Here is a 72,089-nt window from a genome sequence, read left to right on the forward strand (position 1 = left end):
AGATTCTGGCAAGGTGACCACAAGCAGCACGTACTTGGATAATCAGTTAGGCCTAGCCAGTAAATGAGAAATCCTGCTAACACACGGCAGGACATCATGCTGACTTCACTTATTTTTACCGCTCCTTTCTGCAGGAGCAATAACCCCACTGCTGTGGTTCCAGTTTACATTGGCTAGATAGCAACCTGGGCAAACATACCCAGTGTAGCCCCTTAAACATCACCCTCTGTGGACATTTGTGAACATTACATCTGAGGAACTGATTAATCCTAATGCTCCCTGTTAGGGTATCTTCTGCATACCCACCCCAAGCACATCTTTGGCCTTTGGATACTTGTTATTCTGAAGTTTGAACGTGAGAAGTATCTGCCAGGTCTGCAGTTTTATCAAGGTAATATCCTCTATGCTGGACTCCCTGTAACTCTGATGTTAGAGCCCTTAACATGAAGTAGACTGCAGGTGTTGTGATATTTGGGTTTCAGACTGTTTCCTGCTTTTTAATGATTTATAAAGAAGGTTGGGAAGTTACAAGGAGATAGCAAGAATATCCAGCCTGTTTTCCCTGATTTTGTTAGAGGTATTCTTGGAAGATGTTGAAAGCAGCCTCAACCTTAAATGAAGAGAGCTGGATGGTGAGTCTTTAGTAGTGACATATTTTCATTTTAGGTAATAGGGTATCTCAAGTTAGTAAAAACAATGTAAGAAATGAATAAAAATCACTCAGTTAATTTTTATTTGTACACCTTCTCCCACGCCCCCAAGATGTGGCTTAAACCTCTTTCCTGGTGCTTTGTACCTGACTCATAGAACTGGAAGGAACCTCAAGAAATCATCAAGTCCAGTCCCCTGCACTCATTGCAGGACTAAGCTCCATTTAGACTATTCCTGACAGATGTTTGTTAACCTGCTTTTAAAAATCTCCAGTGCAGAGATTCCAGAATCTCCTTAGGCAATTTATTTCAATGCTTAACCAACCTGACAGGAAGTTTTTTCTAAAGTCCAACCTAAACCTTCCTTGCTGCAATTTAAGCCCATTACTTTTTTGTCCTACCATCGGAGGCTAAGGAAAATAATTCTTCTCCCTCCTCCTTTTTAGGTACTTGAAAGCTGTTATGTTTCCTGTCAATCATTTATCTTCCTGACTAAACAACTCCAATTCTTTGTCTTCCCTCATAGCTCATGTTTTCTAAACTTTCAATCATTTCTGTTGCTTTTCTCTGGACCTTCTCCAATTAGTCCACATCGTTTCTGAAATGTGGCACCCAGAACTGGATATAGTACAGGTTGGACCTCCCTGGTCAGGCATTGTTGGGACCTGACTGGTCCTGAATGAAAGAATTTGCCAGACCAGGGGAGGTCTCCTGCCACCGGCCCCCAAACCCATCACCTGCTGCTAAGCAGGCTGCCCCAGCATGCAACCCTACCTCCCCCTTCCCCAACCTGGCTGGGCTGCTTGCCCAGCTACTGCTGGCTTCCTGGGCAGCACAGGCTCCAACTCCTGCTGCGGGGCTCTAGTCCGGCGCAGCTGGGAGTAGCCACCAGGCTGGGGCTGTGACCCCGGCCCTGCACAGCCAAGAGACGCTGTGGAGTTCCAGCCCTGACCCCGTGCAGCTGGAAGCAGCTGCAGGGCTCCAGCATCTCACACTGGAGGTTGCTGCAGGGACTCTGCCTCCATGCCACAGGACTCCGGTCTCAGCCCTGCACTCCCGGGGCCTGCTGGGGACAGTTACAGGGCTCCAGCCCCATTCCCACACTGCCCCCTGCCGGGCTACCAAACCTCATGCCCCACCTGGCTGGCCCTCTGGTCCAGGAGTATCCGTGGTCTTGCCAGGCCACAGATGTTACCAGACCAGAGGTTGCTGGATTTTTGAGGTACAATCTGTACTCCAGTTGAGGCCTGATCAATGAACATAAGAATGGCCATGCTGGGTCAGACCAAAGGTCCATCTAGCCCAGTATCCTGTCTGCTGACAGTGGCCAATACCAGATACCCCAAAAGGAGGGAACACAACAGGTAATCATCATGTGATTCCTCCTGTCACCCATTTGCAGACAAACAGAGGCTAGGGACACCATTCCTACCCATCTTGGCTAACAGCCATCGATGGACCTAACCTCCATGAATCTATATAGCCCCACCACAACCCATTCCTGCTGATCCCACATAGGTCTCTTAAAGAGATATCTCCCTATTAGGCATGTGGGTTACAGGTTACATGTGCCCAACAGTGGCATTAAAACCTGGCTGTGTCTATTCAGTTAGCATATTTTTGCAAAGCTTGATGTACTGCATGAGACATTACTATTCCCTCATGATAAGCATATGTTGCCTCCTGCTTCCACGTGCCCTTAAAGTGCATACCTTGGACTATACCTTTAGATCTTACATTTATTTACAAAAAGCAGATGAGAAAGCTGAACAAGGTGGAAATGAAAGACAGTAAAAAATACATGTTTGCTTTATAAAGTAAATGTATCTAGCCAAACTGCAGGAAGCTTTATCTTAAGCGCACTCTGTTGAAAGTAAAACAAATCCTAGCACTGAACACTTGATTTGTCTGAAGTGGGAAGATGCTTTACAAATAACTCCATTAAGAGACACACGATTATCTCATTGTTTTAATACCATTGTGCCAATCAATTGCAGCTAGGAAAATGTGTTAGATTTCCCCCTATTTTCTAATTCCTGGAATTGCTTTGAGACAAGTAGCCCCCTTTTTGCTAATGGGAAATAAGAAAGTATTCATGTATATGGAAAGTAAGGTGTACCCTTTGAACTTACTCTATTTATGACCTTTTACCAACTTCTTATGGGAATACAAATATTCTGTCACGTTGGTTTTGGCTTGATTGGAATTGAAATTCCATTGGTGTGGAGGGGGAAGGAAAAATGCAATAAAGTCTCATGAATTGATGTTAAACCACTGACATTTTAAAAAGAACCATACTGGCAGTTGCCCCGTCTATTGTTATGAGTTACAGTGAAGCAGAAACTCCACAGTAAGGTCACAGTGCTGGAAGCACAGATGTGAACATTTTAGAATCACTTTTTGTTGCTGCTGTTTGTAGCCAATACTTATTTTTTTCTCTGCTCCTATTTTCTAAACATAGAGCCTACAGAAGCTTGTTAAAATACACCATCAGAGTATTCATATTCCTGAGAACAAACATCAAGCACTAAAGTTTTGTATGAAACCTGTGTCTAAGCTACAAAGTGGTGCTAGACTGAACAGTTTGCAAGTGTTTTTCTCCCATCTGTGCATGTTGGGGAGGGGGGATAAATGAGCAAAGCTGCTACTAACACTGTTTGGAATCACCAGGAAAACTAACCCCTCTAGCAATACCAAAATAGGTCCTTGTGATTTGAGGGAAGGGGGAAATAACTAGGAATAACTTACAGTTTTATCCTTTATAAAGGGTGACCTACAATTTTTTTATTCTTTAATGAGTTCGCTCCAAACAGCAGAATGATGTGTTAACCTGAGCCAGCCATATGAAAGTATTTACAAGAGTCAGGTAATGGAGTTGCTGGTTTATTAAAAATTTGGGCAGGGAAGAGAAATGGCTTTAAATGTCACCAGCTACAGATTACTGGTATCATTTATGGGATTTCAAAGGTTTCTATAAAACATAATTCAGCAACAGCAAAGGCAAGTTCATATTAATAATCTTCATAATTATGACTGGCAATTTTTTTTAAAGGGCTGGATACTCATCTTGTGTTAATCAACATAGCCCTGTTGAAATCAGCAGAGCTCCCTCGCTAAACTTCAGCTGAAGATTTGGCACTTTTGTCTTACAGTGATAACAGAGTATGAAGAATAGGGCTAAGTAGAACAGAAAACTATAAATCCTTCTTTCTAAAAGAAATTCTGTAGCTGTGATGGGGATAGTCTCATATTTCATTTCTTCCCGTACAAGAAGTTGTATCTGAACTTAGAACTCAAACAGGACTAGTGAATTTTATTCTGTTCCTCTCCCTTATAGAATATGGGTGAAAGCAGTAAGGTCCAAATAAAATCTAGTATGGTCCTATAGAAAATACTCTAAAACCAGATTTCTAGATGTTGAACTACTTGTGGAATTATACAGCAGAAATGCAGTTCTCTGGGATTTGTTCAACTGGATCCCATTGAAAGATTTGTGACTAAATGTGCAATATATGTTTGTGGCTTCTTGTGATTCCAAGGAATGGCATTCTTTGCTTTCACCTTCGCTTTATAGACGTAAGCAGGTAAGTGATGGATTCCCTGTTCTAGCAAATCTTTTTCGGTGTTGGGCCCAATCAATAGCTAACTCTAAAACATGTTGACACTGTAGAAGCACAGTGATGTGTGACAAAATGTTTATTCCTCACATTAGAATATAAAATAGTGATAGAAATGTAGCCGTGTTAGTCTGGTGTAGCTGAAACAAAATACAGGACTATGTAGCAATTTAAAGACTAACAAGATGGTTTATTAGATGATGAGCTTTCGTGGGCCAGACCCACTTCCTCAGATCAAATAGTGGAAGAAAATAGTCACAGCCATATATACCAAAGGTATCCTTTGGTATATATGGTTGTGACTATTTTCTTCCACTATTTGAAGAACAGTGGGTCTGGCCCATGAAAGCTCATCATCTAATAAACCATCTTGTTAGTCTTTAAAGTGCTACATAGTCCTGTATTTTATTAGAATATAACAGTATTATCATTTAGTATTAGATGAAAGCATAGAGATTTATCCTTATCTTATGTTAATAATTGTGAAAAATGATACTTGATATTGCATATTTCCTGTTCTAATTATATGGAATGGCAACATAACTAAAGCACTCAGTTGTTACATCTAAAATCATATTGCCTGGATGTGATACAAGTACAGCATCCCTAGAGAATGACTGTTTAGTACAATGGGCCTTGCCAATAGACAAAGACATTGAAAATTGTGTCTGTAACTAAGGGTATGTCTACACTACCACCCTAGTTCGAACTAGGGTGGTTAATGTAGGCACCCAAAGTTGCAAATGAAGCCCGGGATTTGAATTTCCCGGGCTTCATTTGCATATTGCCGGGCACCGCCATTTTTAAAGCCCCGCTAGTTCGGACTTCGTGCCCACGGCTACACGCGGCACAGAGTAGGTAGTTCAGATTAGGCTTCCTATTCCGAACTACTGGTACACCTTGTTCCATGAGGAGTAACGGTAGTTTGGAATAGGAAGCCTAATCTGAACTACCTACTCTGTGCCACGTGTAGCCGTGGGCACGAAGTCCGAACTAGCGGGGCTTTAAAAATGGCGGCGCCCGGCAAGATGCAAATGAAGCCCGGGAAATTCAAATCCCGGGCTTCATTTGCAACTTCGGTTGCCTACATTAACCACCCTAGTTCGAACTAGGGTGGTAGTGTAGACATACCCTAATATCCTTAGATTTATTGCAAATCCAAAATTCTTATAAAATTTACATTGACGTTTTGCTTTTTATATTCTTACTTTTGTCTGAATGAAACTAAATGAGTATAACCTATTTAGAGTTAATGTAATGCTGCAGTGCTTGAACTGTAAATATTTTAAGGACTACTTTATATATTTTACTCAAAATTAAGGTTTTTATTAAAACTATTTTATAAATGTGAAATGTTTGTCATTTTTATTAATGCATTTAGAAGATATCTATAGGCCACCAGAGTTGTGATGAGAATGATCTTGTGATCACAAGAATGATCCAGGCAAGCTGGGGGCTGCATCCAGCCTCCAGGACTGAAGTTCCCCATTCCTGCTTGATAGGGTCTGTCAACAACAATACAAGTTTTCTCAGTCCTAGATTTTCCTTGAAGGATCTATCTGTCCTAAACCATGTTTATCTCCCCCCCTCCCCCCTTAGAGAAACAATATGGTTTAGTGGATATTGGGACCAGATAAGGACTCCTAAGACTTTGGAGTCTATTCCCAGCAGTGCCATTGGCTTGCTGGGTGACTGAATAAGTCATTTCACTTTCCTGATCCATCTTTAAAATGAGGACAGGTGCTCATCTGCTTCACAAAGAGACTGATGGAAGCAAAATGTTGTGCAAGATTATTGCATTATTATTATCAGATCAACTCCTATATCATGGTTGGAGCTGAGTGACTTAACCTGCTAGTATAATTCAGCTGTACCCACAGGAATGGTTGGAGCCCTGATGACTAGAGCAGTGTTTTCCAAATGATGTTCCACAAAACCCCAGGATTCCATGAAGTGAAACTAAGGGTTCCGCGAGAAAATTCTTCTCACTCCCTTGCCCCCTGCAGAGCCCAAGGCAACTCCCATTGGAGCTTTGCCAGTAGAGATGGGCTTCTGTCGGCACTTAGCTCTGGCCACTCCACCACCCACTGCAGCTGCCCCACCACCACGCACGGCGCGGCCCCCCTCCTCAACCTGCAGGATGGCCCCTGTCCCACAGGGCCTCCGGTGCTGTGCAGCCTCCTCTTCCTCATGTGCAGGTGGCAGCTTGTTATAGTGGTTGCTGCTGCTGGGAGGGGGAGGAGTGGCCAGGTCCAAGGCACCAAGTAGCTGCCCCCGGGTGTGCTCAGGCTCACTACCCTCCTCCCCCGGGGTGCGCTCGGGCTCACTGCCCTGTGTGCTGCCGCTCTCTCTTCCCCACGCCCCTCCCCACCTTGCTGGGGAAGCGGCAGAGTCTGGTCTGGCGGGGAAAGTCGGAGTTTCTACAACCCCCTCCTGCTCTGCCCTTTCAGTGGGAACCCTGACCTGGTGCTGCACCTGTGCTGGGATCCCTGCTGCATGGGAGGGGATTGAGCTCCCTCTCCCACCCCCCACATGGGGGAATGACAGCGTGCTGCCTGGACACTTTCCCTGCTGCAGCAGGGTGCCAATGCAGGTAACTGTCACCCTCATGCCCAGACCCCGCACCCAAATCCCCCTCACTCACTCCCTTCCCCTCACCAAGACCCCACATTCCCAGCTTGCTCTGGCACCCTGCCCCAAGTTCCCTCTTGTACCCTCCCTCCTGGCCAGGGCATTGCAGATCATCTTCACGATTTATACACAAACATCATGAAGTATTTTCTAACCAGAAATGACAACAATAACTGGATTCGAAATCCATTAGTATAACAGAAAAGCCAGTCGGTTTTGCTACGCACGATTATGAAAACCTCATCGAAATCGTTTCAGACGGCCGATTAATGCAAAAATTTAAAGAAGTTTATCTTATTACATTTTGGGGTGGCTTATGTCAAGAATATTCAACTTTATCAGGATGTGCAATTCATCGGTTGTTACCCTTCGCCAGCACATACTTGAGCGAAACTGGGTTCTCGAATTACGCAGCAACAAAAATTAAATACAGAAATCAACTGAATGCTGCATCAGATAAGCAAATCCAACTTTCCAGTATTAAACTACATATAAAAAGAATTGTCCAAGGAAAGAAGAAAAACCACTGTTTGCACTGAAAACTGCCAATATAATGCATATTAGTTTTGGAGTTTTATTTTTTTTACACGTTAAATGTGGCTTTTATTTTTAAATATGTGCAATTGAACTAAATGTTGATCTCATGACCTTGTTTAGCATTTGTTTATTACCCTTACTTATTTGTGGTCTTCTTTTTCAGCTCCATATATAAGACTGTTATTAGGGGTTCCGCGATGCCCCTGTACCCCATCTTTGCACAGCAGGGGCCAGGGACAGAGGGACACACAATGGAGCTGCTCCAGACTGAAGTATGGTGAGTGACTGAGATGAGTGCTTGCTGTAAGAGGCAGAGCACTGTTTCTAAGATTTCTCCAGCAGCCAGTTGCACTCTCACTCTCATCTCCCTTCCCTCCTCCCCCCACCCTGGTTCCCTGCTCCTTCCCATATATCCCATCTCTATGGAGTAGTGGTGGGGGAGACAACAAAACAAGACTGCTTTCCCGACATCTCTGAGAAACTTACCCAGCAGCAGTCAGCACCAGGTGCGGCCCGAGGTGGGCTGCCGGCCGCTGGCGCCCCAGGCGGAACATGCGATCAGCGCCCCCGCCTACACGGCCCTCAGTGGTGTGACGTCATCATTGGGCGCCCCGCTGAAAGTGGCGCCCTAGGCGACAGCGGAGTTGGCCTGTATGCACGGGCCACCCCTCGTCAGCACACATACTTTCTGTCACACACCCATAGTCTGTGCCACACACTTAATCTGTGCCATGCACACTCTCCCAGTTGCTGTCTTTCTCTCTCACACACACACAAAATCGGTGTCACAAAGCCTCTGTCTCTCACACGAACACACACAGTCTGTCTGTCCCTGACACACACACACATACACACACACACACACACACACACTCTTCCTCTTGAGCCCCCATCCCTTCTGCCTAAAGCCCCACCCCTTGTTGGGGCCTGGAGCCAGCCCCTGACAACTTACTAAAATTCATGGAGTGGCACCCCCTATGAAAACTATTGCCCACCTCTGTTATAACTCATAGTGTAAGCCTGGCCCTGTAGCCTTTACTCATGGAAACTTTTTGTTTTCATTTGGAATTTTTCCAGAGAAGGTTTCAGTCTTGTGAACCTTTTTCTCTCTATGATGCAAATGAACGGTATTTTAAATGAAAATGCACTGACTACAAATGATTTTATTAAAGAAGGGACAAATCTGTTGACTATGGAAAATCCGTTGATAGCTGAGAAATCAACTCTGCTCATGGAGCAAGCACTCCAGGAAAAATCCTGGATGTTGAACAGTGTGCGCGCAGTGCAAAATTAATTTACTGCTGTTCCACTTAAGTAATGTTAAAGTTACTTTTAGTCAGTGAATAAAATCTTTAAAAAGTTATGGTAATAGTTAGAGTGCCAAAGAAACTACATTGCATGAAAAATGCTGACATTACCTGTATAAATGATATTATCCAGACAAACAAACAAAAAGAATTCAATTAATACAATTTGCAGGGCTGTAAATGTATGAAGCTATAGACTTAGACTTCTAATTCATTGGGAAGGATCAGTTACATTAATGATTTGGTGTCTCTCTCACTCCCATATGCATATTTGAAGCATCATAAAATAAAATCTATATTCTCTGATATAGAAGGATCTCAGGATGTATTAACTTACGACCACCACAACACTTAATGCCTGATAAGCTTCTGTGTATCCACTCTGAGATTGCCAAAGCCTATCAAAAGGTCACATTCCTTCTCACTGATATGTAGTCACTCTGGAGGTGGAACACAGCAGCTGTACAAAACAGGAAGTGAAACTGAGTAACAGGGAAGCCTGAAGGTACCTTCCTATACACTATGGCTGTGTCTAGACTGGCAAGTTTTTCCGCAAAAGCAACTGCTTTTGCAGAAAAACTTGCCAGCTGTTTACACTGGCCACTTGAATTTCCGCAAGAACACTAACAATCTCATGTAAGAAATCAGTGCTTCTTGTGGAAATACTATGCTGCTCCCGTTCGGGCAAAAGTCCTTTTGTGCAAAAGCTTTTGCGCAAAAGGGCCAGTGTAGACAGCTCAGATTTGTTTTGCGCAAAAAAGCCCCGATCGCGAAAATGGTGATCAGGGCTTTTTTGCGCAAAAGTGCGTCTAGATTGGCACGGACGCTTTTCCGCAAAAAGTGCATCTGTGCCAATCTAGACGCTCTTTTCCGCAAATGCTTTTAACGGAAATCTTTTCCGTTAAAAGCATTTGCAGAAAATCATGCCAGTCTAGACGTAGACCGTTTTTGTACTTAACTTTTTCAGAGTTGCTATGACTAATTCAGTGATATCAACAATGTGTTGATAAGCTAGTGTATACAAAGCACTGACAGCTGCTGGTATCGGCTACTTTTTTCAAGATGTGCTCTGAGCAGGCTTAGAGGATGGGATAATTGAAACCCTGACAGCCACTGGAGTCCTATCGCACCTCTCCCACTCTTGCTACCAAGGTTGAAGATAAACTAGTTGTATTACCTGCAGGATTTGGGGAAGGGGGAATTGTATACATCATCTTTTTCAGATAGGCTGTTTTAGGACATACGTTTATGTGCTGAACAAACTTGTTCCTCTTCTGTTAAAACTGATGACTTTTTTTTTTTTTCAGGTTCCTTTATGGCCACGTCACACAGCTTTTAAGCTTGTCTTTCCATTTGGAAATGCATGGCAAATCTGAGTACACAGTACGCAATTACCTGAGTTAGAGTTTCACCTCCCATGTGAAAGAGAACACCTTCAACAGCACTGTGCACTAAACCACTACTGGGTATTGATTAATCACTAACCCAGAAGGGTGTCCTCTACTGAATTCCCAAAGCTGCTTTCTGCGGCACCTGAGAGACTCCTATTCTGATCAATCCCACCATGAGAGTTTAGAGAGTGGACCATACTAACCTGTATTCAAACCACCATGGTCTCTGCTAGTGGCAGATACAAAGATGCTTCATGGTTACTAACTGGTAACTAATAAGTTGGGGGAGGGGGGCTGGTGTTAGTGTGTTCTCTGTATCATTCCTTGCACTGATTGACTACTGTCCTCACAACTCACTGTTTACACACACACACAGCAACCATATCCACCTCACCTTTTCTTCTCATCCAGGTAGCAGAGGGAAAATTTCTGGCTGACAAATATGTAAGCAGAAACATTAGAATAATATTAAGCTGGGGATACTTCTGTTAACTGTGGTAGTGGGAGCAACTGGTTCTTCAAGTAATAAAGTCCAGGCCCAAGGTGTAAAATAAGTACCTGCAGTTCCTCTGGAGTGGACAGACCATGTGATGGACATAGGCATGCAGAGGGCCCCAGCCAAAGATGTGATTAGTTACCCAGAGCGCACTCAAGCTATTTGCTGTAAAGGTTTCAGGAAAACAGAAGTTTATTGATTAGTACCAGCACTGAAAATCTTCCAAAGCTGCAAATGCAAAAAAAAAAAAAAAATAAGCTACTTTTATTAACTGGATAGTCATCTTTTCAGTTAATAAACGTAATACTTCATCTAGCGTTGAAAGTGTTTAATGTCTCTAAGAAATAATCTTTCTGAAGATTGCTTTGCCAACACCTTCTCTGACACTTTTCAGTTTGTAGTAAATGTTCGGTGCCAATTGAAAAGCTACCGGGAATTGAGCTTTCTGACGAAGACTGTGATAGCACTTGTACGAATAACCATGTAACTTTGACTAGCACTGGCAAATGCTGCAGCCTGGGGTGAGTGGTGTGTTGCAGTGTTTGGGAAAATACAGTATACAACCCCGAGCACTAGGGGGAAGAGGGCGAGGGGACCAATGTAGTCTGTGCCCGGCAAGAGAGAAGGGGTGGATGTCCTGGGTCGTCTATCGCTCACCCCTCTTCCAAACCGCCCAGCTCCTCAGGGACTCGTTCGAAGCGGAACATGACTCGTTCCAGACACACTCGTGCTCGGCACTTGATTGTGAGTACGCGGCGCGGTGGAGCGCGAGAGCCCGTGGCCCTGTCCGTCTCCCCCGAGGCAGGTCGGACTTGCAGGCGCTCTGGCCGTGCTGGCCGGTGTCCCCGCGCGGTGGGAAAAGCGGCGAGTTCCTGTTTCCACGCGAGCCAGCCCTGGAGTCACTGGCAGCGCCCGCCCAGCTCCGGGTCAGTCCCTTGCCCCGCCATCGCCGTGTCGCTCTCCAGGAGGTAAATCTGCCCCTGACCCCGGCTGCGTTGGCGGCTGCCCCGGGCTCGCTCTGCAGAGTGTCAGCGGCGCCCCCGCAGCAGGCGGGAGACTTGGCGCGGGGATGGGCTTTCTCCCGGGCCGAGGGCAGGAAACGCCCCCTCCCGGCCCGGGGCCCAACCGGAAACCTGCCTTGATCCGAATCAACTAGTTTGTGTCTCCCCAGCCCCCGGCTCCGGGAGCGGCACCTGCTCGCTGCGGACCCCCCTGCGCGCCCTGGGCCGTCGCTCGCTCTGTGCGCTCGGCAGGGCACCGGGCACTTCGGCGCCCTCTCCCCGCGCCTCCCCCCCCCCCCCCCCCGGCTCGGCGGCCGCCCCTGGCCCGCGGCGGGAGAGATGGCTTGAGCCCGAGGTAAGGCGCTGAGCTCGTGGCTGTGGGGTTTGGAGGCTACCGCGGCCAGCCCGGGGGTGCGCAGAGGAGTTCCCAGCCGGGTGCTCTCCAGCCTTGGCGGGCAGAAAGCCGGGCCAGCCTCGCCAGCATCTCTCCAGCTGCTGCCAACTTTCCTTGTAGCTGTTCCGGGCGTCCCTCCTCCTTCCACTCCCCCCCCCCCCGCTCTCCTGTGGGTCGGGTGGCTCCCTCCACTCCGGATGCCGATGGTGTAAGCGCTGCGGTGGGAGTAGAGGGGAGCAGTGAACAGACTCGCGTAGCAAATCCCCCCCTCCCCCAGAGCCCGGTGCCCGCGCTAGCAAACGTGTAACAAGACCCCAGGCGAGCGGACGCGGTGGGCAGTAGGAGGGGTTCGGGGCCAGGCAGGGATTTTGTCTGGTTTTGTCCTGCCTTGTTTGAGAGATTATAAACACAAACTGGGGGCGCTTTCTACTCAGCCGCGTGGCTGCGGGGAATGGGGAAAGAGTCCGAGTGGTCCAATTCCCTTTGCATGGTAGGGACCGGTGTTACCGCTGCGCTACGCTGGAACGTCAGCTCGTGAAATTTCCTCTTACAGGTCGAAGAGCGTGTTGGTTTGAGAGTTGGGGGGAGGGGGGACCCTTTGGTTTAGTTCCCGGTCTGGACTGCACATCGCACGCCAAGCAAACGGCGGATTTGGACTGCCAAAGCGCCTCCTGACTGTAGCCATCCCCACCGCAGGCAGAGAAACCCCGGGCCACAAACAGGAACGTATCGATTGCTCCCCAGCTTTAGAGGGAAGAGAATAATCCTTGCCGCCTCATTAGACCTTCCTTTCAAATCTGAGCCACACTTGCCATTGTGATGGGTCTTGGAGGGGAGCCCAGGATCCTTTCCCTGCTTCTGGACAGCAAGAAATCCTATTCAACACAAGGAAGTTGAATCCCGTTTACTGTTGGGTAGAATCGAGTGGGGGAAAATACCCGAGACCAGATTCCGAATTTCATCCTCAGGAACTACGCTTCCACCCGACAGCGCGTTTGATCGGCTGGCTGTGGATTTTATACTTGCTTCTAAACGTTATTTTTTTTAAGTTAGCGTGGAGACTGTTTGCTTTTCTTTTTTTGGAAACAGTCGTAGTGTCAGAGATACGTCTTCTCTTTGCAATGGGACTGAAGATTTCTTAGCTGCGTTTTGGTCAGGCTAAATTCTCGGCTTGCCCTCCACCCTGAAGTCTACATATATGAAATGGGAAATCGAGGGCTGTTCAGCGCCCTTTGTTACCTGATGTTAAATGCACCCCTGCTGTTCATAGTAAACGGTAAGTAGCAAACTTTCTGTATCTCCCTAGCAGACAGCCACCCCAAAGACAGCTTACTGGAAAGGTAGCCAAAGGAACCGTGCGGGGCGAATTCTAAGATGGGTGGGAAGGACTAGTAGCTAGGGGATCAGTATTTTTGACTCAGTAAAACGTTATTCTTCTAAAAAAAATCTGTTATATAGTCTCAAATCCTTGCTCCTGTCAAAAATCGGTGTTGAGCTCTATAGACGTGCCTGGCTTGCTCCTTTGTGGTGTGAGAACTTTACTGTTTATGCAGCATTTGTTGTTGGGGGGGGGGGGGCTTTATACAGACAAGGAAAGCGAGTTGACGCTTTGGCAATTGCAGATGGTCATAGTGGCGGGGCGGGGGGAGGTGTTCTCTGAAGCCAAAAGGTACAGAGCACACCATGGGTTGCGGGATTGCTGTCTGCCTGCACTCTTCTGCAAGCGCTAACGGGCTGCTCAGAGAATGGCGATTTGTATTATGCAGGTGTTGGCAGTCATTTGTGAGAGCGATTTTTGCCCTGGAATCTGAACAGCAGTCCCCTCGTATTCGGAGAGGGGCTTTTCTGTGAGGCACTCGACACAGAGCTGTCTCCTTTGTCACTGGCGCTTCTGATGCACCAGTAGGTGGGTGCCCAGGCTGCGGAGTGGAGAACCAAGCTCGCCTGTGTTCCCTTCGGGCTGCTGGGCTGGTTCCTTAACTGCTGAAACGCGAGACACTCATTTGCCTGACAGCGTTTAGACCTCGAGTTATCGCGGATCAGATTACGATGAACCAGACTGATCTTGTCTCTTAATCTCTCCTGTTAACCAGCCCTTGTAATTCTATCTTCTCCTCCCAGCTACATTTACTGAAGTTCCCAAAGATGTGACTGTTAGGGAGGGAGATGATATTGAGATGCCTTGTGCTTTTCGGGCCAGCGGATCCACCTCTTACTCCTTGGAAATCCAGTGGTGGTACCTTAAAGAACCAGCCAGAGAACTTGCCCATGAATTAGCCATCAGTGCCCCTGGCAGCAGAAGCAAGGTAACAAATTGCCACGGAAACGTACATATTCATTAAGTGCAACATGCTCAGAATGTGATTAAAATAAAGCTAACAAACACTGCAAGTGAAAGGAGCTTCTCCTGTGACCTACCGTGAAGCAGGCAGGAATCCCAAGTAGAATAGGGGACAGGAGGACAGAATAGTATTTAGTCATTCTCCCCAGAAAATCTGACAGCACGTTGGGGATTGTAAATATGTTCTTAAAGAACCATCAACATCTCACTGCAAGCTCCATCGTTAAGACGCAGCCAGAGAGCCGCTCTAAACGGGTTTATTGTATTACATTACAAAGCGGGGATAAACAGGAGGCAACTGAGAAAACTGCGTTATGCTGAACCAAGCTGGAAATCACTGCGAGTAAACGTGGGAAAGGTTGATTAAACAAGATGAGATCCTCTGTGTAGATGATTAATAAGAACAGATGGAGGAGAGGGTGAAATGCTTCTAGCTGGAGATTCTGAAGGACAGTTCTGCAGTTGGATGATTTATTTACATACTCAGATGAAGTAATTAACATGTATTAAGGAGACCAGGTTAAATCTTGTGTATTCTTTCTTAACCCACCAAAGGCCTCTTGGCTCAAATAGAAACTCCAGTCTTAATTTCTAGGCTGCATTTTCCTGACACTCCAGTTTATTCTGCAGCCTAGATCTTGGTGCAACATCCTTTATTGGCAACATAATGCTGCCCAGTATATAAACAAAGTTAAATATTAGAGAAGTCTTGAGCAAGGGTTCCAAAATGTGTATTTCTAAAGTATACAGCATACGACCTTTTCTGACCACAGAGCCATTAAGCTTGATGATACTCCCCGAGGAGCCTGTAATCCTTACACCAGGTCCCCTCTATATAGAAGATTTGTTTTCTTGCAAAGATCAAATATAGATGCAAAGCATATACACTCCAAAGTAATGCGATGAAGTCTAGTTGGGAGAAATGTAAGTCAGTTGTCATGAGAGGGAAATAAATCACTTGGATCTAAATGTCGTCTTTTAACCTTATATATAACTGTAAGGTGCTTTTACAATAAATGGTGACAAGGAATGCCTGGGAATGATAGAAAGCGCATCAGAGAGATCAGAGGCATCATTTCGTTTTTCAATAAAGTTGATTGTAACAAGGAAATAATCGGATCCAAAAGTTGATGAGCTGCATCTGATCTTGTGCTGTTTAGGGACGTCATTCCTGCACTAAAGCAATTCAGGGTCTGGCCTTCCCAAGTCACATCCATGCACAACTCTGCACTGCCATAAAAAAAAACCACTACTGCTTACAATGACTATTTCCAATTTAAATGATGTTTTTATAATGACTACTGCCTTGTTTATACAAGGAGCAAACATTCTTCTGCATACATATATTTCTTAGCAATGGCAAAACTTTTGCTACAGGCATCTAATAGGTACAGTTAAATTTTACCAAAGCAATCCTGTTCTTCAAGCACCAAATGATTAAATCAAATCCAATTCTCCCACCAGTTTGAAACAAGTTATAAAAGTTGCTCTAAAGATCTGTCTGACCATCTGTTTAAGTGGGCATGTGAGTGCTTATAATAATGTTAATATGCTTTAGGAGTCTAGTCTAATATATTTCCCTCTCTGCTTTTTAGGTAACAAATAAGGATGCAACTAAAATCAGCGTAAGTGCGGATCAAACTGAGTGGTGCACAATTTTTATATGTATATGTTGGCTTTATGACCTCCTACCTCCCCCCATGATTTCAGCCAGTTTGAACCCTGGAGCAATAAATTTACTTTTGGAGCTGAGAGAGGGGGTGTGTGCGCCATGAGTGGGTGTCCTACTGAGTACATTGTGTGTGTCATATCTCCATCAAAATGTTACCATCCATTGCTATTTTAATTGTCCAGTTTTATTTGTTTTCCCCCCCTTTCTTTGATCTCCCTTGAAAAGTACTGGAGGTCAGGTCAAGATAACTATGCTTTTCATTCAGCTGCCTCTGTCCCTGAAAACCCACTTCCCCAGCAATATGAAATTTCTTTATAGCACATTACATCTTATTTCTGTTGATTTGGGGCCTGATCCAGGCACTGGTTTCAATGGGCGCAAGAGCAGGCCCTTTTATTTGTTTGGCTTTAATTCCATCACTGTCCTGCTTCTATTTCTACCTGGACAGACTAGCCAGAGAAGAAAAGGGTGTTACGGAAAGTAGGGAGACTCTTGCAACAATTACACACTGGGAGTAAGATTGTAGGATGAGATCTTTAATTCATAGGCTAATAGTGCCACCGAAATTAAAGGCAATCAGTAAAGCCAGCAGGATTTGATCCTTCATCCCATGTTTGTAACAGGGAAATCTGAAGATAGAAGACACTAGATAATGGCTAGTGTGTCAGAATTGGGGATGGTGGCTGTAGTCTGACGATTCCACATGAAGGTATATGGGTATTTTGTGGTGGATTTGGACATAAGGAGAGATACATCAGTTAAGCTGTGTGGATTTAAAAGGACAGGGGAAGTGGTTGGGTGGTATATGTTCTGCTTTGGAGAGGTAACAGAGGAAATTCATTCTTTTTAGCAGGCGAGGTGTTTGAGTTGGAAGGATTAGATGGAAAGGTGGTGTTTCATTTTGGAGGGAAGATTACCATTCAGATTCTTTTTTAGAAAGACAGTTGGAGGATTAGTGGCAGGATGCTGAAATTTAGATGGGAGATGTCTTTCATTTTAAAAAAGGATGAGGGCAGGATGATTAGCATTTTAAAAATAAATTTAGAAAGATGGCTCTATGTATGAACTTTGGGAAGAGAGGGACAGGATTAGTGACTCATTATTAGAGTTCTGTGGAGAGATGCCTTTAGTTTGGAAGGGAAGAACTTGAATTGGTGGCCGGGTTCTTTACATAAGGGGTGCCATGCTTACAGTATTTATTTATGGAAGGTAATGGGGTGAGACTGAGCACAATGGTTTGTGTGGTTTTGTGTTTGACTCCTGGGAGAGAAGGAAAGAGTTTCATTTACATTTGAAGCTGAGGGTGGGGTGGAGAGTGTCCTCCCTTTTGAGTGCATTCTTTGGAATTGGTGGATTCAGTAGCTTGATGCTTGAGGGGAATATGCATTGCTTAATAAAGTTGATTTTGTAAGGCCTGGGATAGATTCAGTGATTTGGTAACTGTGGAAGGGAGACTAATTTATTTCAAGGAGGGACTGGAAGGTTGGTTTACAGAAGGAGAATGATTTGATTTTGGAGAGGAGCTGGGGTGATCTCAGATGCTAAGTGGGAAGATACACTAATTTCTTAGAGGTGATGAGTACAGCAAGCTGGAGGGGAGGTGCATTACTTTCCAGGAGGGGCAGACTTGAGGGCTGAGGCAGGGGAAAGGTACAAGTAGAGAGATGCTTTGGGGCAGATACAGGGACAGATACATGGGGCACACTAGGGCAGAGACGCAAGGGTGGAGTGGGCTGGCGCGGGGAAGAGATGCAGGGGTTGAAGTGGGGCAGGTGCAGGGAAGAGATGAGGGGTGCAGTGGGGCAGGTGTGAGGAGAAGATGCGGGACGAGTGCAGTGGGGCAGGAGTCAGGAGGAGGTGCAGGGGGTGCAGTGGGGGCAGGCGCAATGGGGAAGGCACAGGGAAGAGATGAGGGGGGCACAATGGGGTAGGCTGGGGAGGAGATAGGGGGAGGGAGGCAGGTGCAGGGAAGAGATGGAGGAGTGCAGTGGGTCAGCAGAGTGGCAGGAGCAGGGAGGAGATGAGGGAGGCACAATGGGGCAAGCGTGGGGAGGAGATGAGGGGGACGGATGCAGAGGGACAGGCGCAGAAGGAGCCGCGGAGGGGCTCAGTGGGGCAGGCGCGGGGAGGAGATGCGGGGCGGCGCAGTGGGGCAGGCGCGGGGGGGAGATGCGGGGGACGGGTGCAGAGGGGCAGGCGCAGAGGGAGCCGCGGAGGGGCGCAATGGGGCAGGCGCGGGGGGGGAGATGCGGGGGACGGGTGCAGAGAGGGAGGCGCAGAAGGAGCCGCGGAGGGGCGCAGTGGGGCGGGCGCGGGGGGAGATGTGCAGAGGGGCAGGTGCAGAGGGAGCCGCGGAGGGGCGCACTGGGGCAGGCGCGGGGGGGAGACGCGGGGGCGCGGCGCTGGCCGCCGGCGGGCAGCGCAGGGCAGTGACCGGCCCGCGGGCTGTGGTCTCTTGCAGACGGTGCGGGTCCAGGGCAATGACATCTCGCACCGGCTGCGGCTGTCCGGCGTGCGGCGGCAGGACGAGGGCGTGTACGAGTGCCGGGTGTCGGACTACAGCGACGACGAGACCCAGGAGCACAAAGCCCAGGCGCTGCTGCGGGTCCTGTCGCGCTTCTCCCCGCCCGACATGCAGGCGGCCGAGGCGGTGTCGCACATCCAGAGCAGCGGCCCGCGCAGGTACAGCCCGGCCAGCAGGGCCACCGCCGAGCCCGGCCTGGAGAAGCGCCTGCTGCCGCCCCAGGGGGCTGGGGCCGCGGCTGCCTCCGCCTCCGCAGCCGCTTCCACCACCGCGGCGGCCTCCTCGGCCTCGCCCCCGCCTGGCAGGGCCGCCATCCTCCGCCAGCAGCACGGGTCAGGTAGGTGCGAGCGCGCGGCAGCGCAGCGACACCCAGCTGGGCGCGAGGGGCAGCGCCGGGAGCCGAGCGCGGGCCGCTGTGGCCGCCTCATTTGGCAGGAAGAAATAAAAGGCCATAGAAGTGGCCCTGCCATAACGTGTGACCCGGGGTGTTCGTATTTGGGGGACTCGTGGGGCTCTGCCCCTCTCCTTTCCCTTCTGATCATTCCACGTGCACCAGCCAAAACTCCTCTACCGGCAGGTCTGCACTGTAAGCTTCTTTTGGAAAAAGCTATTGGGGACATCTTCCGGAATAGCTACTTTTGGAACAGTGTGACCAAGCTTCAAATTAGTCCAAGGCAGGCTCCACTAATGTAGGCGCACTACCCTGATTCAGAGCCCCACGAGGCACTGAGGCGGAATAGCTTAGAATGGCCCTGGTAAGGAGCTATTTGACATATCAGCATTGGAACGTCCACACCCACACCCTCTTCCAACAGAGCCTTTTGGTCAGAAAAAGCCCTCCATTATTTTGATTTTCTTTCGAAATAACACAATTGCTGTGTGGATGCTAATATATATTTTTGGGAATAACAGCCGCTATTCTAGAATAAAGGTGCAGTCTAGACGCATCCTAAGCTAAGAAAACAGGCTGCTAGTGTGGGCCCTAGATGAATGAATGGGTGGCGAATGGGAGGTTTTGAGGATTGGATTGTTTGCTTGTGGCTACATCAGTTTCCTTTCTTACTGACAACAGCAAATGATATCCTCTCCTAAAGGGGAAAACTCCACTACTTGCCACCAGTATTGCAGTCACTTTTGGCCTAGTCTTCGTATCTACAAGAGGGAGTTTTTTGGACTCTTCTACGGGTGTTTGTTTTCGATATTACATAAAACAAACATTTACCTTTTAGTTCAGTGGATGTTCCAGTTGTCCTTTAAGGCTTCATGGATTATCTTTCCATAGATAATAGTAGACATTTTTTATTGAGAGTAATAGATAGAATGGGAGTGACAATTCTGACTGAATTAAAGGGAAGGCCTTTTTAAATGGCACTAAAACCTTTACATATGGGAGTGGTGGAATGGACCAAGTGGCAATAAAGGACTCCAGATTGTCTCTGTGATGATAACATTATAAACAATGTAAATTTGTTGCCTTTATTAAAATATAGTAGTGAAGATCTGCAGTAGAAAGAAATGTAATTAAGGTAGTAAAGCTATGGACCCAATTCTACAAATAGTTAACTATATGAATAAATGTATTTATATATTTAAGCGTTGAAAGGATCAAGTTTTAAGACTCAGTCCTGCACTATTTTAAAGTCGATGAGAGTTATGTAGGGAACTCTATTGGGGCTAGGATAGAAACCAGAGCTTTTTATATAGGTATAAACTACAAAATCTTATATGTTCAACATCTGTGTGGGTTTTTTGGGGGTGGCGGGTTGAGTGGTAACAATATTCATAAAGTAAAATGTTACAATTTTTCTACGGAGGTCTTAAAGCCGCAATGCTACAACCTGACCTGTATGAGCAACCCGTTGTCCCCAAATAGACCAGTGTGCAGAATTTGGACAGAAGAAATCTAAATATCAACTGCAGTACAATGGATTTTACATTTTAGCTTTTAGAATGTCAACTTGATTATACTACCATTTCTTTTTAACAAAATTTGGAATTCTAAGCAAACACTGAGCAGCCTTTACGTTAATTTCTTCAAACACAGTAATTATTAGTGTGTTATGGTCCAATCCTGTTCCCAGGGATGTCAGTTGTAAAATTCCATTTACTTTGGTGGTAGCAGGGTCTGTCCCTTTTTGTCCAAGTACTAAAATCCTGAATTGTGAAAACTGTCAAAAAATCACTATTATTTTTGCTGTGTTTAGTTCATGTCTTAGCCACCGCCTTTTACATGATGTAGAATAAGTAATGATGCTTATGATATGTTACTAACAGTTGAGTATACTCAAAAAAAGAATTAAGGTCCTCTCACTGGAGACGGTTCTTGGAAGGAGACTCATATTGAAATGGAAATGCACACCTTTCTTTATTCCCATTTATGTCCATGCATCAAATATATACAGGCTTTGAATCACACAACTGAAACCAATCATGTCAGTTATTACTATCCAGGAACTGTATGTGTCTCATACAGTGCTGTGGTGCTCTTTTAATCAGTTGGGCGGCACAGATGATCTGTGTTCTGTGATTTTTATCTATGTCTGTTTTCCTGTAAGATCTGCATTTTGTTTTGTACCATATGAAAAAATATTGGGTATTGTTTTATTGACTGGCCACTTGGGCTAGTGAAGAGGCCATCTGTCTAATATTGACTTTTCAAGATAAATGAAAATATTCTTTCTTAAACCTTTCCATATATACAATTGGTTGTAGATACTCCCTTGGCTGACCGTGATAACAGGGAATTAAACTGGAACAATAGAATGCCTGTGAGCCATTCTTTTCCATTAAGCATGTAGATTGCATTTTAGAAGCCAAAATTGACTTTGCATATTATTTTCCATATTTCTCTTTTCCATGTTGATCTAAGTTTAACAGAGATGTAGAGGATTAAAGTCTTGTGATCCCAATATTCCAGTACTGATGAAAGGAAGGGTCTTGCTATATAAAAGAAGTCTCATTTAGGATATGTACTCTTATGCATCCTTCCCATCTATGTCAACACTTGCATAGTGCATATGTCCTGATAAAACAGTCTGATCAAATTGTAATTGGCACAGTGCCACCTTAACAGATGGGCATGAGTATGTGCAGCCAAGAGAACATGTTAGCTGTGTCTGTTAGGGCAAGATCTGTTGCCTAGATTATCTAAATTGCTGTCTATCCTGATTTTTACATGCGGGTTGTTAGGGGATGTGTCACTGCTACATCATTCCTAGACTGGATTAATTTCCCCCCAAAAAACCCACAATAGCTGCAGCCAGATATGGAGATAATGGGCTCATTTAAATCACAGAAGAGGTGGCGGGAATGCAGAAAAGGGTCTTGTAATTCTGTCAGGGAGAGTTGTCATCAATGTTCCCTCTATTTTCTTCCATTCATGAGTGGAATAAATGTTTTATGTGCACCGACGCATGTGTGGATGTGCACCACCAATAGAAACACATGCTGCTGGCTATGATGCTCTTTTAATCAGTTGGGCAGTGCCTAAATCTCTAGTGGGTGACTCCCCAAGCTCTCAGTTTACAGGGAACACTGGTTGCCATTCAGACATAAGAACATAAGAATGGCCATACTGGGTCAGACCAAAGGTCCATCTAGTCCAGTATCCTGTCTGCTGACAGTGGCCAGTGCCAGGTGCCCAAGAGGGGGTGTACCGAAGACAATGATCAAGCAATTTGTCTCCTGCCATCCTTCTCCAGCCTTTGACAAACAGAGGCCAGGGACACCATTCCTTATCGCCTGGCTAATAGCCTTTTATGGACATAACCTCCATTCATGTATCTAGCTCTTTTTTAAACTCTGTTATAGTCCTAGCCTTCACAGTCTCCTCTGGCAAGGAGTTCCACAGGTTGACTGCATGCTGTGTGAAGAAGAACTTTCTTTTATTAGTTTTAAACCTGCTACCCATTAATTTCATTTGGTGTCCTCCAGTTCTTCTATTAAGGGAACAAGTAAATAACTTTTCTTTATTCACCCTCTCCACACCACTCATGATTTTATAGACCTCTATCATATCCCCCCTCAGTCTCCTCTTTTGTAAACTGAAAAATCCCAGTCTCTTTAGGCTCTCCTCATATGGGACCCATTCCAAACCCCTAATCATTTTAGTTGCTCTTTTCTGAACCTTTTCTAATGCCAAAATATTTTTTGGGGGGTGAGGAAACCACATCTGTACACAGTATTCAAGATATGGGCATACTATAGTTTTATATAGGGGCAGTAAGATATTCTTCATCTTATTTTCTACCCCTTTTTTTAATAATTCCTAGCATCCTATTTGCTTTTTTGACTGCCACTGCACACTGCGTGGATGTTTTCAAAGAACTATCCACGATAACGCCAAGATCTCTTTCCTGATTAGTTGTAGCTAAATTAGCTCCCGTCATATTGTATGTATAGTTGGGGTTATTTTTTCCAATGTGCATTACTTTACTCTTATCCACATTAAATTTAATTTGCCATTTTGTTGTCCAATTACTCAGTTTAGTGAGATCTTTTTGAAGTTCTTCACAGTCTGCTTTGGTCTTGACTATCTTGAACAGTTTAGTACCATCTGCAGACTTTGCCACCTCACTGCTCACCTCTTTCTCTAGATCGTTGATGAATAAGTTGAATAGGATTGGTCCTAGGGCTGACCCTTGAGGAACACCACTAGTTACCCCTCTCCATTCTAAAAATTTACCATTTATTCCTACCCTTTGTTTCCTGTCTTTTAACCAGTTCTCAATCCAAGAAAGGATCTTCCCTCTTATCCCATGACAACCTAATTTACATAAGAACCTTTGGTGAGAGACCTTGTCAAAGGCTTTCTGGAAATCTAAGTATACTATATCTACTGGATCCCCCTTGTCCACATGTTTGTTAACCCCTTCAAAGAACTCTAATAGATTAGTAAGACATGATTTCCCTTTACAGAGACCATGTTGACTTTTGCCCAAAAAATTATGTTCTTCTACATGTCTGACAACTTTATTCTTTACTATTGTTTCAACTAATTTGCCTGGTATTGATGTTAGACTTACCGGTCTGTAATTGCTGGGGTCTCCTCTAGAGCCCTTTTTAAATACTGCCATTATGTTAGCTGTCTTCCAGTCCTTGGGTACAGAAGCTGATTTAAAGGATAGGTTACAAACCATAGTTAATAGTTCCGTAATTTCACATTTTGAGTTCTTTCAGAACCCTTGGGTTAATGCCATCCGGTCCCGGTGATTTGTTACTGTTAAGTGTTTCTATTTGTTCCTCTAATGACACTTCAATCCGGGACAGTTCTTCAGATTCATCACCCAGAAAGATGGTGCAGGTTTGGGAATCTCCCTAACATCCCCAGCCATGAAAACTGAAGCAAAGAAATTATTTAGTCTCTCCACAATGGCTTTATCGTCCTTGATTGCTCCTTTTGTATCTCGATCGTCTAGGGGACCCACTTTTTTTAAGCAGGCTTCCTGCTTCTAATGTATTTAAAAAACATTTTGCTATTACTTTTTGAGTTTTTGGCTAGCTGTTCCTCAAACTCTTTTTTGGCTTTTCTTATTACATTTTTACACTTAATTTGGCAGTGTTTATGTTCCTTTCTGTTTACCTCACTAGGATTGGACTTCCACCTTTTAAAAGATGCCTTTTTATCTCTCTCTGCTTCTTTTACATGGTTGTTAAGCCATGGTCGCTCTTTTTTTAAGTCTCTTACTATGTTTTTTAATTTGGGGTATACATTTAAGTTGGGCCTCTATTATGGTGTCTTTAAAAAGTTTCCATGTAGCCTGCAGGGATTTTATTCTAGTCCTTGTACCTTTTAATTTCTGTTTAACTAACCTCCTCATTTTTGCGTAATTCCCCTTTTTTAAATTAAATGCCAGAGTGTTGGACTGCTGAGGAGTTCTTCCTACCACAGGAATGTTAAATGTTATTATATTATGGTCACTATTCCCAAGCGGTCCTGTAATAGTAACCTCCTGGACCTGATCCTGTGCTCCATTCAGAACTAAATCGAGAATTGCCTCTCCCCTTTTGGGTTCCTGTACCAGCTGCTCTAAGAAGCAGTCATTTAAGGTATCGAGAAATTTTATCTCTGCATCTTGTCTTGAGGTGACATGTACCCAGTCAATATGGGGATAATTGAAAACCCCCATTATTATTGAGTTTTTTATTTTGATAGCCTCTCTAATCTCTCTTAGCATTTCAACGTCACTATTACTGTCCTTGTCAGGTGGTTGATAATATATCCCTACTGCTATATTCTTATTAGAGCATAGAATTATTATCCATAGTGATTATATGGAACATGTTGATTCATTTAAGTTGTTTACTTCATTTTATTCTACATTATCTTTCACATATAGTGCCACTCTGCCACCCGCACAACCTAGTCTGTCCTTTGGATATATTTTATATCCCAGTATGATTGTGTCCCACTGATTGTCCTCATTCCACCAGGTTTCTGTGATCCCTGTTATGTCAATCTCCTCCTTTAATACAAGGTACTCTAATTCACCCGTTTTATTATTTAGACTTCTAGCATTTGTGTAGAAGCACTTTAAAAAATTGCCACTGTTTATTTGTCTGCCTTCCCTGTTGTATTAGATTCTTGTATAAGTGATTGTTGCTTGTCTGATCTGGCCCATACTTTATCATCTCTCCCCTCTTTCTGACTAACAACTAGAGAATCTCCATCAATGGACTCTCCTCTAAGAGAAGTCTCCGTCCGATCCATGTGCTCCTCCACACCAATTGGCTTTCCCCCATCTCTTAGTTTAAAACCTGCTCTACGACCTTTTTAATATTTAGTGCCAGCAGTTTGGATCCACCTTGGTTTAGGTGGAGCCCATCCTTCCTGTATAGGCTCCCCCTCTCCCAAAAGTGTCTCCAGTTCCTAATAAATCTAAATCCCTCCTCCCTACACATTGTCTCATCCATGCATTGAGACTCTGAAGTTCTGCCTGCCTACCTGGCTTTGCACGTGGAACAGGAAGCATTTCTGAGAATGCCACCATAGAGGTCCTGGATTTCAGTCTCCTTCCTAGCAGCCTAAATTTGGCCTCCAGGACATCTCTCCTACCCTTTCCTGCATCATTGGTACCTACATGTACCACGACCACTGGTTCCTCCCCCGCACTACACATAAGTCTATCTAGATGCCTCGAGAGATCTGCAGCCTTTGCACCAGACAGGCAAGTCACCATACGGTTCTCCCAGTCATTGCAAACCCAGCTATCTATGTTTCTAACAATTGAATCACCCACTACTAACACCTGCCTCTTCCTAACAACTGACGTTCCCTCCTCCGGAGAGGTATCCTCAGTGTGAAAGGATACCATAACATCCTTTGGAAGGAGGGTCCCAACTATGGGATAGTTTCCCTCTGCTCCCATTGACTGCTCTCTTCCCCTGAGCCTTTCATCCTCCTTAACAGTGCTGGGGCTATTATACTGGAGGTGGGACGGTACTACAGTGTCCCAGAATGCCTCATCAGCATACTTCTCTGCCTCCCTTAGCTCCTCCATTTCAGCCACCCTGGCCTCCAAAGCCCGAACTCGGTCTCTGAGGGTCAGGAGCGCCTTGCACTGGATGCACACACATACACCACCCGCCCACAGGGCAGGTAATCATACATGTTACACTTGACACAATAAACAGCTTACCAGTTAGGCTAAACCAAGATTTGCTGTTGTGACATCCTCTTTGCCTAGGCTAGCATCAATGAACACTGCCACACCGTGGCATATAAGCTAGTTACCTTTCAGGGAGAAAGTTGAGGTGGCTCTATAGAGCTTAGATAGATAGTTGTTAGTTGTCATTGTGCTTGTTTAATAAGGTGTGCAGTAGGGATGTGAATGGTTAACCAGTTTACCAGTTATGGTTAACCAAAGGGGGCTAGAGCAGCCCCTCCCATCCCCACTTACTTGTTTATCTGATTAAACTGTTTAACCGGTTAACTAATCATATGGGATTTTGCATCCCTAGTGTGCCGGAGCTATTGCTTGTGTCTACCTGTAGAGAATATATTGTGTTTTATATTCTGTGCTGGTGTCTTGTGAAGACTCTCCACTTTACTAGAGAGTCACCAATGACAAAATTTACTTCCATCAGTTAGTTTCCATAGTAGTGCACAACTTGGATCAGCCTAGATTTATGATGATAATAAAATGTCAGGATGGAAAGGAGATACAGGATAAAACTCAAGGGATTAGTAATATGAGGACTAGTTGCTTTTTCTAATGCATTCCAGGTTGATAGTGACCAAAAGCTATTGCTATCTGATGGCTGTTTAGTGGCCTTTGTAAAACAGTTGGTGGTTGTTGTCCAAATTCTCGTGAACTGAAGCCCTCAACCTTAAAAAACACAGTTGCAGCTGGTGCCGTCTTTACTGTAGAGAGTCACTGACTGGAATGAAGTGGGCCCTGCTCAGAACTAAGGCACAAGGGCAAGATACTTGGGGGGGGGGGGGGGACGGAGAGAGGGGTTGTCATTACTACTACCGGTGTTTGGTCTGTTTTTTGTAGAAAAATATAAAACTTTTTCACTCTAGTCTAAGGCTCTTACTTGTACCTCTGCTTGCACAAACCGTAATAGTTCCTAAAATGTAAAGCAACAGCACCACACTGCAAGGCTTCTGATAATATTTTTAATGGATGATATTTAGTAGATATTTTGACTGAAGTAACTAGGCTTTTTCATAAATAACTAGGCTTTTTCATAAATAATGGCTTCTATTCCTTTGTCTTGTTCTCAGACAATAAACTTATTTTGAGTTGACCCACTCAGGGCAGTTTGTTTAGCTCTGACAGTCCAAGTCAAACCTCTATGATCAGAGGTGAATGAGCCCTCAAGACACCAAATCATAGGCTGGTTTATAAAGGCTCAGTAGGGTCAACAGCTGTGGAAATACAGAGTTTCTGTAAATCAGTGGGTGCTGACAGAAACAAGTGACAACTCACATTGCGGGGCTCTGACTCCCCATGAGCACTGCAAACTTGTCCCTAGGGTATGTGGTGGCTTTCAACAAGGGAAGCTAGAAGAGGAAAGTGAGGATTCCTCCCATGAAGAAAGACTATTCTATGTACTAGGGACGTGAACAACTAGTCGCCTATCCGATAAGCAAATGCTTATCGGATAGTCGACACACTAGTCGCTTTCCCCTCCCCCCTTGCTTTCTCTATCAGAAAGAGGCAGAAAAGGGCAGGGAAGAGGACAAGGTGCTTCAAAGCAGCAGCAACTGCTTGAATCCCCCGCTGACCCCATGATTCCCACAGTGTTTTCGCCTTTGAAGTGTAGCAACAGTCCTGGGGTTGTTGCTACATTTCAAAGGCAGAGGTGCCCTTATTGACTAATTGAATAGTCAATGCAAATTGCATTGACTATTCTATTAGCCCAGTAATCGAAATTTAACATCCCTATCATTTACAGAAGCATAAATGCTACTGGTGCTGTTTGTGAAGAACAACAGTAACTAGAGACCTATTTGTCTGCATTGCTGCCTGGGCTAAATTCCAAACTAAATAGTTAAAGCCAAAGTTGGCAAGAAAGACTGTGAAGTTTTATGCTATAAACATACCACCTCATTACTACATAGCTCTATATTGGAAACCAGTAAGTGATGTGATAGGCAACGCATCCAGAAGGGGCATATATATCTTTTGGTTTCTGAAGTCTTCCCACTGTGCCCCTAGTGTCTTTTACTCCAAATACACAGTTACCTTTCTGGGTCTTGGTCTGTTCAGCATATGGTGTGCTCTGGAGTATTTTATTAGCATAGTAATACTACCAATTTATTTCAAAATGCAGGATGGTGACCTTTAATGGGTAAGATAGCAAGTGAGGGCATGTAAAAGCATCAACAGGGAGTAAAGGAAATTTATAGATCTTCAAGGAAAGGTGTGAACTGAATAAAAGGAAACTGCACTGTGAAGGAAGGGAGCAAATCCCATTAAATATGAACTCAATAAAATGTCTGTTAAAAGTGATATTATAGGTCACTGCTTTGCAAGCCCTATTGCATGAGGGGATCTATGAGCTTTAATGCAACTACTTGAATAAGTTAGGCGTCCCATTACTGGTCCCATTTTAATAACCTGTAAAGTAGTCATTAATTTTCAATAGATGCAGCTTAAATATTATTGATCTAACATACTGAATCAATTGTAGTGGAAAGTAGTCCTTTTACCATAAATAATATCATAATTACCGTAGAAAATATGTTAAAACAAGAAATATGTGTGTGTTCTCCATTGAGTTTGTGGTAATATTGCCATTTAATAAAGGAAATGCAAGTGTGACCATTGAGTGGCAGGTCTATCTTTTAATTGTATCATTAGTCAGGTAATAAAGTGCTATCTGTCCCACATAGCTATTCTGTTCAGCAAAATTACATACATCATATTTTGTTGTTCTGGATTTTGTAAAACACATCGATGGTACTATATAATTAATGCATGTCCAGTTATTTGCACTTAAATATGTGCACAACATCATCAGTTGAATGCTTGTACTACCAAAAGCCCCAAACCATTTTGTAGCTATAAAAGGCCTAACCTAACCCTCTTCCTAATAGGTTATGTGGGTTTTGTCATTGAATAAAAGTGAAATGATCCCAAGCACAGGGATATAGTTGCCATCAGTTTTTAAGAAGAGCTCCTGTTTATTTCCATGGGCTGTTCAGTGTAAAAGTTGATGACATGATATGGGTACTGTACGTTGGATAACTTGGGACCCTTCCTGGTCCCACTGCAATAGGAGTCTTCCCAGTTTCAGGTTAGTAATAGAGGTCTTCCTGGCTACTATGCACCAACAGTTTTAATTCTAAGATCAAGTGCTGCCCTCAGATGTGCTTGCAGACTTCACTGGGAGTCCATTCAAGGACCAAAATGTGGCCCTTTTTTATCTTCTGATTGATTTAAAAGTGGATTAAATGTGGCTGTTATAGTAGTCATTTTCTAAAGACTACACTGTTCCATGAGACAGACTCAGAGCTAAATGAGAAATCCATAATATGGAGTTTGTAGGAGGGGTGCTAGAACAATTTTTATGAGGGAGCAGGTGCTGAAAATGGAAACCATGTGCTTGGTATTTGGTATAACTACTTCAAGTAAGAGAAATGCAGCAGTATTACCCAGCTCTCCTAGTTCCAGGATCTCTGGCCTGTAGTTAAAAATAGCATGTAGTTTAAACTTCTGATCAGCTTTGTAAATATAGAAGAGAATAGATCCAATGATGTTGTAAAACTCTTGCATAATATGTTAAATATTAGCTGGTCAAATGGAAGATTATCTGTTCTATTTAAACGAATATATAAAGCAATAGAGCTGTGATCTAATGAGATTTAGAGAGATTACTGCTTGCCTGCCATTAAGGTGGATTATTTAAAGTATTTAAATCAATGTGGAAATTGTTACTTAGCCTGTAAGTAAGGCAAGCCATACTACTAAGATTTGATAATACAGGTTGGACCTCCCTGGTCCGAGCTGTCCCAGACCAGGGAGTTTGCTGGACCAGGGGAGGTTAGTGCTCCCCTGCTGGCTACACTGCTCCCGGGCTCCAGCATGGACTCCTCACCCTGCTTCCCGCCCACTGGCCCAGGGTCTCTTGGGGTTTCCAGCGGAGCCCGCTTGGCCTCTGCTGGCCCTGCTGCCGCAGAGTGTTGCTTGGAGTTCCCAGTTGGGGCCATCCGGCTACCACCAGCCCTGCTGTGCTAGGGGTTCCCCATCTGAGGCCACCTGGCCTCTCCGCTCCACTGCTAGGTCTGGTTCCACTGGTGCTGGGGATTCCAGCCACCCCCCTGCAGCAGCCATGCTTCAGGCTGACCAATCAGCCTCACCCCAGTGCCACCGGGGGGTTCCCAGGGTTCCTGGCCGGAGCCATCTGGCTGCTAGCAGACTCACTGCAACCAGGAGTTCCCTGGCTGGGTCCGGGACTCCTCGGTCACCTGGACCAGCTGATGCTGGGGGTTCCCATCTGGGGCCAGGGATCCCTGGATACCTCGCTCCACTAACACCGGGGGTTCCCCAGCTAGGGTGATGGGGCTCTCAAGATGCTGCCTGGCCCAGCCGGGGTTCCCTAGCTCTGCGTTGCTCCCACCTAAGGGACTCTTTGGTCCAGCACTATCCATGATCCTGCTGGACCACAGATGTTGCCAGACCAGAGGCTGTGTCTAGACTACATGCCTCTGTCGGCAGAGGCATGTAGATTAGGGTTGTAGGCAAAGGCAAATGAAGCCGCGATTTAAATGATCACGGCTTCATTTAAATTTACATGGCTGCCGCGCTGAGCCGACAAACAGCTGATCAGCTGTTTGTCGGCTCGCCGCTAGTCTGGACGTTCCCCCCGTCGACATCAAAGCCCTTTGTCGGCAGCCCCGGTAAACCTCAATCCACGAGGAATAATGGGGCTGCCGACAAAGGGCTTTGATGTCGACGGGGGGAACGTCCAGACTAGCGGCGAGCCGACAAACAGCTGATCAGCTGTTTGTCGGCTCAGCGCGGCAGCCATGTAAATGAAGCCGCGATCATTTAAATCGCGGCTTCATTTACCTTTGCTGAATAAACAAATCTACATGCCTCTGCCGACAGAGGCATGTAGTGTAGACGTACCCAGAGAGTCCCAGATTTGGGAGGTTCAACTTGTAATTGTCTTGTACTATTTGGGGATGTGTGTATAGACGCCAAAATGCAAAGAAGACCAACATTTAATTCACTTTACAAAAATAAGAGTTAAATTAGAATTGTAAAATAAAATCAGGCTGAACAAGTGCAACAACATACAGAGCATTAATGTTTTCAGAAGTGGATCTGTGTTTTGATTTTACTTGTACTGACGTAGCATTTAGTGGCCCTATGCGTATCAGAGCCCTATTATTCCAGAGACTCTACATTTGTTTATAAAAATGCACAGTAAAAGAAAGTCCTTGCCATAAACAGTGTACAGCTTTGATAGACAAGGCAGAAAAGGGGGAAGGAAGAAAAAAATCAAGTTATTTCCCTAAGCCAGGGCTGGGCAATTTTTGGCAGGGGGCCACTCCAAGATTTTGGAAAATGGTCAAGGGCTGCACTTTTCTGTGGAGGGGGTGCAAGGTCTAGGATGGTAGTTGAGTGCAGAAGAGTGCAAGGGGTAAGGGACTGGGGTGCAGGAGATGGTGTGAGGTCTGAGAGGGAGTCTGGGCAAAGAGGGGGTTGTGACCTGGGTCAGGGGATTAAGGTGTAGGGTCAGAGAGGGAGTGTGGGTGCAGAAGAGGATTCTGGCCTGGAGGAGGGACACTAGGAGATGGTGCAAAGTCTGGGAGGGAGCTTTGACCTGGGAGGGGGAAAAAGGGGTGAAGACTGTAGAGGGTGCAGGTGGTGACTTGGGGCCAGGAAATGGGGTGCAGGGTCTAGGAGGGTGTTTGGGTGCAGGAGAGGGTTCTGGCTTGGAGGAGAGGTGTAGGAGGAGGTACAGGGTCTGGGACGGAGTTGTGACCTAGGGAAGGTTTGGATGGTGACTTGGGGGAGGGAGTTGGGATGTGGGACGGGCTATGGTGCCAGAGGTAGGCTCTGGCTGGGAGGTGCTTGCCTAAGCCAGCAGTCTTGCAGCACCCCAAGGCAGGCTGGCTCCCTCCCTGCTGCAGCCCAGCTTGAAACTGCAGGCTGCTCCCTCCACGTGGCTCTCAGCTCGGAGAGGGAAAAGTGATTTGTGCTGTTCCCATCCCCCCAGGCCAATCTCTCAGCTCCTATTGGCTGGCTGTTTCTAGCCAATAGGCACTCAGAGATTGTCTGAGTCCATTCCCATTGGCTTGTTCCTATATATCCAGTGGAAGAGCCTAATTTTTCAGTCCTTCCGTATGCAAAAGTCCTCCTTGCTTCGGTGGGAAGTGCATATAAATAGACAGACCTTGAGCTGAGATGACTGTGGAGCCACAAAGTTTGGATCAGCAAATCCATTGAGGTGAGGCAGACAATGTGAGAGGATATTGGGACTTGGGGACTGGGAAGCAGAAGGCAAATTGTCAGAGCAGGGAAGATAAAGTGCTGTGAACACTTAGATTTGTTGTAGAAGCCCTTTGTTGTGGTTTGTTGGAAGCCCTTTGTTGAGATTGGATTTGGGTTCAGTTTGAAACTGGAATTGGGGACAAAGACTGCAGTTTGGGTCTAAAGCTGTGCTGAGGTTAATCAGACTAGGGCTGGGCTGGTGCTTGACAGTCAAGAGTTTTCAATACAGCTAATTTACCTTCATGCATCAGTTTTTCATAAAGTAACTTGGAAAGGGCAAATTTTGTAACTTCTTATTTGGCCTAGTTTTCCAGCTCTCCAATGTGTACACCTTGTGCTTTTAGTTAGGTCACATACCACATTCCAAGAGATTAACTATTGCCATTGCCAATGTAAATGAAATCTTGGTTATATCACCTTTTCATACAAATTAGGTACAAATAAGGATACATTGGGCATAAATGAAATCAGAATAAGCTCCAAAATGTCATGGGGTAATAAAAGTGCAAAAGGAATTTCTCATTGAATACACATCACTTATTTTTTTTAAAGCCTAGGCACATTATGGATTCTCTTGGTTTACAGTTGGGACAAGTGAGGGAAAGTGCTTTTTTGTAATGTGATATCATTAGTTCATAAACTGGTCAGTAGTAAGAACTCTGCTGCAATGTCTTCAGCACAAATGAGTTAAGCCAAGTCAATTATTGTACAAAAATATGATTTATTTTATTACCTTCACATGCAATGCTTGTATGGAGGGTAGGCAAAAGTATACTAACCTACTCCAGACTAGAACAAAGGGATTGAGACATTATTTATATATTTATGTGTAAATTGTAATAAAGAAAAAGTACTAGCAAAGTTAAATTTTTTGAGAGCCTAATCTATTGTAGGCTACATTTTGAAAGAGCTTTTTGAATTGCATTTGCATCAACAATATTTGCCCAGGTATCCATTTGTAAGTGAAAAATGGTCATTTTCAGATGGAAAACTAAGAGCCTAAATGTCTGTCTGTGCCCTATGCAAGTTGTAGGGGAAAAGCAAGTTTCTGTGCATGCAAACAAGTACACTTCGCAAATTTTGTGTGTATGTTTCCAATGGTGGTTTTGCAAAATCAGTCTCTAATATGTAATACTGGTTCACAGTCAGTACTTCTTGCAAGAGAAGCTGGTAATAGATAGTTGAAGACTCCAGTATATTGATATAGAGTTAATGATGTATTAATTTTTGGAGGGATAAGTTGTGTTGTAATATTTAATATTGTATTTCCCTAATCTTTAAAGTACTACACTTAAACTACTTCATAACACCAACATTTGGAACCAAGAATGTAATAAACAAACCTAGTTATAAAGAGGATTATTATAGTGGGATTTGTAGTTGAAAAGCAAAAGTATGACAGCATCTGCTAGAATATGAGTCTGATAATAGTCCTATAAAGACAGTAGTTTGTCTTTACTTACCAGAGTCTGACAGGACTGTATTAGTAATAAGATGAGTTCATTATAGGTTTTAATTTAGCTCTGCTAAAGCAGTGAGTATTGTGACATGTTCACAATTGCTATTTACTACGTGTTGTTAAATTAGATAATGGCAAAGCAGTTCAATCCGTCAATAATAAAATGGGGGGGTGTCAGCAAAATAGTATTATTTGTCACAATAGCAGTTAACAACCAAGTATTTTTTATTGCTAAGCTATCATCAGCTGGGAGGCAATTGTGTTAGCAGGGAAGTAGAACAGTTTGGCAGAACAGCGACTGTGTTCTGTACAGAAGCTGGTGCGTTTGCAATACTGTGCCACAGTTGGAAAAAATAAATTTAGTTATGATGTCAAGTGATTACAGTAACTTGTTGAGGCCTGCTCATACATTTGCATAGATTAGTGGTACGAAGCAGCATTCTGGATTTGAATGTGCTCATGACAGGTGTTAACCTCAAGATTAATCTAACTAGAATGAACAATTAATTTGATGCTGTTTTATGTCTATCATATTAGTCAATTGTAAAACATACTCTAGCATAGTTTAACTAAAACACATTTTGCTAACCTTGGAAGCACTCTTCATTTGTATATCTACAAGTGCTTCTAATCTGAAGCCTAATTTTTTTTAACTTTTTTCAGTTTCACATAAAAAGATGTCATACACTCTTATTCCTCTGTCCACACTTTTTCCCCTAGTGAGTGCCTTGTTGGCTGTTTCTCTAAAGATATTTCATAGCTGTCATTGGAGAGTGTTATTGCTACTTTCTTTTAATCCAGAAAAGGAAGGTTGCTGTCATTTTTGTCAGTTCCCAGATAGATTCGCCAGTGGAAAGTGTGTTGTGTGTGTGTACACCTACATGTGCACACACAAACATTTAGAAATTTATATATGTATAAACAAAGGGAAAATGTTCTCTTCACAGAGTTTGAGGTCTACATCTCTTAAAACATTTTCTTTTTTCATACAGACTGAGTCTTCCGATTTTAAGACTGCTTCTGAACCTGACATACTTATTCTTACCTCATACTTATTCTTTGACCAATGGAAGAGAGTTATTGTCTGGAAAATCCAAAAGTAAAAGTACATTGTGATCTGTTTAACTTCAGTAATTCAGAAATTTCAGATACTTCACTGACAAGTGTTGGATCCATAAATGGTAAAATCTAATTTGCTACCTAAGACCCCAATCCTGTGAATATTTAGTGCAGGGTATATAGTGTTTACTATTAGTTTACTACAGTGAAGTGTTTGCAGACTGGGTCCTAATGTCTTAATATTTAAACAACTACTAATGTGGTAAATTATTATCTTATTATATCTGTTAAAGTTTATTAGTTGAAAATCAATCTTTCACCAAATCTCACTAGTCTTTCCTTTTTTTAAAAAAAAACTATTTTATTCCACATTATCAAAACTTCAGTGAAAAAATTGATGACACTTATTTCTATGTTAGCATTCTAGACATGCTGCGATAGGAAATTCTATATCTGGCGAACATCCATAGCAATATATTCGTATCTGATTTTTGGTGTCTTGGTTCCACATCATGGAGATTCACTCACGGACACCAGAGCAGAAATCTATTATATTAATTTACCATGAAGAAGAACCTGACAGCAGTCCCCAGAAGAGGAACTGTATTAGTTTATTTAAATTCAGACTGTACAATAGTATTCTGGCTGTATAAGCTATAAAGGATACATTTCCATATATTAAGTGTAGAGCGACATTTCTCTGCTGGGCTTCATGGATGCAAGGCTCAGACTTGATTCAACAATTTCTAAAATCAAATGTTGGTATTTATGAGAGACAGGAGACTTTCCTTAAGACTGCTCTGTGTGTCAATTTTTATTCTAAGTGCCCTAACTGGCAAGCAGGAGTTTGGGAATAAGAGCATACTGATTCCTTTAAATATGCTCTTATGATCTTTCTTCAGACAAACCTGGGCTCTCCCATGTTTACTAACACATGATTTCTTTATATTCATCCTACCACAGAAAAACAGAAATGCTGCTTGTTTTCCTGCTCTCTTCCTTATGTGCAGTCTAACACATTTTCCAAGCCAATTATTTCTAACTTGCCTCTATTAAATGCAACCAATAACAAACAGTAATCGGAATAGAAACAATGTGGCACCAGATCAGGCTCTTTTGTAAAAATGTCCGAAACCAAGTGATCAAGCAGAAACTGTAAAAACCTGATAAAAGAATGATTGATGCACCTCTGTACTATATATATTTAGAAGGGATTGTCGGTCCTAATGTTTTGGAAATATTATATTTGGCCCTAATGAATTTCTGTTGTAATGAGCTGTAATGTGATCAGAGATCCACTTTTGATAACTCTGGTGGCTTACAGAAGATACATTATACTTTATTTCTCCTCCAGTTCCTCAGTCTATACTATGTAGCCCCATAGGTATGTAAACAAATTAACTGCCAGAAAAACATTGTATTGCTTTAGAAAATAAACCCTGAAGGAGGAGCTTTACATTGCTTCATGGCACAAGCTTATAGCTTTCCCCATTGCTTCTCTCCTTCCTGCCCAGTCTGTTTATAGCAGGGGTGTCCAAACTTTTTTCAAAGAGGGCCAGATTTTATGAAGTGAACATGCGTGAGGGCCGACCATTTTGCCTGACATTCTTTGAACCATTAAAATTAAACACAAATTAACTATTTTATGCAAAGTTTATTGCAAACGGCATACTTTTCATTTCGTCACATGGATGACAAATCTAAACAGGTGTTAAATCACTTTGCCTTTCATATCTGAAGGCCAGATGGAAAAAAAATCCAGGAAGCTGAAATATATGTCAGGAACATTGTAAAGTACATTACATATTATTGGTAATAAAGGTTGTCTGTCAACTTTTAAGTTAAAAAAATATGAACAGGAACATAATACCAAGTATACATGTTGTGTCCAAATATATTTATAACTGATTTAGACCAACTGACATTAACTGAGATTTTACAATGTATTCATCTCAATACATATGGATTCGTTGGGGGCCATAAAAGATAGATATTGCCAAATTACCTGTGGGGCAGTGGGAGGGGATTGAGCACCTCCCAACTAGAGAGAAATTCAGCACTTATGTATAAGAAGTTGTGTGGATGACTTGAGAAACCACAGCAATCCGTGTAAGGGAGATTGCTCCTCTTTTGCAGCTGCATGGAAATGCAAATGCAGTCTGATGTGAAGTAGCTTTCTCAAAGACACTGTAGTTGTGGAAGGAGATTTAAAAATTCTGAGTCATTATTAGACGTGTGCAGCGGGTGGAACACTCATTATCATCACTTCTTTTTGCTTCATCTGTCCAATGCGGATTCATCCCCTTCACCAGCTTACGAACATGTGGGAGGACAGCATTCTATCAGCCAAATCTAGGCCCCAGTTCTGCCTCTGGCTTCACAGTGGCACTTACCTAGATGTGCAGAGGCCAACTGTGCAGAGCCAGTTGTAAGTCAGGTCCTTCAGCCAGTGCAGTGCAAAGAGTTTAGTAGCCTACCACGAACCTTCGTTACCAAAGGCTGGGAATACTTTTGTGACAATGGACCACCTGCTTTTAACTAGTGGTGTACCAAGACTGCATTAAGTTAATGAGTGGTGTAGACAGAAGCCTGCATACCACACTGAAAATGTTGTCCTTGGCAAGCAGTGGTAAAACTGGGATACAAAGAATAATGTCAAGTTTAAATTTATGGGCCCATGCATGAGACATAGCCGTTACTGGCAGCTCATAGTTCTTCCAGTACAGTGGTCTTTGAACCAGTTGTCTTGCTTTTGTTATCACTATGGGTGGGGGACTTGTTTCCATAGGCACCAAATCCATAGGTACCATGGGGCTGGAGCACCCACTTGAAAAAATTAACAGGTGCTCAGCATCCACCAGCAGCCAAGTTTCTCCCCACTGGCAGACAAGTTTCTCTCCACTGTCCTTGCTCCCTTTCCTCCTTGCACCTCTCCTCACCGGCAGTCCTGCTGATCAACTCCTACCACTCCCTCCCTGTACCTCCCATCCACCATGAAACAGCTGTTCTGTGATGTTCAGGATGCTCTGGGAGAGGGGGAGGAGCGTGGATGTGACTCGCTCAAGGGAGGAGGCAGGGCAAGAGCTTGTGGAGAAGAGATGGAATAGGGGTGAGGTGTAGGCAGAGCAGGGGTGGGAAGAGGTGGGGTGGAGCAAGAGGAAGGAGTAGAGTGGGCACAGTAGGGGGTCAAGCACCCCTTGGCTGGAGAGGAAATTGGTATCTATGCTTGTTTCTAGCCTGTTGCTGCTTTTCATTCTGTTAATCCTCTGTATTTCTGTTATGGCAGCTCATGGCTGAGGCTCCTTGTAAATCCTCCTTATCTTGGTCTTGGCCCTGATTGGATGTACCAGCTGTCTGTTGCCACTCTGCAGTTGGAGTTTTACCGACGCTGCTGTCCTGAGTCTGTAGCTACCTTGTACAATGCATATCCCACTGCAGCTTAGACTGATATCTTTTGCCATTGCTTTGTGTGGCTCTGATGGTTGGACTCAGCCCAGCTGATCTGCATGTAGTATCCTTAGACCCTTGGCTCTTTTGTTGACGGAGGCAGCTGCATAGGTTGGCATTCTCTTAACAGCTTCTTGTTCTGGCAATTGTTCCTTTGCTGGGCTGTCCCTCACAGGAAGACCAGTCTTGGTCTTCTGACCCATAAGTCTCTGTGCTAAACAACTATGTAATCCAGGGGAACCTAAGGCCAACCCTCAACTTGCCTGGAACCAGCCTCCCTGAGGCTCAGGGCTCCCCACTCAGCGTTAGAGAGCCCATGCTGGTACTCCAGCCCCTTGCTGCTTCCCTGGCCTGGGCCTGGGCTCCACTAGGCTCTGGTGTGTGAGAGGTATGTGGGGACTGTCTTTCTGCTTCTCAGTCGGGGCCCACATCATTGAGGATTTTGATTTGGTTTTTTTGTTTGGGTTTTTTGTTTGTTTGTTTGTTGGTTGGTTTTTTGTTGTTTTGATTCTGAGTCAGTAGCCCACGACCCAACAAAGGTTTCCCCCCCCACACACATTTAATCTCTAGGGTGATGCATTGTGATGGTCCAATATTGCTACTAATGACCCTTTCTGATCTGTTCTGTCATTGGTCTCTTTTCTACCCACTCTGCCTTCCTTTGCTTTGTGGGTACCCAGAGGAAGACATCTTGTGCTGAATCATTTGAACCCTGCAGCAGCATACTGTGGCCCATTTGTCTGGTCATAGCATGTCAAGTATTTCAGATGTTTCAAAATGCATTTTCAGTTGCTTCATCACAGTTCTTGCCTGTGTGTTCTCCAGGTAGTCCCACGCACAGAAATTGGATGGTTATTTACTGTGTTCTTGTAGTCTGTCATTAAAAGCAGACAGGTCTGTTCTCCCCTTTTCCCAAGATCAGGCTGAGATTTCATTAAACTGTAGAGTCTCCTGCAGTTATTGATCAATATGCCTTTTTTTTTCCACACTGTTCTCTGCTTCCGAGTACTCTCTCAAATGGGCATTTGTGTCAGGTACAGCTTGGTTCATCTCAGGTGTACCTCCGTACTCAAGTGTGAAGTGTGTCTTCATCTCACAGTGTCAGCTTTTAATTTTGTTAGGATTGTTGCTTAGTGCTGCTCTGTGAAACTTCACATTTCTGCTTGGGGGAAATTTTTGACATTTTGAAATTTGTTTTCATTCCAAATGGGAATATTTTCAAAATTTCCAGCAAAACAGTCATTCGGAAGAAGAAAACATGTTTTGCAAACTTGTTTTAAAATGAAATTTAAAAAATTTACACTATTTGAAACATTATTTATATTTTTATTTTTCCATTGTTTCATGACATCAGTAGTTGTAGTACATACTGATATGTCATGTTTTACATATACATTTGCTATATTATACTTTCTCTTTAAACCACAAGTAATTAAATCGATTCTAAAATGTTGAACTTTTAACTATTTAGTTACATGTGTTTGTATGACAGCAATAAAAAATAAAAAAGAGCAAGTGAAGATCTAAAAATAAAATGAAATTTAATTTTCCAAGCATCTGCACTATGGAAGTAACTGCATAGTGTCATATACTCCTGGTTGGGATCCTCAAAACTGAGGGTTCAATCCCACCGTTCTTTTTTATGTCAAAATCCTGAAAATATGTGTCCAGGTACTGCTTAGTTATTTCTCAAGTACTGCTCAATGAACTTCTCAAGTAACTTGCTGAAATAACTTAAGGGTCATCCCATTAGCCTCAACGCAGATACTAAGACTTACACTGAGGCAACCGAAAGCAGAGTATGGCTCACTGAATTCAATTTGCCTGTAATAATTATTAGAAGCAGTAAGGAGTATTGGCTAAGCTGAAGAACTAATGAAAATCATACATATGGCCCAGTCCTGTTTCTTCCAAAGTTAATGCCATCTGAATCTATTTTCAGAATAGTTTTACACATATAACTTTGTTGATTTCATGGGCTTGGGTTATACTGTTATGAAAGAAGAATTTGGTCTTGGGTGTCTAAATAGATAATGCTGCCTTTAACCAAAGTCACACAACCAGAAAGGTTTAGTTAACTTCTAAAATTCACTGTGAAATAAGCATGCTTAGATAATCTTAAAGGGTTATGAACAGTTCTCCAGCAAAATTCAGACAGGAGAAATATGTAAAAACCCAGAGATTTCAAGTTCTTCACTTGCACATAACGTGCTAAATGTTGGTTTTAATTCAGATGTTTAAATTGAGATTTAAACCAGATATGGTGTACTTAGAATTTATAATTTGACATGGCAGGAATTGTAAATTTACATAATTTACATAATTACAGATGATGGTGCTTCACATAATAAGAGAAATCCTAAATAGGATCTGTTCATCCCACTTCAAAACACTTGTAAAAAGACCTAATTTATAAATGATCAATTCTTAGCTGCTGTTTCAAGAGGATTTTCCTATTTATTACATTTTTTCTTCTTCCTTAAGTGAATTGTAGCAACCTAGAAATCAAAGTGCTGATTAGTCACCAAATTGATTTTAATAACATACTAAATATACCAGGCTCAGTCCTCTCACCTGCTATGCAGATGTGGAGCTTACTGACTCCCTCTGCCCTGGCAAAGTCTATATAGCCAGCAAGAGTTGCCACCTGCCTTGGATTCAGAGTCTTTCGCTTTGCTGCAAATGTCCATGTATGGCTAATGTGGCACTTTTGTGAGAGATAGTCAATCCTATATGCCCTAGTTCAAGGTCCTCTCCAAAGCTGATAGAGTAGTCTAGGCATGAGAGGAGCCAGCTGATCATTCAGAAATGATGTCAGCTGGAGCTCATGGTACTAGGGTATGTCTACACTACAACGTTAATTCGAGTTAACTTAATTCAAAATAGTTAATTCAAATTAAGCTTGTTCAAATTAACGCATCTACACAGAAATGCATTTCGAAATAGCATTTTCATATTTCGAATAGCGCGTCCACACTGAGTGGACTCTGAATCAGAGTTAAGGTTGGCCGGAACCAGTGCTGGCAGGGCACCAGGTCAGGACCTCCTATGCGGGGCTGCTGCCTGTGGCTATCTGAGGTCCGTGCTTAAAGGGACCCTACCCCCCATTCCAGACAACCAGTTCTCAGGTGTCTCTGCTTGCTTGTCTACCTCGATGAGGGACAGCAAAGTATTTGTGTTTCCGAGTGCTCTGGTTGCCCTCACTCGGGACACCACTGCACCCTGCAACATGGAGATAGAGCTGCTCCTGGGCACTCTGGTGTGTCTTGTGGACGCGTTGTCATCAGCCTGGCTGTGCTTCCTGCAGGCTGCCATCTGGGAAGTCCATCGGGGGGCTGTCAGTATCCAGGGGGCCCTGCGGGAGAGCTTCCGCCCCGAAGAGCACTAACAGTCTCCGTGGTCTGCCCCACTGGGGACTTGTGCCTCATTCCTCCCTCACGTCCTTCCACTTACCCCTCTCTAGCCCCCCTTCCTAATGTCAAATAAAATACACGTATTTTCAAAAATATAAACTCTCTTTATTTAACACAACTAGGGCGTGGGGGGGAATGAACCTCTGGGGAAAGGAGGCGGGAGAGGGCAGGAGAGAGGGTGGGAGAGGGGAGGAGGAAACCTGGGTGGAGGGAGCTGGAAGGGGGAAGCAAGGGGAAGAAAGGGGAGGGGGAAGCTCATGGCTCAGGGGTGGGAGTCTCGCCGGGCCACATGTTTCCCAGCACGGCGGGTGCAGGGGCCTCGGCATCTCTGGGGGAATGGGGAGGAGGGTGTGGAGGTTGAGGAGGGAGAGGCGGGGGGGAGAAGGAGTAGGAGTAGGAACGGTAGCTGGGGGGGCATCAGGCGTGGGAGCACCACGAGGCAGCATGCTCTGCACCAGGGTCTGCACATGACCACGACCCTGGGCAAGCAGCTGCTGCTGGAACTCCCGTTCTTCCTGCGCCTGCTGCTCCATGATATGGGTCTGGGCTCGCAGGGCCCACAGATGCTGCTCGTGGTACCCCTGCAGTGTTGCGGTGGCCCTGTGGAGCCCTCAGGTGCGGGAGCATGTCCCGGGTGGGGTGGTGCTCCCTGCACATGCAGGTGGCGCAGCTGTGGAGAAAGAAGAGAATTGGTCAGTTCTCCCTGGGGACACAGTGGGTGAAGCCCAGCCCTCCCCCCGCCCCCGCAAGGAGTGGATGACCGTGCCCTGCACCATCAGAGCCGTTGTGCTTGCACAGAGGCCATGTTTGGAATGTCCTGCTGTCCCTGGGGATGGGAGGTGCCCCGAGACCGCACCCATGCCCCTGTGCCATGTATGGTGGGGGGAGGTCAAGTCTCTTCACACACGCATGTTTCTATCAGGCCACGGCCTCTGGGTGTCACCCAGCTAGAGCTACCTGCCCAAGAGTGGCATGGCACGTGCTTGCACCTGCACAGGTTGCGGCGTGATATGTGGTAGGCAAGGCCCATGTGTGTGGTCCCTGGTCTCCCTCCCCGCCCCTGGGTGGGGAAGATGATGGCATGTACCTGGTGTGATCTTCCAGACAACCCTGCTGACTCCGGTGCTGGGACAGCTTGGTGATCCTGCCGGCGTGGCACCCTCCGCGATGGCCCCTCTGCTGCGCCCAGGTCAGGGCCCTCCAGTCCCAGCTCGCTGCCCCCTGGGGTGGTGCGGACCGTCCCACCCCCCGAGGATGTGGTCGAGGGTGGGGAAGTAGGGGCAGGTGTCAGCCCCTGCTGCGGTGCCACCTTGGTGGCCCTGGTGTACACCTGCTGCAGCTTCTTTACTTTAAGGCGCACCTGCTCCTGGGTGCGCCTGTGGTCCTTTCTGGCCATGGTGGCCTAGTGCGGAGATAATGGACATTGGGGGCCTCCCCCCAAACCTCAAGGAGGTCCATGATCTCCGCACTAGTGCACGAGGGCGTGTGCCGTCTATGGCCCCTAGCTGGCCCCCAGTTGCTGGAGAACTGGGCGAGGAACATCTGGCTGTGCCACTGGATGGCATTGTGCGGCCACTGGGTGAGGAGCTGCAGCTGCTGGCAGGCCTGGCTCTGGCACATGGTGTGTGGCCAGAGTCTACCCCTTTAAGGGCTCTGGGCCTGAGGAGAGGAGAAGAATTTTCCTGGTTTGGCCCAGAGTGGCCATCAGGGGAAACTGGGAAGGGCTGGAGGCCAGCTAATTCGAATTAAGTGTCTACACAGCACTTATTTCGAATTAGCTATTTCTCCTCGTAGAATGAGGCTTACCAAATTCGAATTAAGCACTCCGCTATTTCTAATTAAATTTGAAATAGTGGTTTGCGTGTATAGATGCTATTGAAATTAATTCGAAATAACTGCTGTTATTTCGAATTAACTTTGCAGTGTAGACATACCCCTAGTGATTTAGATGCACATAATAAATAAAACACTTATCATTAAACTTTAGGCTTGAAGTAGATGTTGAAGTGGTCAGATTTTACATGTACATTTGCTATATTATACTTTTAATTATTTGTGATCTAAAGATAATCTGTTTTTAAAATGTCAAATATTTAAATACTTAGTTACAGCTATGTCGGTATGATAGCAATAAGAACATAAAAAATAGCAGATAGAGCATCAGGAAAGGATGTGGTTGATGAACAGCATCTCTGGTCAGTTTAACTTTGTGTTTTCTGACCTTGAAGCATTGATTTCAGACATATCTGAACCTACGTTATATATATTTGTGCACTGGTTTTCTTTTTTCAAGGAAAAGATTGGAGAACCGCTATTGATCACATATATCAGTAAACACTGATTCTGTAAGCATTGGCATTCACATCTCCTGTCACTTAAATAAATGAAAGTTTAGAATGTGTGTAATATACAGGCTTGCCACATCTGCTACCTGCTGAACTCCCTCAAGTCCCATTTGGATCCGTGCATTTCAAAGCCACTTGGAAGTTAGAGGAACCCTTTAACATCTTAGAGGATTGAGCTCATTGAGCCTGTATATTAATGTGCATTGTGTATTAATGCCAGCAACTATTTTATGATATTCTGCATTTATTTGACTGAGTTTTAACTGAACTTGGACGTCTTTTGAATTCACTATTCCTGGATATGTATACGATCATATGCAGAAGTAAACAGAGCCCTGTTGATGTGTAATGCACTGAGTTCCAGACATATTGGCATGAAAAGAATGCCTAGAGTGGAAGCTCTCCCCCATAGTAAATTCTGAAATGTATTTCTTCCTAAATGCCAAAGACTCTTATCCCTAGACTTGCCCCTAAAGATAATTAACTTCCCTCAAGAGAACATTTGTGAGTTATATAAGGACGGACAAGAATCTGGGAAACATCTTGGTGTGAATACTTCCTCATGCGCACCCCCCTTCTTGAATGACGAAAACGAGGCAAATATAATTTTAATTAATTTCTGCACCTCCCCCCAGAACTATTTTTCTTTGGGCAAAGAACAAGCATGAGAAAAGCCATTCTAAAGGGGGAGGGGAGGAAAGGGCGAAACCTTCACACCAGGCAACCCTAGTTTCAATTGTCATAGGGACATATCGGATGCCCAGAGCCATTCCTGTGTGCAGATTCCAATTAGGGTTGCCAGATACTTTCACAAAAAATACTGAACATGGCAGGAAAAAAAATGGTTGAGCCAAAAAAAAAAAAGACCAAAGTTGTTGAGCAAACCCCTCCCCCCCCCCCCCCCCCACACACACTCACTGCGCCTTTAAATACCCCTGCCCCCTCTAGACACGGCAGGGGAGGAATGTCCCAAGTGGCCTTCTGTCCAAGAAAAACAGAAGTATTTTCTGGGGTTTTGTTTTACTGAACAGAGGCTGCAAATACTGGACTGTCTGGGCCAATACCGGACACCCGGCAACCCTAATTCCATTTGTCCCAGGTACTGTGACTAGCTAGCTTGTCATAAGCTTTCATTGTCCAGTCACTCAGTGCAGGATTACAACTGTGTATTTGGGGTAAAGAGGAATGAGAGGGACCACTGTGTCAACAGCAGTTCCCTGAGGCAGTGCAAAGAGAGTATGGCTGTTGATACATCCTTCAGAAGTGTGAACTGTGCACTCTTCCCTGCATGGAGGTAGCACCACTTGCTTGTGTGAGAATCTGAGGATGATTTAGGAGAGTCCTATAGTGTTGTCAATGCGAATCTTGCCAGAATCCTTGTGCTCTTGGAGTGCCAGGACTGGGAATGTACCCACCATCTCCAAAGGGACAGACAGGCACAGACTCCTTCCACTTGACCCCTACTTAGACCTTCATGCTTCCACAGGACTGCCACATGCTGGCTCTTCGAGTTACGCATTTCATACATTAAGTTCATTCGCTATCTCATGAAGTTTAGTTGGTTTAGATGCACAGTGTGCAACCCTTTCTCCTGGTTAGCTGTCTTTACCCACTTTTATCTTAAGCCTCCCTTCCAGCAACACAAATATAGGACAGAAGATGAGCAGGAAGTACCTTTTAGCTCCGGAGTTTTTACAGCTGTGCCATGCCTGCTATCTTCCTTTCTTCCTTTCACACACAAAAACAACTTTATAAATTGTTTATTTTACTAAATTACTTGCATTTGTTAATGATTTTCTGTAAAAATTCTCTTTAATGCTCATCCGTACTTAGTTGATGTTCCCTTGTACAAATGTACATGCAAAGACTTAAATTAAAATGCAAGTAACTGAAGGCAAGCAACATTCCTGCAAGGTGACTTTTCATAAACTCACTGGAGTCTGGAAACTTAGATGGTGTGAAAATTAATTCTTAATAATGTGCTCGCAGATTTGTGATTGAATATTTTGCTGTTGAATAACAATATATCTTTCCTGGCAAAGCAAATGTAGGCCAGGAGTTAATCTGAAGGCTGAACTCAGAGCAGTGGTGTCTTCTTTACAGAAGAACACATTTCCAAGTATTCCCTTTGATTGAGCCACAGAATGCACATGAAGGTACTCAGTGCGAGCAAACCTAAGCAATAACCTCAGACTAACATTTCACAGTAGTTTATATAAAGCAAGGCTTCTAAATTAAAAGTAGACTGACTTTGTTCTGAGATACTGAGCACTTACAGGGCCCATTTGAAGGCTTCTTTTCTGAAAAGTGAGTGTGAATACAGAACTGGTGGTTCTGTTTGCCTCTCAATGACTTAATAACTAATATGGTTCGTGGTTTACAAGTGAAAAGCTTTTTCTCCTGCCACCCCTGCAAACTCATCCTGGGGTGTAAGGGTCAAGCAAAGCTCTTTCAATCTCTTGCATTATCTCCAGAAATAAAAATACCATGGAGCAAGCTAGGTCTTCAGCTACACTTGTGCAACCCCCATTGACTTCCAGTTACGGTCTCTGTGACGCCCATGCAAGTCCACTGCTTTCAGTAAGCTTCTGTAGTTATAACGAATGGGCAGGTAACACACAATTGATGATGCAGACAAATCCAGCTCATATAATCCCAGTTGTGTATGCTCTGAAGAGCCATTGAGAGTGAAAAGCAGCAATAACTCACCATGCAGATAGGCTCGTGAAGAAATACAGGAAGCAGATCTGCTGAGTAAGAAGGTGCTATTTTTCACATTCACTTTTCATAAGAACATAAGAATGGCCATACTGGGTCACACCAAAGGTCCATCTAGCTCAGTAGCCTGTCTGCCGACAGTGGCCAATACCAAATGCCCCAGAGGGAGGGAACACAACAGGTAATCATCACGTGATCCCTCTCCTGTCATCCATTTTCAGACAAACAGAAGCTAGGGATGCGTGTCCCTAACCTAATTCTATCTAGCTCTTTTTTTAATCCTATTAAAATCCTAGTCTTCACCTTGTCCTCAGAGAAGGACTAAGCTGTAAAGGGGGTAGAAACAATGCTGGTCCCCAAACAGCTCTAGTAGACATTGGTCCCCAGTCACAGTGTATCTAGAAGCTTCTTCTAGAGCAGGGAAACTCTACGCTACCTTTAATAGGGGATGAGGTCTCGTGACACAGTGTACACTTTCTTTTTAATACAGGTGGCTAATGAAAAGAAAATAAATAAGCACAATATCACATTATTCAAAATATTTCTGTGCAAACTCTTTGGTACTGGAAAGGAGATGGCTAGGGGAAGAAACATTTGGAATCTCTCTGCATTGTGATAAAGTTAAACATTTAACTTGTAGAGACTTTTGACAGTAAAAGCTTCAGCATGTAATAATGCATGCAGCAGCTATTCAGTTAAAGGCACATGCTTAAGAAGCTGCCATGCCTGAAGGTGGTAGTGGACAGCAAACTAGAGATGAGTAGGGAATGTGATAAAATAACATGGAAGATCCAGGCTACGTCTACACTGCATCCCTCTTGCACAAAAGCCTATGCAAATGAAGTGCAGATTAGCATATTGCTGCACTTCATTTGCGTAATTAATTAGGGGCCATTTTTGTGCAAGAGGCTTTTGCGCAAAAAGGAGCCGTCTACACAGCTCCTTTTTGCTCAAAAACATCTTCTTGCGCAAGAGCCATTCTTCTTCATTTGTATAGGCTTTTGTACAAGAGGGATGCAGTGTAGATGTAATCCCACTTTTGATCTACAACATAACATGTAGCAGGGCAATTATACTCCTCTGCTGGCAGTAAGGCTGCCAGGCATTTGTTTTTTGACCGGAATACCTGCTCGAAAAGAGACCCTGGTGGCTCCGGTCAGCTAAGTCTGGTTGGCCACAGTGGCGAGCTCTGTGCAGCTCCTGGAAGTAGCCAGCATGTCCCTTTGGTTCCTAGGTGCAGTGGTGTCTGGGGGGCTCCATGCACTGCCTTGCCTGTGGCACAGGTAACGCCCCAAGTGCTGACTCCACAGCTCACATTGGCCTGGAATGGTAGCTGCTGGGGTGGCCCTTGTGGATAGGGGCAGCACCTGGAGTCCTCCTGGACATACCTCCACCTAGGAGCCAGAGAGAAATGCTGGCCACTTGTAGGAGGTGCCTGAAGTAAGTACTACCTGGAGCCCACATGCCAAACCACCTCACACATGCCAACTTCTTGTCCCAGCCCTGAGCCCCTCCTACACCTCAACCACCCGCCTTAGTCCTAAGGCTCCTCCTGCACCAGAACACTCTCTCCCAGAGACCACATCCCATACCTCAACTCTGAGCCCCCTCCTGCACCTAAACTTCTTTCCAGATCCCGCACCTTATCCCTACCCTCGCCCTGAGCTCCCTCCTGCGCCCCAAACATCTCATCCCTGGCCTCAGAGCCCTCACCCTCCAGCCCAGCCCAGAGCTCCTTCCAAAACTTCAAACCCTTTGGCCCCTAATCTCATCTCCAGCCCCATCTCGGAGCCCACCTCCCTTCCCACACTCCAACCCCCGCCCCAGCCCAGTGAAAATGAGTGAGTGAGCGAGGGTGGGAGAGAATAAGCAATGGAGGGAAGGGGGAGGGAGTAAGTGTGGGGCTGGGCCAGTGTGTTCTGTTTTCTGCAGTCAGAAAGTTGGCTGTTGACTGCAGCTGACAGCACTTTAAATTCAGTGCTCCGAAGGCTCTCCTCCCTCTCTTTGGGTATGTCTACACTACCCCCCTAGTTCGAACTAGGGGGGTTAATGTAATCATACGGAGTTGCAAATGAAGCCCGGGATTTGAATTTCCCGGGCTTCATTTGCATGATCCCGGCCGGCGCCATTTTTAAATGCCGGCTAGTTCGGACTGCGTGCCGCGTGGCTATACGTGGCACGAACTAGCTAGTTCGGATTAGTCTTCCTAATCCACGAGGCATACAGCTAGTTCGGATTAGGAAGCCTAATCCGAACTAGCTAGTTCGTGCCGCATGTTGCCGCGAGGCACGCAGTCCAAACTAGCCAGCATTTAAAAATGGCGCCGGCCGGGATCATGCAAATGAAGCCCGGGAAATTCAAATCCCAGGCTTCATTTGCAACTCTGTATGACTACATTAACCCCCCTAGTTTGAACTAGGGGGGTAGTGTAGACATACCCTTTGTGACTGCGACAAGAAGATAACCCTATGTACTAATTCTCTATAGACCAGATTTTAATAGCCTTACAGGAACAGCCTCTGGTTCAGTCTTGCCCACATCAGTGAGAATACAGGCAGTCCCCGGGTTATGTCGGTCTGACTTACGTCAGACCCCTAGTTACGAACCGGGGGGGGGGGCCCCGCTAGTGCGGGGTGCCTCCCCCACTGTCGCCGCCTCCGGCGGTGCGGGGGGCACTTCCCCCCAGCAGACCAAGGAGACGCGGAGCTAGCACCCCCCCCCCCAGCAGACCAGGGAGACGCGGAGCGGCTTTTCTCGCCGCGGAGGACGCGGGTGGCAGGACCGCCGAGACGCGCCGCGGTCCCGCTGCCCGCGTCCTCCGCAGCGAGAAAAGCCGCTCCGCGTCTCCCTGGTTTGCTGGGGGGGGGCGCACTAGCTGCGCCACCCCCCCCCAGCAGACGAGGCTTTTCTCACCGACGCCTGGGGTAGAGCAGCCGGGGGGCTGCCGGGTTGGTCCCACAGCGCCGAGGTGTGGCGCTACTGGACCAACCCAGCAGCACCCCAGCTGCTCTGCCCCAGGCATCCCCAAGTCAGCCGCTGCTGAAACTGATCAGCGGCTGACTACAGGAAGCCCGAGGCAGAGCTGCTCTGCCCCAGGCTTCCTGGAATCAGCCACTGATCAGTTTCAACAGCAGCTGAATCTGGACGCCTGGGACAGAGCAGCTGGGGCGCTGCCGGGTAGGTCCCTACAGCGCTGCACGTCGGCGCTGCGTGGACCAACCCGGCAGCACCCCAGCTGCTCTACCCCAGGTGTCCCCAAGTCAGCCACTGCTGAAACTGATCAGCGGCTGATTCCAGGAAGCCCGGGGCAGAGCAGCTCTGCCTCCGGCTTCCTGTAGTCAGCCGCTGGTCAGTTTCAGCAGCGGCTGACTTGGGAACACCTGGGGCAAAGCAGCTGGGGTGCTGCCGGGTTGGTCCAGTAGCGCCGAGGAGCGGCGCTGCGGGACCAACCCAGCAGCACCCCAGCAGCTCTGCCCCAGGCATGTCCGATTCAGCCACTGCTGGTCAGTTTCAACAGTGGCTGAATCTGGACGCTAGTTCCGACTTACATACAAATTCAACTTAAAAACAAACCTACAGTCCCTATCTTGTACATAACCCGGGGACTGCCTGTACTGTGGAAAGAGGCACTGCTTCACATATGGACAATAGACTCTGCCTCCAGATGGGTTCTTTCTACTATGCGAACACCTCGGTGCTAATTGCAGGAATGCCTTCCCTCCCCTTACCTCAGGGGTAGGATCTGGCCCACCAAGCATTTGATGTTCCAGCGGGACCCTCAGGCTGCCTCCTTGCCTGCTGTGGCCACACACACAGCTTAAAGCATCTGGCTGGTAGAACCAGCCTGTATCTTTGTGTGGCACGTGCCCCATGGGGAGAGGCAGGTCTCTATGTGCTGCCCTTACCCTCAGTACAATCCTCACAGAAGCTGACCAATGGGAGTACAAGGGCAGTGCTTTTAGGGGTGTGCACCATGTGGTGACTCACTCTCTCTCCTCCCTCAAAAGGGGCACTATTTAGAGACACACACACTGGCCTCAGGAGCTGGATGCTTTGAGTGGTATATGCGGCTGTGGCAGACAGAGATCCTGCCTAATGGTCCCCCTAGGCCACTGGCTGGGAGCTGCCTACAGTAAGCACTTCCCAGCCAGAGCCTGCACCTTGGCACCTCATCCCTCCCAACTCTCCAACTCCCTACACAAGGTCTAAGCTCTCTCCCAGATCCTGCACTCCCTCCGTTAATATTGTAAAAAAACGCAGCCCCTAATCACTTACCAAATTCGCAGAGTGGCCTCCCATCAAAAATTATTGCCAACCCCTGGCTTACATGAAAAAGCACTATAGGAAAGTATTTAATGCCTTTTTATCTGTCTTAATGTGACTGAGCAGATGGAAACCAAGAGGGAAGCCAGCACCATGCAAACAGCCAGCTTTCCATGGGCTACCAGCAAGTGGTCCAGTTTGAGACTCCCTGCTGTTTTGAGCTCTGGGAACTCTGTTACTGGAATGATTTATACAAATTGGAGGGAGTTCAGAGAAGAGCACTAAAAATGAGTCAGAGATTAAAAATGAACTTGCAAGGAATGCTTTAAAAGAATTAAATATACTTGGCAATGGGCCAATTACCTGGGAACTTAACTATTTACACCAGGGCTGGGGAACCTTTTTTGGATTAGGAGCCGCTGACCCACAGAAAAATCAGTCGGGGACCAGGGGTTACAGGGAGGCAGTGGGGGGCTGGAGTGGCAGCATGGTTTCCCCAATGCTGGGAGAGGCCCTCAGCCTTGGAGGGCCAAATTCAGACAACCCAGGAGCCACATCCAACCCCAGGCCTTAGGTTCCCCACCCCTAGTTTACACCTTTTGGCTATGTCTACACTCACGGCTGCTTGCGTGAGTAATATGCAAATGAGGCTAAGCATGGAATATCGCCGAACCTCATTTGCATACCTAATGACCCACCATTTTTTTCAGAAGAGGCTCTTGTGCAAGAAGGAGTGTCTACACTGCCCCTTCTTGCGCAAGAAAAACCCTCTTGCGCAATGTCATTACACCTATTACTTTTCAGGAAGAACGGCATTGCGCAAGAGGGTTTTTCTTGCACAAGAAGGGGCAGTGTAGACACTCCTTCTTGCACAAGAGCCTCTTCTGAAAAAAATAGTGGCTCATTAGGTATGCAAATGAGGCTCGACGATATTCCACGCTTAGCCTCATTTGCATATTACTCGTGCAAGAAGCCACGAGTGTAGACATAGCCTTTGAGTATAACATTACAGAGAGAAGAATTATTTAAGGTAGCACAAGGTAATACATATAAGAAATTTTATCTGTTTGTGAGGAAATTCTTCTTAACAGTGAGATCTACTAGACTGTGGAGGAGTCCAAGAAGCAGGATGAAAATCCCATTACTTGAGGCATTTAAAACTAAGCTGTAGAAAGCCTTCGAGATGATCATAGAATATTAGAATTGGAAGAAACCTCGAGAGGTCATCAGGTCCAGTTTCCTGCCCTCACGGCAGAACCAAGCACCATCTAGATCACCCAGACAGAGGTCTGTCTATCCTGCTCTTAAAAATCTCCAAAGAGATACTGAATAAAACAGTCTTGTCTTTCCTAGAGTTTTGGACTAAATGACTTTAATATGTTACTTCCACATCTGACTTTTGTAGATATTGCTGTTTATCTGTAGAAAGTAAAGAAAATGCTACGGTCTTGCTGTCGCATTTCCAAATGAAACTGGTGTATGTCTTGTTGATCAAGGAAGTTGCAGAGCATAGCCACAGCATTTGTCATTTTCTTTTAGAGTGATTTGTGGTTGATACCTGTCATTTATCAGGAAATAGTATAACAGATTAAGGTATATTTATAGCAATCTCAATTGCTGCTATACCAGATGCCAAGTTTAGGCCATACCATTAGTAATCCATAATGAAATGACCTAAGTGAGAGGTAGGCTTTGGGGAATAAATGCGTTTGAGCTGAATAGCTCTGCTATGCGATCTTACTATTAAAATTAAGCTTCTGGCCTCTTACTGTAATGATGAAAATAAATTCTCCTATATTCTTCTGTGTTAAAAATTTATGTATGCAACACTTTTTAAAGACCAAATATTAATCTCTCCCTCTTCCCTTGTCTTTTTCTTTTCTAGGAGCAGGACCTATGTATGCTACAGACCCTCTCCTATATATGTTCCTGTTGATACTGCATAAGCTTGTACACTTATTAGTAAACCACTGATGGACTATTTTATCCAATATTCCTAAACCAAACAAAAAAGGAACCTGTTAAAAAACAAATCAAATCCTTGATAAGGACTGTAGTTTTAAAGATGGACAGAGAGAGACTGAAAGAAGCATGACAAATTGTACATGGGGAGGGGGAAACATATTTTTGGGGACATTACACAAAATAAACCACCTAAAATAATGCATCTAGTTTCCAGATTATATGGTGTAAAGCCATACTCTGTGTGGCACCTATGATTTCTCTATTTTAATGTAATATTTTTTCTAAACCTTCCCTCTGACTATTCATTTTGCACGAACTGTTGAGCAGTTATCTTTATGATAATATGTAAAGATGTTGAGTCAAAGCCCTTCTAAAGAAGGGAAATATTTTTAGTAGCTTATTGTGTTTAGGTTTTTTGAATTTCCTTTTTCTGTTTTTTAATTAAAGTAAATTATTTCTTTCTGAGACATTTTGATTAAAAAAGGCACATCTTACCATAATTAATATTCACTGTCAATAATATTTATTTTTAAATAAAGATTGGAAGCAAGGTAAGACATTTGTTTATAAACTGTATTGTATATTGCTGAATAACAGTTGAATAAAAAGATTTTGAAATAATGTTTCTACAGCTGTGAGTGAATTTTAACACCTTTTTGCATAGACAGCACTGCATTGCTACATATATTGTGTGTTTCTCCTTCAGTCACAATTTCTAGCTGTTTGCCTACATTCTGAAGCACTCAAGGTACGTCTGCAGTACAGAGGAAGATCTAAGCTGCTGCTGTCGATCTTCTAGGGTTTGAATTAGTGGTCTAGTTAATTCAAAGTGAGAGGGACACTCTAGTCGATGCTGGTAACCCTGCTTTCACAAGGAGTAAGGGAAGTCAAAGAAAGAGTGTTCTTCCTTCGACTTCTTGCAGTGTGGACAGCACTAAAAGCCAAGTTAAACTTCTTTGACTTCAGCTATGCAATTAACGTAGCTGACATTACATATCTTAATTCGACTTTGTCCTATGGTGTAGACACACTCTCAGAGAGTAAGGTTCTTAGATGTTCTTTCTCCTGCCTGCTCTCAACAAGCATGGCAAAGGAGTGATGGTGCAACATTTAACTGTGTATTAACTCATACCAAAAAGGAAACTAGTGCTACGTGTGTTAGTAGCTGGTTATAAAGCAGAGATTTATTTCACTGTGCTAATAGCAACTTCCCCAAACTGAGATTATGTGATGCAAAGTCAAAAGAACCATTGAACAATATGGAATGTTGAAGGTAGGTTAAATTTTGGGTGTATCTATTTTTATAATATCCTTGCAAAAACATTTTCAAATGTGTTTTATTAATAAACGATAAAACACTAACAGTGTGTGCCATAGATAATTTTTAGTCCTGCCATGAGCGCGGGGACTAGAGTAGATGACCTGTCAAGGTCCCTTTGGGTACATCTGCACAGCAGTGTTATTTCGGAATAACTTACATTATTCCAAAATAACATAGTCAGCGTCTACACTACAAACAGGTATTTTGACATATTGTGAAAATAATATTGAATTGGAGGACTTCTTACTCTGACTTCTGTAACCCTCATTTTACGAGAAGTAAGGGAAGTTGGAAGAAGAGTGTTCTACCTCGGGTTTCCTGGTGTGTAGACAGCACCAAAAGCCAAAATAGGCTATTTTGACTTGTTACACAATTGACATAGCTCAAATTGCATAACTTATATCAGCTTTAGCCCTGCTGTGTAGACATGGCCTTCGAGTTCTGTAATTATGTGATATAAGCAAGGCCTGAACCAACATCCTATGGTGCAATGGACTCTGGATCAGGCTTCTAGATTTGTACTGACAAATACCAAGTAGAGCTTGTTGACTTTTTTAATTAAAAGTTTCCCCGCCACTTCCAAAAATGGACTTTTTGCAACTATTTCACCAAAAAAAGTTTTGAATTTTTTTTATTAACAAAAATGTTGCTTATTTAAAAGAACCAAAATGGTTATTGAAACTTCCTTTTTACTGAAAAATAGTTACGAGGGGTAACCTTCAAACGCTGAGAATGGTTTGAAACTGGGGTAAGTTCTGCCTGTGCAAGCCTAGCTTTCCATCAGTGCAGTGCAGTTATACTAAGGGTTTCCACCAGGGTAGCTAATAAAATTAGGGGAGCTAAACTGGTGCGTAATGTAGATAGCATTCCTAAATATGTATTGGTCCTCCATTTTTAACAGTTACTGCTTAATTCTCTGGTGTTTGTAACCAGTTCAATTTGTTTACATCATTATGCAATATTTCCTTTTATAGCTTTGAATTTGTCAGAATAGGGAATTTATATTTAATACTAGCAAAAATACTCTGCGTTGCCCGAGGAAAGTATAGTAAAAGGTGTGAAGAATGAATTATGTCAATTACATTAACCTAGCATATTTTATGGAAATACTTTTTTTATCATAGGGAAAGCATCTCTTAGTTGCAGTTTATGTGACACACTTAACAGAAGAGTCAAGCAAATGCTATGATCAGGCGCTACTAAAAGCTAATTATCAGTGGGCCCAATTGGGGTTCTGGGGAAAATGATTTTGAGATATAACCAATTGAGTTATTTAAGTTAGGAAATCAGTAGTATCTGTTCAAAATTTGGTGTTTCTAGCTCTTACTATTTCGGAGATCTTTTGGGACAAACAAACTTTTGAAAATATTTATAAGATGATTACAGTTATGGAATTTTGTGGCAAATATTTAGAAACAAAATAGCAGGTTAATCTTTTTACATTTGAACAATGTATTCATTTTATCCTAAACCCATAGTTGTGATGAATCTCAATAGCCTTCATTAATGTTCAAATTGAGTTTGATTTTTATAAAGAAGAAAGTAATCTTACCAGCATGAAGAAAAACAATTCATAACAGGCACAAGAAGATGCTTCTTAAATGCCTATACACATGGCTTATATTTTGTCAATCCATTAAATTGTTTCAGATTTCATTCATATTGATCAGTAATCAATCTAGTAATCTTGGGTTGTCATTGGGGTCTTTTTGTTTTGTTTTGTTTTTTGTTTGTTTTTTGTTTTTGGTGACACAATAAATCTGACCTGAAGGATGTATTATTTGTAATAGTTCACTATTGCATTTAGCTAATGTCAGATTAAAGAGTTAGCTATTATTGTTATCTAGGGAAAGAGAAGGGCTGGACAGTGAAACAGCAAAATCTGTGCCCATTTCATTTTTCTTTCTTAGAAAGGGATATTATTGGAATGTCCTGCGCTTGCAAAAGGAACACACACAGATGTTTTATTTCCAGGAAATAAAACCTGAGGAAGCAGATGTACAGTATTCACATAAAATACTTTATTAAGGTGCAGGTAAGGTTGCTGTTTGCACCATGTCTGAATAGCTTTTACAATGTTGTTGTGTCTACAAAACTGAATCCTAAAAAAGAAATAACCAGGTAGCAATGGGCAAAAATGGTGGTAGGTTCATTGACTTCAGTAAGTGTTGAGAATGCTTAGATCCTTGCAAATCACTGTATGGGTGTTTTGATTAGCAGGAAACAAATAAGACTTTTAAAGTTCTTTGGCCACTGGGCTTCCTCTGCCAACTACGTGCAAGCAGTACTGAAGATGGCCCTCTTGATGTTTAACTCAAACAATGAAGGATTCTATATATCTCTAGCTCAATCAACTTTAGTTTCTTAACCTTATAGTGGACATTGGAGTACTTACTATAAACACTTATTAATCTTATTCCAGAATCTCTTCCATTGGAACACTTCGGTGTTCCACCCTACACTGGTCAACAGCAAATACACAAATTCAAATATTTGTATGCTAAGATGCAAATTTTGAATGGATTCTTCCTAATGTGTTAAACACACTCTCTTACCTAGCAGAATCTAGCGGAGTGCTTCTGAGAGTTCATGGGGATGGGCTATGGATTATTGCTTGCTTTTATTTATATATTTTAAAATTAATGTACATAGTGCTCATGAAAACTGCTATATTTATCACAAACAAGGTTCTCTGTCAACAAAACATGCATCACAAAGGCAGTAATTGTGTGGGTTTCCTCAGAATATAACTGAATCCTCTTCTGGAGGGACTTCTGAGAGGGTCGTTCGGTCTCCTTGTATATTAAGACTTTGGCTTCTCTGATGAGACTGCCAATCATAGTGATGGATTTATGACTGAAAGCTTCTCAGCTAGCCATTGGATTGGAACACCAGCTTATTTCATATCTGCCACCATGTGATGGTAATTTTGAATCTCTACCAAGTTGTGCTAAATTCAGGCTGGTGACCCACATGTGATAGGCCCATGTCATAATTTGCTTAAATCCATTCAGTTGTTCATGGGTATGCAGTAGATGCTCAGCTACACAAAAAGCAGAATTTTGGAAGTACATGAGATGGATCCTGGAACACCTTCTACGTCATCCCTGTTTTAAGATGCTGGAAAGGAATATTCTTGTTCTCAGAAAGAGGTGGTGAGTGGGATTCCCCTTTATAGTGGGAGAGAAAAAGAGGGGTGAAAAGAAGAGGTGAATACCTGATGCTGCCTAAATTCATGACCAGAAGAATGTTCACAGACAGTTCTTCCATCTGAAAGTACTTTATGGGGTTACTAATGTTAACAAGAGCTGTGGTAATTTACTGATAAAGTGTTAGTCATGGCAATGGATTTTGAATGAGTTCTTAGATAAGTTGCACTTTATGCTGGTGAGGATGGCAACACTTGTCCCAGGAAGAAGCAGAGGGAAGTGAGAAAAGGGTAAATAGTTGAAGCATAAAGTGGAGGAATGTTGTAGTCTAGTGCTCCAGTGGTCCCCAACATGGTGCCCGCGGGCACCCTGGTGCCCTCCGGGGCATTTATGTGTGCCCGCCGAGTGATCAGGGCTGGTCCTGCTGTGGGCGCGCAGCGCATGCATGGTGCCGGCCCCGGGTGCGTGGCGTAAGGGCGGCCCCGCCCCTGGGTGCCCGGCAGCCCCAAAAGGTTGGGGACCACTGGCTTAGTCTATACTCATGAACATAGTATCTGATTAGATAACATGATTTGCAGAAGATAGGCACGCTATACATCTCATAACAATTAACTTTATATTTTGGTCACAGAGGGTGTATCTGCAGACGCCTATGACATCAATTAAAGCTTTGTGCACTGGGGGAAAGTGAAGTTACTAAGATTTTTAATGTTTTAGACTTTAATCACGTCTTCATCATTACTGAGGTGAGAATTATTATACACTAATGTAGGAAATAAGAGTTTCAGACCTCAATTGAAAAGTGAGACAGTAAACCAAGGATTTGGTGAAAAGGTTTTATTTGAAAAAGTATGAATCTTAAATACATCTTAAATCTATTAGGCCAAATTCAGAACGTGACACATAGCTTTACTCTACTATAGCATCTTCAATACTTATATTCTGACCTGACTAGGTCCCATAAAGAGCTGTGTATACAATCAAAAATAATTTCTTCCCAACATATAGGTCACAGCGGTGAGAAACTGCATTTTTGCCCCCTCACTCCTGGACATATTTTCTTTCTGGTGCTGTCTTCAAAGAATCTGCAAAGTGAGCCATCCAGATTTGAGCACCTCCCCAAGAAAGGCGCACTAGTTTTGTCTCACTTGGCCAACTCTTTCCTCAAATATACATATGTAGTGGAAATAATTTGCAGTTGACCCAGTATTTTGAGAGCATACAGGGGAGCTAGTTGGCTGACAAAAAGGGAGGCAGGACTGGTTATAATACAGTGGTAGTCTTAAAACTTAAATGTAGTGATAAGAAATATTCAGAAGGAAAATGGCGCTAACACCTGACACACTTAAAATGATATGTTGGGAGGAGGTTTTGCAGCTTTATTGCTTCTGAATGTGTTGGGAATTTTTACTGAAGTGCTTTGGAGAGTGCTACTTCCCCTGAAAAGGGCAATAGCTTCACTTCTCCTGATTCACATTCACAAAGGGCAACATAGCTTCACCGCTCCTACTTTAGTTTTAATGGCCAAAGCCTTGCAGCACATTTTGCTCTTTCATAAGATTCAGTCATTCTGATAGTGTATGCTGTCAGGGTCCATTAGGAATAGGTACTGTGTACTATCCAGCTTTCAGATGGTTTTGTTTCTTACAGTTGCCTACCATAACAAGTCAGAAGGTCCTTCAGAACCCAACACTAGGTTAATTGAATCTTTGACATGATACATCAGTTGCTGTGGGCAGGATTTGTACATTACTTCTGGTATCATGGGACAATACACATAAGTGCAGTACCACTGCGTGCTAAGAGTACGCAAAGATTTTTATGTACCAAGGCTAATAACCCAGTACACAGTTTAATGGACCTTTGAACTTTCATCATAATGGCTTCAGGCTGCCCTATCAATCTGGTTGCAGCTACACTTGTGTCAATCCACTGACATAAATGACATTAACTCCAAATTTACAGCAGTGCTACAGATCAAATATGGCCCTTTGTGTACTCAAAATGCACAGGACAAATTAGCCTTTACAATACATATGTGCAAAATATGTGTTACACATCTGTAAAATGTTCCTTTTATGCCATGATCACTCAGCCAAAAATGTGTGATTTCTTCACAATGTTTCTCAAACTGGAGGCCCCAACCAAAAAGGGACTTGCAAGTCTATTAGGGGATTGTGGTATTGCTACCTTTTTTTCTCCACTTTTGTTGCCGGTAGTGCTGCCTTCAGATCTGGGTGCCTAGTCAGCAGTTGTTACTATCTACTCTGCCTTCAGAGCTGAGCAGCCAGAGACCAAGTATCTCAGTCCAGGATGTGATTTTCACGGCCATAAATTTGATAGATGTCTATATATGTCATCTTTAAAAATCAAATATAGACCACTAGCAACAGCAGACAGTTTTACAGACTGTCTACCAGGTGCACTTACATTTTTTAACGTCTTCCAGGCCTATGTCAGGCAAAGCTCCCAAAGAAGGCAGCTGATGAAATCCTGTCTCTATTGAAGTCAGTGGCAAAAACCCCATGGACTTCAGTTACACCAGGAATCCACTCCATAAGGAAAGGTAGCAGGTTTAGGCCTTTAGTTAAGAATGTAAAAAGGACGTTTGAAAAAATAGTTTTTCATTTCTAACATGAAATCAGATTGTGAGATTTATTTGAGCTGAAATTTAGTAAATAAACTGCTTCATGATGGAGAACGTGTCCATCAAAAACAGGTTGGTAATGTAAGTGCTGCCTCTGTAGCACCTTTTACTAAACAATAAATTTTGTGCCTTAGCCAGATGCTGGCTAAGTTCATTATTCATCATCCCAAATCTTCAGGTAGTTATTATTCAAACTCCCTTCATGCTACTGTTAATGAAATCGGACAGAAAATTGATGGGATCAAAAATGTTAGTCTTACTGCTTTTAACAAGGAGGTTGGAGGGGTGCTTTTGTGATAATATTAATTTGTAAGATATTGGTTTTAAATAGAAGGTTCTCCTTAGTGCAAAGTAACACAAGGCAATTCCTTCAGGGTAAGTTTTGCCTGATAGAGAACTGCAATATTTGGTCTATAATTTGGTTGATTTATTATCCCTGAAGTATACTAACTCCCTCTGAGACTAGAGTTTCTGCACATCAGGATAAAAGCATTTAACAACATTACATGGTTAGCATTACAAATCCTGGGAGAGCACTGATATAACAAATGAATGCAAATTAATTCAAATTGAGAGAGCGAGAATTTAGACGGGGAGACAATTTTATCAGAAAAAGGATGATGATTTTTTTCCAGTAAGCTCCTAGTACTGTAAATCACTGAATTCGATTAATTCAAGAGATGAATCATCAATTTGGTAGGGCCACATCCTGCTTGCTTTATGTGTGTGAGTTGTCTGGATGGGGCTGCTATCGTTGTGAGCATGACACACAGGCTCATTGGTGCCAGCCAACAAAGAGTTCTCTACTCTGGCAGCAGCTCCTAAGAAGTCTTACAAAGTTGCTACATCCAACACAGTCCTTTAATAATATTTATTGATATCATGGAAAATATATAATAAAATCTTATTAAATACTGCACCTGCTAATGCATGGGAGATGTATGTATAGATCACTGCTCAGGAGTTGTATAGAGGTGCTGAAATTTGTGTCCAAGGCAGTGTTGATAAACAGATTTTGTATCAGGCAAATATTGTTGATTCTATTAGCTATGTAACTTATGCATTGTAAGCTAAATCTGCATATGGAATAAACAGAACTGGAAAGATATCAGAGACTAAACACCGAGTGGCTGTCCTATTTTTGGGGTGCAAAGTTAAGAACTTTGGGGATGAAAGTAGAAAGCAAAAAGGGCACCATTCCCCCTTGGAAGCAGAAAAGGAGAGTGCTTTTTGCATTCATAAAAATTGGATGCCAGCTTTGTTGCCTGGTGGTTGCTTTAATGGGTAAATCATGTTAGAGAAGAATTTTTGCCTCTTAAATCAACCATTTGTTTCTCTTAAATCTTTAATAATAAATGTCATGATAACTTTCACTATAACTGTACCTCCATGCTGTGATTGTTAAAAAGGACCTGACCTTGACTTAAACCGATCAAGTTGTGCGTCTATTGTTCTCTTGGGACCAACAAACCTAGTCATTTCTGTGAGGTCCAGTGATAGACTGGACACCCCATAGGGGAGATTTCAGAGGGGCTCAGAGTCTGGTGTGTGCCTATTGTTACCTGCAAGGCAAAGTAAGGATGGGGGAGTCCTGTGAAGGTTAGGCTGGTGGTGTGTAGGGGAACTGACATCTGATTAAGCACAAACAGACCTCTCTTGTGCTGAGTCAGGGGGCAACAAAGTGACTCACATTCCTGGGCACCCTGAGAAAAGGAAACAGCAGGCAAGCAGCTTTTGAGCTCTGATGCAGTCTACAGAGATGTAGGAAGTCAGTCCATGTATAGTTCAAACACCATGAAGTTGCAGTGAACAGAAAGAACAAAGATCTTTGGCTCCAAATATACAAAACTGTACAACTTGAGCTACAGTATTAGAGATCTCTTATTCCTGATGGCAGTAGCTATAGTAAACCTGTTATACTTTTTGGGGCCAGTCACTGGAGCGTCACAGGCACTGAACCAATTCAGACACAGTCTCAGAAGTAATCCAATAAAACTACTGTCACAGTATCTATTCTATGTTCACATGTGGAATAAATAGGGGGATGGGAAGATATATGAGCATAAAATACAAAAAAAAAGATTTTGACATTCTGACATTTATTTTACAACAAAAATGCAAATTATATGGTATGTTTAGTACAGGCAGTCCCCGAGTTACGCGGATCCGACTTACGTCGGATCTGCAGTTACGAACGGGGTTCCTCTCCCTGGTCTCCAGCAGACCAGGGAGAGGAAGCAAAGCGGCGGAACACGTGGGCAGCGGACAGTGTCCGCTGACCACGCGCTCCGAGGCTTGGCTCTGCTTTGTCCCCCCCCCCCTCCCCCTGGTCTCCAGACCAGGGGGAGGGGGGGGCAAAGCAGAGCCAAGCCGCGGAGCGCCCGGCCAGCTGACAGCCCAGAGCGTCTGGGCTGTCAGCTGATCGCACGCTCCGCAGCTTGGCTCTGCTTGGCTCTGCTTTGCCCCGGCCCCCCCCCCCGTCCCCCTGGTCTGCAGACCAGGGGGAAGGGTGGGGGCAAAGCAGAGCCAAGCAGAGCCAAGCCGCGGAGCGCACAATCAGCTGACAGCCCAGACGCTCTGGGCTGTCAGCTGGCCGGGTGCTCCGGGGCTTGGCTCTGCTGTGCCCCCCCCATCCCCCTGGTCTGCAGACCAGGGGGACGGGGGGGGGCAAAGCAGAGCAAAGCCGCGGAGCACGCGGGCAGCGGACAGCCACGGCGCATCTGGGCTGTCCCGCTGCCCCCTTGCTCCGTGGCTTTGCTCCAGACACCTGTGGTACAGCAGCTGGGGCGCTGCCAGTTGGTCCCGTAGCGCCGCTCTGGGCGCTACTGGACCACCCGGGCAGCACCCCAGCTGTTCTGCCCCAGGCGTCCTGATTCAGCCACTGCTGGTCAGATTCAGCAGCGGCTAAATCAGGACGCCTGGGGCAGAGCAGCTTGGGTGCTGCTGGGTTGGTCCAGTAGCGCCGAGGAGCAGCGGCGCTACTGGACCAACCCAGCAGCACCCCAGCTGCTCTGCCCCAGGCGTCCCCAAGTCAGCCGCTGCTGAAACTGACCAGTGGCTGACTACAGGAAGCCCCCGCCCCGGGCTTCCTGGAATCAGCCGCTGATCAGTTTCAGCAGCAGCTGACTTGGGGATGCCTGGGGTTCTTAAGTTGAATCTGTATGTAAGTCGGAACTGGCGTCCAGATTCAGCCACTGCTGAAACTGATCAGTTTCAGCAGCGGCTGAATCTGGACGCCAGTTCCGACTTACATACAGATTCAACTTAAGAACAAACATACAGTCCCTATCTTGTACGTAACCCGGGGACTGCCTGTATTGCAAATTCTGATCTTGCTTCATTGTATTGATAGAAAATAAGCATAAAAAACCTAGTTATTAATAGGACACACAGAGCTTTGATATGAGAGCAAAATCCTGCTCAAATTTTCAATACTTGGTATACTGGACAAATCATCATAGAATCATAGAATACTAGGACTGGAAGGAACTTCGGGAGTTTCATCGAGTCCAGTCCCCTGCCCTCATGACAGGACCAAGTACTGTCTAGACCACACCTGATAGACATTTATCTAACCTACTCTTAAATATCTCCACAGATGGAGATTCCACAACTTCCCTGGGCAATTTATTCCAGTGTTTAACCACCCTGACAGTTAGGAACTTTTTTCTAACATTCAGCCTAAACCTCCTTTGGTGTAGTTTAAGCCCATTGCTTCTTGTTCTATCCTCAGAGGCCAAGATGAACAAGTTTTCTCCCTCCTCCTCAGGACACCCTTTTAGATACCTGAAAACTGCTATAATGTCCCCCCTCAGTCTTCTCTTTTCCAAACTAAAATCAAGAACATCCTTTTTCAATTAATATTCTTTTTGTATGTGAAGAAGTGGAAGTTTTGGGGGGGAAACTGCATGTAAGTGTGAGCACAAAGAAACCAAACCAAAAAACTGTAAATTATTTAAAGAGAGCTGATCATCATCTTTGTGAATAATCATAAAAGCAGAATTGTACGTGTATATAGAGCAAAGTAGTATTCAAAACACTTCACTGCTGGTCAAACGCTTTTGATGGTCTATTTTTGAAATGATTTGTGAAATGACAGCCTCCAAGCCAAAGTCGTCTCAGTTTAACCATACTACCACAGTGGCACCATCAGCAAGCTACACATCCGATCCAGAGGTGAGAAGATGGTCTATTCCCTACACTGAGTCAATCTTGCAACATTTGAACGGAGGACAAGAACAACAAAGAAATGTCATGTGAAAATATTTTTTCTTGTGATGATACTGTACTGAGTTGGCTCTGGGTTTAAGGGTCTCCTATGGAAGGTAGATTGTTGGGGGTGTAGTTCAGGCTCCCTTCTCTGCTTGGAATAGATTAGACCCGAAATAAACTCCATGACAAAATTGATATTTGTGTCTACATCTCCTGACTTCTCCCTTAACAGTGAGATGCTCTGTAGCTTTAAGTGACATCACCTGCTAGGAAACCAAGTAGGAAGAGAAGGAGGCATTTAAGGAATCTGGAATTTGCCATGGCCCTCTGACACCAGTGTCACAGAGGGACGGGATGAGGTATGGTGCTAGGCATAGAGGCTGTGCTTGTGATGTTGAATTCCATGTAGCTTATAGACTACATGGTTTGAAGGGCCTCCACTGACACTTTGAGGTCACCAAGACTAATTTTAAAATAGGAAAAACTAAAAAAATACCTGTCTATCAAATCTGGACCATGGAGAACCAAACACATAATATTCAGAAAAATGTACTGTAAAAGAACACATTGAATCTATTCTTTAATGCCAGGGAGCTTGTTATCACATCCACAGTGACAGCCAAACCTTTCATTATAGCAGTTCATGAGAGTTCAAAACAAATGAAAATTAAGAATAAAATTGACAAGGAATGTGCAGCAGATAAATGAATGGATCTCTGTGTAATGCTGTAGATATGCCTCCCTTAAATGTGCCACATACCTAATGGAAAACTCCTCTCCAATTTAATAGCACTGAAACTAATAGGATTATATAGAAATGACTCAAATTGTAAATAATATATAGATGCATGTAGAGGAGATGGGCTTTGTTTTATTACCTACAGGTGTATAGCCATATCTTGCTAAAGGAGGATGCTTTAGTTCAACTTCTTGTTAATGGGCTTGATTCAGGTGAAATTTTAAAGCCTGAGTTATACAAGAGGTAAGACTAGCTGACCACAAAACATGCTCCTTACTGTCCTTAAAATCTTTGAATTCATGTGATTTCCAATGAAGCTACATATGATGGTTTTAGAAAAGGTATAATGTTTATTTCTTCTTACATGTCATAAGAGTCATAGTAGTTCCAGCCAATGTTCCCTCTAATCTTTTCCACTATGTGCAGATTTTGTCCATACAGGTGCAGAATAATTTGTATGTGCACTGAGGCATGTGCAACAGAAACAAAACCAAGCTGTGGGTATTCTGCTAATCAGCTGGGCAGCATCTGAATTTCTCCTGAGTGGCTGTGCAAGCACTCACTTTACAGAGAGCACTGGTTCTAACAGAAGGAGTATGGTCACCAGTGTTCCCTCCAATTTTTTTCATCTATATGTGGAATATTTCTTGTTATGTGTACCAAGGCAAGCGCAGATGTGCACCACAAATAGAAACACATGCTGCCAGCTGTGGGCACTCTGCTAATCAGCTGGCTGGCATTTGACTCTCTCCTTGGCAACTGCCCAAATGCATAGCTTCCAGGGAACACTAATGGTTACTAATTTCCACTTCTGGGCCATCAGGTGTAATATGCATTGTGTCTGGAACTGACTGTCAATATTGAGTCTCTCACCTAAATTCACACATGCTTTGGTAAAATCCTAATACCATACTTCTGGGGTTCATACACTCTATCTTTTTTCTAAATATTTTTATTTAAAGAAAATATTATAAGCCTCCAAGAACTTATATTTACAAAGTGTATGTAAAGTGTTGGATTTAGTGTTGCATTTTGAATTTATTTTATGTAATGCATTCATTCACTTTTGGTTTGCGCTGGATAGTTGCATTTCAGTAGTTCTGGATTGTCAGAATTGCTCCAAGAGATAGACACCATCTGAAAGGTAATTGTTACTCTGAAATTTACTCCCTTTGACCATCCCCCAGGTAAATGATGTGCCCAGCATGAATATCATGGCTAAAAGCTAAGGGGAGGCACTCAACATAATGGAAATTCCATGTACTGTACTAGATTATTACTTGGATTGGGTGTCCCACAACGAAGTACGAGGGGAAATATGAACCCCTTTCCCCCCAACTCCAGGTGTAAGCAAGGGGGAATCAGCCCCTTACTCATTTGTCAGGACTGGGCTTGTATTTTTATATTGGGTATAGAACTACAGCAAATTACCACTGCCCTAAGAAAAGAGGAAGCAGGGATGAGATTTGTGACTCATGGGCGTGTGTGACCTGAATCATGGACACTCACGGGCTTGCATCGGCTTATGCACCACCCTGTTTTCAGAGCTATGCTGAAACTCCAGACCAAACCCAAGAGTGATCATTTTTGAGACAGGGTGTAGAGTAAGGAGTAAATGGATACAATTAAGAATATGGTATCAAGGAAGAGCTCCTCATGGGGTTATCATTAGAAGAGTAGCCTCCTAATGAAATTGGGAAAAGCCCTATCATCCAAGATATTTATGGCTGCAATAGACTGCATAAAGCATTAGGAAAAACCTCTGTGAGGAACAATCCTATTGTGGCCTCCAGGGAATGGACCAATAGGGGTTTATTTTCTTCTTCTTCTTTTGATTTCTTGGTACTAAAAGCCACATGAAAGGCCAGATAATGGATTCTTTAGTCACAGTGTTGATAGCTTACTCACAGTTCTTTAAGTAACTGTTCATCATTGCAAGGGATTCAAACCTCACCCTTGCAGATCAGCCTTATGAAAGGAGCTTAAACACACTGAACTATATGTAATTATACTGAGAGTGACAAGCTTCAAGGAGACAAGTTGGAACCTTCCTTAATGGTGTGTTCACAACTGTGGGGTAAATTAGATTCAGTGGCCAGAGTGTGAAATCACCACCAAGTTATGAAAATGATCAGGAAATCGATTGTATTCTACATCCTCCCTTATACAGTGCCCAATCTTGCAATTTTTACTCAAGTAAAACTGACAATGACTTTGATGAGAGCTTTGCCTAAGCAAGGCCAGCAGGACTGGGTCTAACGAACTCAAAGAAAAGCTGCATCTTTCAGTGTTCTTAAAGAGTTCCACAAGTCAGTTCACAATTTAAAATACAGCTTTCCTATTACACTGTAAGTAATCTTGCATCTCTGACAAGTATTAGGACTTTATCCATAATAGGCTGCAAACTGAAACATTCCAAATTGCCATTTCATTGCACAGCAACATACATTGCTTCAAGGTCTGGAAAGCTAGAAATATATATTCAGTATGTCATGCTGTGAATGAGCCATACAGTGCATGTGTGTGGGAGCTGTGTTCACTTGGGAATGCAGATAAATCATTGAATAAGGCTTGTGACATAGTGTGCATGTCTAAATCTGAGTTAGGCAGAGAAATAACTGTACTGAGTGATGATACAGATTGAGCTATGGCTGCCTGAGATATTGATCTCTCTCTTGGAACTGCAGCTCACAATGTGCAATGCAAGCTAAAGGTAGCAATCAAATAAGGCCACAAAACTTATAATTTAATTAAGGAAACATTAAATACGCTACAATCTTTACCAAATTTCACATCTGCAATATATTTGTGCTAGTTCAACATAATATAGTAAAAAATAATTTGGTGCAACAAATAATGCTGTATACAGTATAATCAATTTATAGTGACAATTTAAATGTACAGTGTGGTGGAATGAACATCTTCAGTTGGTAAAATGGAATAGAAGGTGCTAGATGCACTTTGGTTATAGTGACTCTCAGTTAAGTTGCTGGTTGAACAAACAATTTCATTTTAAGTGAGATTTCAGTGCCATTGAAGACCAGTGCCAAATTCCTTATACAGTGGAATCTCTTAGCTGGCTTTTAAGCATAATAATACTTAGTACTACTTCGATCCACAGGATAATGAATAGGGATGCACAAAACAGAAACATAAAATCTGGTACATGTTGGTGAATAAGGCATAAACCAAAACTGAGGTTTTCAGTTTCATTGGTTTTGCCTTGTCATATTTCTCAGCAATGCATGGAATCAGGGACAGCACCATCTTTCTGCTTCTGTAATTCTACGTGCTCAACACGTGTCAAAATCAGACCCAAACAAACAGTAATATAAACATGTATGATGAATATGTGTCAAAGTCTGTGTTTATTAGCATGTTACAATAACAAACAAAATGTATGACTGCAAAAATGAAAAGCCAAGTTGCTACAAAATACAAGAATGGGGAACTAAAATGTATCAGTGATTACATGCATGCAATACATTAATGATTTTATTATAAGACCCATTTTGGTAGGTCATCTTGCATTATAGCCAAACCATTTTATTTCATTAAAAGCATCAGTATAAAGATTATCTATAATTTTTGCTAGTAACAGGAAAGTGTCTGTCAACAGGGGTGTAAATGTTCATGGAAAAAGTCAGCCAAGTTTAGGATCATTACCCAGTGCTAATTTAAACCTTGCCACTGTGGTCTTTTCTAGGGGAGCAGTTTCAGAAAAAGCACTACTGATGTTCATTGATATAAAAACATCATGTGTTTCACACTGTATATTTCACTTGAATCAATGTTCACCTATTGCTGCTGGTGTGTATAAAGGATTGGAGGAAAACATTAGTTTGATTTGCTGCCTGTAACTGAAAGTCCAATTAATTTATAGAAGGAGAAGTATGAAAGCTTCAGAACAGTATTTCCTTTAAAATGCAAAATTTGCTAGATGTTGTTTTTATAAACTGGAAGAGACCTATAGTTGGGGTTCTATCAAATTCACAGCCATCAAAAACATGTCAAATAGCACAGCTGTGAAATTGACCAACATGGATTGTGAATTTGATATGACCCTACCAACAATGGCTGTAATTCTTCACTTGAAAATAGTTGTGATGAAAGTCAATCTATTTCTTTTAATTTGAAAATGTTCTACACTTGCAAAATATAGTATCTGAAATGTCAAGGAGCTATCTGAAATATTGGGATTGAAACTTGGCAGGTTTGAGGAGTCTGAACATCTCAGACTGCTGTGAAATAGACTCTTCAATAATAAAAATGTTACAGATATTTATATTTTCTTAATACGCACTGAACCATATATAATAATGTGGCATTTTCATAAATGAATCCCACTGATAATCATTTTCACTGTGCAGCTCTACCTAATTGGGGTGTAATGAAGTGCGTAATTCAAATGCCATGGAGCTTGAGGGCCTAAAGAGAGGTTTAACTGAACTAGCAGACAGTTGTCATACTAGCTATCAGTAGAATTTCAGGCTCTAAAAAGAGCATAGAACATAGGTAGAGCATTGGTGTAGTACATGTTGGTTTGTTATTGCAGGCAACTTCCTGCCCAGTTACATTGTGGAAATCCACAGTAGTCAAATGCACAGTATTATTTACTGTGGGTACTTAAAACAGCTTAATTCAGGGGAAAATATCTGAATAAAAAGGATTAATATAACACCTCAAAAAAGGCAGGACACTAAGCCAAATTTTCCTTTCTAAGAACATGCATTCTGTAGTTTGCACTTATAGTTTAAATAAGATTTTAATTTTCTCTGTTAAACTTGCACTGATTTTTCTTTTTTTTTAATTAGATGAATCTGAGACTAGAAGGCCAATTTATGAATGCGGAGAATGGAGAGAAGTAACTAATGGTGTCCCCCAAGGGTCCATACTCAGACTAATATTATTCGACATATTTATAAATGATCTGGAGAAAGGGATAAACTGAGGTGGCAAGATTTGCAGATGATAGTAAACTGCTCAAAATAGTTAAGAACAAAGCAGACTGTGAAGAGCTTCAAAAGGATTTCACAAAACTAGGTGATTGGACAACAAAATGGCAAATGAATTTTAATGTTGATAAATGCAAAGTAGTGCACGCTGGAAAAAATCCCAACTACACATACAAAATGATAGGGACTAATTTAGCTATAACCACTCAAGAGAGAGATCTTGAAGTCACTGTGGATAGTTCTCTGAAAACATCCACTCAAGGTGCACCAGCAGTCAAAAAAGCACTCAGAATGTTGGGAATCATTTAAAAAGAGATAGAGAATAAGACAGAAAATATCTTATTGCCTCTATATAAATCCATGGTACTCCCGCATCTTGAATACTGCATACAGAAAAGGTAAACAAAATTATTAGGGGGGTTGTGATGGGTGCCATATGAAGAGAGATTTTAAAAGTCTGGGATTTTTCATTTTAGAAAAGAGGAGACTAAGGGGGGAATATAATAGAGGTCTATAAAATCATGACAGGTATTATGAGAGGGTAGTGCAATTTGAGAGGTCCCACTACCGCACAGACAAGGAAAGGTGGAGAAGGAGAAAAGACCGGTAAAAATTGCCCCATGTCCCTCCAATAGCCACCAGCACCTGCCCCTCCTGTAATAAGACCTGTGGGCTCCAGAATCAGGCTGGTCAGCCATCAACAGATCCACATATAGCAGGGTGACAAGAAGATGTCCTACTCATTATCGAGTGACTGCTGAGAAAGACATGACAAGTATGGAGTAAGTGAATAAGGAAATGTTATTTACTTGTTCCCATAACAAAAGAACTAGGGGTCACCAAATGAAATTAATAGATAGCAGGTTTAAACTAAACAAAAGGAAGTTTTTCTTCACGCAGCTCAGTGTCAACCTGAGGAACTCCTTGCTGGAGGATGTTGTGAAGACCAGGACTTTAACAGGGTTCAAAATCAGTTCCATACATACAAGATGGGAAGTGACTGTCTAGGAAGGAGCATGGCGGAAAGGGATCTAGGGGTCATAGTGGACCACAAGTTGAATATGAGTCAACAGTGTGATGCTGCTGCAAAAAAAGCAAATATGATTCTAGGTTGTATCAACAGGTGTGCTGTAAGCAAAACTCGTGAAGTCATTCTGCCACTCTACTCTGCACTAGTTAGGCCTCAGCTGGAGTACTGTGTCCAGTTCTGGGCGCCACATTTCAAGAAAGATGTGGAGAAATTGGAAAGGGTACAGAGAAGAGCGACAAGAATGATTAAAGGTCTAGAGAACATGACCTATGAAGCCAGGCTTCATGAACTGGGCTTGTTTAGTTTGGAAAAAAGAAGATTAAGGGGGGACCTGATAGCGGTTTTCAAATATCTAAAAGGGTGTCACAAGGAGGAAGGAAAAAATTTGTTCCGCTTGGTTTCTGAGGACAGGACAAGGTGTAATGGGCTTAAAGTGCAGCAAGGGAGGTTTAGATTGGACATTAGGAAAAAATTCCTAACTGTCAGGGTGGTCAAATATTGGAATAAATTTGCCAAGGGAGGTGGTGGAATCTCCCTCTCTGGAGATATTTAAGAACAGGTTAGATAGACATCTGTCAGGGATGGTGTAGACAGAGCTTGGTCCTGCCTTGAGGGCAGGGGGCTGGACTCGATGACCTCTTGAGGTCCCTTCCAGTCCTATGATTCTATGAAAAAAGAACTTAATAAATTCATGGAGATTAGGTCCATCAATGGCTATTAGCCAAGATACGCAGGGGTAGTGTCAGAGGCTGGAAATGGATGATAGGAGAGGTATCACTTGATAATTACCTGTTCTGTTCACTACCTCTAGGGCATCTGACATTGGCCTCTATTGAAAGTCAGGATATTGGGCT

At 43.7% G+C, this 72,089-nt stretch overlaps 1 protein-coding gene across 5 annotated transcripts; it reads left to right on the forward strand.

Moving 5' to 3' along the window:
• Positions 1 to 10,590: 10,590 nt before the first annotated feature.
• On the forward strand, positions 10,591 to 53,786 carry VSTM2B (V-set and transmembrane domain containing 2B). 5 transcript variants are annotated; one of them, XM_075940185.2, is made up of 7 exons: positions 11,462 to 11,597; positions 11,801 to 11,985; positions 12,578 to 13,300; positions 14,146 to 14,330; positions 15,961 to 15,990; positions 18,499 to 18,898; positions 53,103 to 53,786. In XM_075940185.2, the coding sequence occupies exons 3-7, from the start codon at positions 13,228 to 13,230 to the stop codon at positions 53,189 to 53,191; spliced, it is 777 nt and encodes a 258-aa protein (XP_075796300.1). In that variant the 5' UTR covers positions 11,462 to 11,597; positions 11,801 to 11,985; positions 12,578 to 13,227; the 3' UTR covers positions 53,192 to 53,786. The 5 variants fall into 5 exon arrangements, with proteins under 5 accessions (XP_089637594.1, XP_075796300.1, XP_089637595.1 ...); XM_089781468.1 differs by lacking the exons at positions 11,462 to 11,597; positions 11,801 to 11,985 and adding an exon at positions 10,591 to 11,373; XM_089781469.1 differs by lacking the exon at positions 11,801 to 11,985 and having other exon boundaries at positions 11,480 to 11,597.
• The last annotated feature ends 18,303 nt before the right edge of the window (positions 53,787 to 72,089 follow it).

This window comes from Pelodiscus sinensis, chromosome 12 (genome assembly GCF_052426305.1).
Source record: "Pelodiscus sinensis isolate ZL-2025 chromosome 12, ASM5242630v1, whole genome shotgun sequence".
NCBI lineage: Eukaryota > Metazoa > Chordata > Testudines > Trionychidae > Pelodiscus > Pelodiscus sinensis.

Excerpts from the sequence above, each read along its gene's own strand:
- VSTM2B (XM_089781468.1), top strand. The coding sequence starts at position 13,228 with ATGGGAAATCGAGGGCTGTTCAGCGCCCTTTGTTACCTGATGTTAAAT. Across the intron at positions 14,331-15,960 it reads CCCCTGGCAGCAGAAGCAAG|GTAACAAATAAGGATGCAAC; the intron begins GTAACAAATTGC and ends TCTGCTTTTTAG. Across the intron at positions 18,899-53,102 it reads CCGCCAGCAGCACGGGTCAG|GAGCAGGACCTATGTATGCT; the intron begins GTAGGTGCGAGC and ends TTTCTTTTCTAG.